This window comes from Ruditapes philippinarum, unplaced genomic scaffold, assembly GCF_026571515.1.
Source record: "Ruditapes philippinarum isolate M1 unplaced genomic scaffold, ASM2657151v2 ctg3063_1_1_1_1, whole genome shotgun sequence".
In the NCBI taxonomy this organism is placed as follows: domain Eukaryota; kingdom Metazoa; phylum Mollusca; class Bivalvia; order Venerida; family Veneridae; genus Ruditapes; species Ruditapes philippinarum.
The window spans coordinates 14,116-85,639 of NW_026851686.1; the positions used below are offsets into that span (position 1 = coordinate 14,116).

The 71,524-nt window shown below is 33.7% G+C and overlaps 1 protein-coding gene across 3 annotated transcripts; it reads left to right on the forward strand.

Moving 5' to 3' along the window:
• The first annotated feature begins 7,773 nt into the window (after positions 1 to 7,773).
• On the forward strand, positions 7,774 to 58,625 carry LOC132736955 (potassium channel subfamily T member 2-like). 3 transcript variants are annotated; one of them, XM_060724179.1, is made up of 4 exons: positions 7,774 to 8,053; positions 54,149 to 54,228; positions 55,725 to 55,818; positions 58,507 to 58,625. In XM_060724179.1, exons 1-4 carry the CDS (start codon positions 7,872 to 7,874, stop codon positions 58,613 to 58,615), a joined length of 465 nt encoding a protein of 154 aa, XP_060580162.1. In that variant the 5' UTR covers positions 7,774 to 7,871; the 3' UTR covers positions 58,616 to 58,625. The 3 variants fall into 3 exon arrangements, with proteins under 3 accessions (XP_060580162.1, XP_060580170.1, XP_060580155.1); XM_060724187.1 differs by lacking the exon at positions 7,774 to 8,053 and adding an exon at positions 15,763 to 15,986; XM_060724172.1 differs by lacking the exon at positions 7,774 to 8,053 and adding an exon at positions 45,464 to 46,328.
• The last annotated feature ends 12,899 nt before the right edge of the window (positions 58,626 to 71,524 follow it).

Below are 71,524 nucleotides of genomic sequence, written 5' to 3' on the forward strand. Positions count from 1 at the left end.
AATTTTCAGAGAAATCACTTGGCATTGTGGGAATTTTGAACAGTCATTTTGGGAATTAAAACATTAGAAATTGGGAATTTTAATGTCTATTTTCTATTGGTTACAGTACCCTTACAGGGTAATAGTTATATACAGAAAAAAACACTGTAACAATTTATGTTGATTGTGATTGGTTAATAATTATTATATCTAGCTGAATTTTTACGGTTGAATTTTTTTTTTTCATACAAGGTGGTTTCTTTTTGACTTATTCATTTATTTGGCTTATAAATTATTGCTTAATTACAAAATCAGTCATAAAATAGGGATTAAAATTTACAAGAAAGTCAGGCTATTAGTAACAAAGCAACACTTTTTACTGTAAATTCGGGAGCTTTTACCAGCCTGAGAGGAATTGTACAAGCCTTTTTCTGCCAGGCTAATGCTTATTATGACCGAATGTAAGATCAAGCCATCCTGTAGTATATATACCATACTAGATACAGAAAATAATTTGAATTGTATTATCCTTTATATACTAAAATGACCTCAAATAAATGCTTGCATCCCTAAATTTTGATACTGAATTGGCCAATTATTTTGCATAGGTAAATACAATGTTATATAAAATTTCCCAGTAACCAAGACTTAGTGCACACTAAATTCTTTTCCAAATGACTAATATTAACAGTGGTTTAAAACTATCTTTTCCATAGATGTTATCCAGCCCTCTGAAAATGTCGGGTTTTCCAAGCTAAATTCCCCAGTACAAATGAATCCTAAGAGCTTCAGGATGCACTACCATTCACAATTGATTAGTTAAAGTGTTGCGCTTATTTTCAAAGCTGTAACTGTAAAAGTTTGTTTGTTACCCCCTCATTAGCAGGGAAAAGCAAAAATAATTTCTTAATTCCATAAGAAGTCTATTCTTTTAGCCTAAGACAAAAATAATTCAAAAGTTCATAAGGATATAATATAGTTTATCAATATTATAGTTACGAAATAGAATACTTTTAAAAACAAATGCCAAATACTAAATCTTAGGTCATATTCATGATTCCTTTAAATTCCTGGGTCAATTTCAAATGACTTATGCCACAAAAAAGTCATGCCAGCTCTATCAAATTAACATTTTTTTGTATTTAAATTACAATTAGTAGTCTTTTATTACAGGTTCAATACCATCAAAAATTAGTTTTATTCTTTTGGTTCAAAACCATTAAATAAAGTTTCTTATTTCAATTTACAATGGTATAATACTGGTCCATTACTTCATATTAATCAGTATTCATAACACTATTAATAAGCATCAAACCTAAAACATATTTTAAAATAAAATGACAATATCAAGCCTTTTACAGTAGAATTTCCAAACCTGAGCCTACAAGAGTGTCAGAATGGTCTTAAGTCGCATACCTGAGAACAATATGATGAACACTTTACCCTATTACCTAGTGGAGTGAGGGATGATAAGCTTCTGTTTAAAATATAGAGTCTAGTCAGACTTTATGGATGTAACTCAATTTTTATATTCTGTCATTGAAATCCCTTAAAATTTGAATGGACTGTTCCAAATTCAAAGCGTCAATTCCATAATTTAAATTCAGGAGGTTAATGATCAAATCTGTGGCCAGCTATAGAACAGTTAAAAAATTCTTTTTCGATTTAATAGTCTCTGAAAGGGTTATATACACACTCAAATGATCATGGTTAGCATTGCAGTCAGTTGATCTTGGTCTGCAGTCAGCTGATTTTAGTCTGCAGTCAGCTAATCTTGGTCTGCAGTCAGCTAATCTTGGCCTACAGTCAGCTGCTATTGGTCTAGAGTCAGTTGATCTTGGCCTACAGTCAGCTGATCTTGGTCTACAGTCAGCTGATCTTGGTCTGCAGTCAGCTGATCTTGGTATACAGTCAGCTGATCTTGGTCTACAGTCAGCTGATCTTGGTCTACAGTCAGCTGATCTTGGTCTACAGTCAGCTGATATTGGTCTGCAGTCAGTTGATCTTGGTCTACAGTCAGTTGATCTTGGTCTACAGTCAGCTGATCTTGGTCTACAGTCAGCTGATCTTGGTCTGCAGTCAGCTAATCTTGGCCTACAGTCAGCTGATCTTGGTCTACAGTCAGCTGATCTTGGTATACAGTCAGCTGATCTTGGTCTACAGTCAGCTGATATTGGTCTGCAGTCAGTTGATCTTGGTCTACAGTCAGTTAATCTTGGTCTGCAGTCAGTTGATATTGGTATGCAGTCAGTTGATCTTGGTCTGCAGTCAGTTGATCTTGGTCTACAGTCAGTTGATCTTGGTCTACAGTCAGCTGATCTTGGTCTACAGTCAGCTGATCTTGGTCTGCAGTCAGCTGATCTTGGTCTACAGTCAGCTGATCTTTGTCTACAGTCAGCTGATCTTGGTCTACAGTCAGCTGATCTTGGTCTACAGTCAGCTGATCTTGGTCTACAGTCAGCTGATCTTGGTCTACAGTCAGCTGATCTTGGTCTGCAGTCAGCTGATCTTGGTCTACAGTCAGCTGATCTTGGTCTACAGTCAGCTGATCTTGGTCTGCAGTCAGCTGATCTTGGTCTACAGTCAACTGATCTTGGTCTACAGTCAGCTGATCTTTGTCCAGTCAGGTGATCTTGGTCTACAGTCAGCTAATCTTGGTCTGCAGTCAGCTGATTTTGGACAACAGTCAGCTGATCTTGGTCTACAGTCGGCTGATCTTGGTCTACAGTCATCTAACATTGGACTACAGTCAGCTGATCTTTCTTTGCAGTCAGCTAATCTTGGTCAACAGTCAGCTGATCTTGGTCTGCAGTCAGCTGATCTTGGACTACAGTCAGCTGATCTTGGTCTACATTCAGTTGATCTTTGTCCAGTCAGCTGATCTTGGTCTACAGTCAGCTGATCTTTGTCTGCAGTCAGCTAATCTTTGTCTGCAGTCAGCTGATCTTGGTCTACAGTCAGCTGATTTTGGTCTACAGTCAGCTGATCTTTGTCTGCAGTCAGCTGATCTTGGTCTACAGTCAGCTGATTTTGGTCTACAGCCAGCTGATCTTTGTCCAGTCAGCTGATCTTGGTCTACAGTCAGCTGATCTTGGTCTGCAGTCAGCTGATCTTGGACTACAGTCAGGTGATCTTGGTCTACAGTCAGGTGATCTTGGTCTACAGTCAGCTGATATTGGACTACAGTCAGCTGATCTTGGTCTGCAGTCAGCTGATCTTGGTCGTCTACAGTCAGCTGATCTTAGTCTATCGTCAGCTAATCTATGACTACAGTCAGCTGATCTTTGTCTGCAGTCAGATGATCTTGGTTTGCAGTCAGCTGATCTTGGTCTGCAATATCTTGATCTACAGTAAGCTGATCTTGGTCTGTCGTCAACTGATCTTGTTCTACAGTCAGTTGATCTTGGTATACAGTCAGTTGATCTTGGTCTACAGTCAGCTGATCTTTGTCTACAGTCAGCTGATCTTGGTCTACAGTCAGTTGATCTTAGTATACAGTCAGTTGCTCTTGGTCTACAGTCAGCTGATCTTTGTCTACAGTCAGCTGATCTTGGTATACAGTCAGTTGATCTTGGTCTACAGTCAGCTGATCTTTGTCTACAGTCAGCTGATCTTTGTCTACAGTCAGTTGATCTTAGTATACAGTCAGGTGATCTTGGTCTACAGTAAGCTGATCTTTGTCTACAGTCAGCTGATCTTGATCTACAGTCAGCTGATCTTTGTCTACAGTCAGTTGATCTTGGTATACAGTCAGTTGATCTTGGTTAACAGTCAGCTGATCTTGGTCTACAGTCAGATGATCTTGGTCTGCATTTAGATGATCTTGGTCTACAGTCAGTTGATCTTGATCTACAGTCAGCTGATCTTGGACTACAGTCAGCTGATCTTGGCCTACAGTCAGCTAATCTTGGTCTACAGTCAGCTGATCTTGGTCTGCATTTAGATGATCTTGGTCTACAGTCAGCTGATCTTGGTCTACAGTCAGCTGATCTTGGACTACAGTCAGCTGATCTTGGTTTACAGTCAGATGATCTTGGTCTACAGTCAGCTGATCTTGGTCTACAGTTAGATGTTCTTGGTCTACAGTCAGTTGATCTTGGTCTACAGTCAGCTGATCTTGGACTACAGTCAGCTGATCTTGGACTACAGTCAGCTGATCTTGGACTACAGTCAGCTGATCTTGGTTTACAGTCAGATGATCTTGGTCTACAGTCAGCTGATCTTGGTCTACAGTTAGATGTTCTTGGTCTACAGTCAGTTGATCTTGGTCTACAGTCAGCTGATCTTGGACTACAGTCAGCTGATCTTGGACTACAGTCAGCTGATCTTGGTCTACAGTCAGTTGTTTTGGTCTACAGTCAGCTGATCTTGGTCTACAGTCAGCTGATCTTGGTCTACAGTTAGATGATCTTGGTCTACAGTCAGTTGATCTTGGTCTACAGTCAGCTGATCTTGGACTACAGTCAGCTGATCTTGGACTACAGTCAGCTGATCTTGGTCTACAGTCAGTTGATCTTGGCCTACATTCAGATGATCTTGGACTACAGTCAGCTGATCTTGGTCTACAGTCAGCTGATCTTAGACTACAGTCAGCTGATCTTGGACTACAGTCAGCTGATCTTGGACTACAGTCAGCTGATCTTGTCTACAGTCAATTTATCTTGGTCTGCAGTCAGCTGATCTTGGTCTACAGTCAGTTGATCTTTGTCTACAATCAGATGATCTTGGACTACAGTCAGCTGATCTTGGTCTACAGTCAGCTGATCTTGGACTACAGTCAGCTGATCTTGGACTACAGTCAGCTGATCTTGGTCTACAGTCAGTTGATCTTGGCCTACATTCAGATGATCTTGGACTACAGTCAGCTGATCTTGGTCTACAGTCAGCTGATCTTGGACTACAGTCAGCTGATCTTGGCCTACATTCAGCTGATCTTGGACTACAGTCAGCTGATCTTTGTCTACAATCAGATGATCTTGGACTACAGTCAGTTGATCTTTGTCTACAATCAGATGATCTTGGTCTACAGTCAGCTGATCTTGGACTACAGTCAGCTGATCTTGGTCTACAGTCAGTTGATCTTGGCCTACATTCAGATGATCTTGGACTACAGTCAGCTGATCTTGGTCTACAGTCAGCTGATCTTGGTCTACAGTCAATTTATCTTGGTCTGCAGTCAGCTGATCTTGGTCTACAGTCAGTTGATCTTTGTCTACAATCAGATGATCTTGGACTACAGTCAGCTGATCTTGGTCTACAGTCAGCTGATCTTGGACTACAGTCAGCTGATCTTGGACTACAGTCAGCTGATCTTGGTCTACAGTCAGTTGATCTTGGCCTACATTCAGATGATCTTGGACTACAGTCAGCTGATCTTGGACTACAGTCAGCTGATCTTGGACTACAGTCAGCTGATCTTGGACTACAGTCAGCTGATCTTGGTCTACAGTCAGTTGATCTTTGTCTACAATCAGATGATCTTGGCCTACATTCAGATGATCTTGGTCTACAGTCAGCTATTCTTGGTCAGCACTGAACCAATGGGTAAAATAGTTGCTGCCAGCAGGCTGTAGGCATAATTATCATATATAAAATGTAACTCTTCCTTTGTGATCTAATTATTGCTAATATAAACTTTTAATATCAAACATGACATTATGCATATTTTCTAACTACATGTACTAGTATATTTTAAATGCCAAAGTCAGACTTAGGAGATAATATTACGATAATAAGCTATATAATCAATAACCCAGGATCTATATTTTGATATAAATACCATATGATACTTACAATATTCCACTTTAATGGCCAGCTGGGGATAATATTTTTCAAAAAGAGGAATAAGGATAAAAGTTATGCTGATTTTTTTCTTAATTTATGTGCTATTTGAATCAGCCATGACCACATATAATGATACTATCCTATACTAGTTGACTATACAGAACTTAAGCTTACAGGTATTTAAACTTGAATGCAGGAAAATTTAAAATAAGGTAGGATACATTTTTTTCTGAATAAATTATATTTTAAGGCAATTCACTAAAATTTCATAAATTGAAATTGCTGTATGTTCAAAAATTCAAAGAAATTTAACAACTGTAACTTAATTTTGCCCTAAGTAAATCTTGTGATTTTAAATTCTTCCTTAAAATTAAATAAACTATATGGAACATCAAATTTGATATAAAACAAACCTAACAGACAGTCACTGTGTTGGATTAACATTCGGTGTCATATCATTCAAAGCATTGATATTAATTGGTTTGCTGGCAATAACACATGTTTTAATAACAAATTTGAAAATTAAAGAATTAATTCTCAACTTTTCTTGTTGCGCTTCTATTTTGACAAAATAAAATCTCAAAACCTTTATACAGAAATGTCTCAATATGAAGGTTTAAGACCCAAAGGAAATTTATTTAATGGAATAATAATCTGGTAGTGTGGTAATGATGCGCAAAGTTTTCCTAACAACCTGTAGCAATAATACCACATAGCAGAAATACAATGGAAAAAAGAACATTGAAAAGAGTACATTGATCTTCAATTAAAGGCACTGCGGTTTAAAAGTCTAAAAACATAACATTTGAATTTCTTACATAAATGAAAATGGTCCAATTATCTGTAAAAAATATTTTCAGTCCCATCATGTAAAAAAACCTCAGGGGAGTCCCTTTAATAGAAAAGTCCTGTAGACACACTTCGCTATTTATATAAAGTGCCATTTTTTTCCAAATTAGACTAGTGATAAACTATTGCCATATTTTCTTTAGATTATTTTTTATCCAATTTACATAATCTATAAGGACTAAAGTAATTTTCCAGTTTCACATTATTTGCCCAGACATATTCTCAAAACTTAAGTGTAAAAAACACTGGAAACCTGTTTTTTTTCTATGCAGCAGATAATGAAAAAAAATCTGTAATAACAACTTACAATGACTCCACTGAGGTTTTAAGACATGACAGGACTTCAAATATTTCTACCAGATTTGTGTGCAATTTGATAAATGTCTGGTGCCAATTTTCAGATCATTCCCTTATACTATGTTTCCAGAGAAATCATTTTTATGGTGCAGTATGACCTAAGAAGGAAAAGTGTTGCAACACTTTTCACGCACTAATCAGGCTATTAAGAATTGCATAAAAAATCATTAACAATTTCTTCTGCAGGGCTTTCGCAACTGGGTGATTTGGGCGTCTTAGTTGCCTAAAGTTTCTGAACTTCGCCAAGCTTGAACATCAAAGCAAAATTGACTTTGCTGCACTTTTTTACTGACCCCATGTAGATATCTCACAGCGCATGTCAATCCTGGCCTCCAGGTGTAGATCAAACTGTATTGGTGACACACAGTTACTGCCAATAATTGACAGCAATTAACACAGTGACATGATATGCAGCTGCATCGGACATCAGAATCTGTCAGAGCATATTTCTTTATTAATCTTTACAGATTTTTCTGTTTTAAGTTCATTTGATCTATGTCACAATTTTAAATTCTATGTTTTTAGACTTTTCACCTCAGTGGAACTCCTTTAAGAAGCGACTTGGTTTATATGATATTGAATATGCACATACAGGGCACCTTAACCACTTGATCATCTCTTAATCTATATTCAATAGGAATTATATATCAGTTTTGTCCCTAGTATGAAATTCATTTTCCTACAAGCTGACAAGATTATAAGATTTGTTCTCATCTAATCACATCATAAGTTATATATAACTATAACCAAGGGATTATTATCAAAGTTGGAGAAAAGCTTATTTTTTATTTCTCATTACAGATGCGATAAACGATAAATTGTACCCAGATGACCTATAATTCACTGATGACCTAATTACCCCTGATGACCTATATATAAAGTCTGATGACCTATTTACAACAATGTCTGTGAAGAGACTGAGTGGCGGGAGTGACCCATTACGTAACGTTCCGTACATTCAGGTAGACCAAGAAGAAGGGACTGGAGACACGCCTGTGCACCGGACAAAAGTGAACACTTTACTGTCCGATGTCACTGATATCTCCGATAATGAAAGCATCAACACATCAAGTAAAGATACAGGGTAGGTATTCATGTTGTGCATGCTTGGCCTACATGTATTTAGTTAGTATGTGTAGTAAAATTGTGCAAAAAAAGTAAAAAATGTTATTTTAGCGAAACCTTGACCTGAGTTGGTGACCTTGACCTTTATACATGTATGTCACCTTACAAGCATCTGTCATATATAACCTTTACAGTAAAAGTACATGTATACAATCATATTAAAAGAAGATCTATTTGGAACAAATTTTTCTTTCTCAACATACATTCCTGTATACATGTGTAAGTTGTCTGTTGAGTTTCCTCTTTCTTTCAACTGGTACAATCTCTTATCCAAAAACCTGTATGTACATGTATATTGATATTATTTCCCTTTTCTCAAACTTGTAATATGAAGGAAGTATTTCTTTCCTACAAAATTGTAAAATTTCAAAAATGAGATAAGAGACATTTTTCCCCAGAGCCATTCCTTTAAAGTTTGAAGTACACTTAAAGGAATATTTGATATTTAAGTTTGTACATTAGTTCCATTAGTAAAATCATTTGCTGCTAATTTTCTTGTTTACCTTAAAGCAGCACGCCTCCAGATTCATGCTAATTTTCATGAAAATTTCGAAAATGTATTAAAAAGTAAAATATTGTGAAGTGAACAAAGAAAATGATTTTCACAATGCAAATAACACTTACAACACATGTTTTTTTTTTACCAATAACTGCTCAAAATATACAAAAATAGCCCTTACTTACGCAGCATTAGTTACTCAATAGAAATATGGTAGAAAATACTGCAAAATTGGTCATAATTCACATTACATAGAAATTATTACTTTTATATTGAATGCTTTAACTTTTCTTAAAATCTCAGTACATTTTTCTCAAGTTTGATTTTCTTGAAATATTTTAGTTCATCTGGAGACATGCAGCTTTAAAAGTATTTTTTTTGTTTTGTTTTTTATGTTCCATCTTTTTCGAAACTATTGCAGTCTTATTTACGCATCTACAAACTCCATCAGAGAAGAAAGAAGGTACAGTACTTCATGTACATTACCAGATTAATATTTAATATGTTTGCCGTTAACCTGGAACTTCTAACATTTTGTATTGGTATTAAAAGCATGCCTATGTTTTATTTATAAATAATTTTTACATACTGTGTTTTTACATACTGTCATATGATGTGTAATGAGTTTGCCATGCCTTATATTTTGAAACAGTCCATTCCAAGTTCTTTCAAAATCAAGTTACCACAAGAACATTGCCCTTGTTATCACAATCTATTAAAAAAATCTTGACAAAAATTCTACGTTAAAAAGGGGTATAACTCCAAAAATATAGCTTTCAGAATTATGCCCCTTGTCTAACAACTATGATAACCATGTGTTCAAAGATTTATGTTGATACCTTTTAAAATGTTTGAATAATGGGTTACAATAAAGTTTTTGCTAGAGGACGTCAATGATGCTGCAGCGATAATAATAGCCTGAAGTTTTTTTCTAAACAGACAAGCTAAAAATAGAGCTAGCACTAGAGTATAAAACCTGGTCAGACAGTGACTACAAGGAACTGCAAAAAGAAAAAGATGGCCTTAGAAGTGATATTTGTGCAACATGCACTTACCTAATTCTGGTGTATACTCTGGATGTACGTGTGATCCTGACATCCAGTTCTGTGCCACCTTCCATGGAGATTCGTTTAGCTTAAAGTCCCAGTCTAAATTGTATTTTTCTTTCAATTCCTCAACAACATCACTTCTCTCAATTTTGAATGTCACATTTTCCCTGGTTTTTGTTACTTTAAAATAGTTTCTCTGTTCCTCGCCCTTCTTATTGTCAATCTCGGGCTGAAGAATCTTGTAAGAAATGTAAAGTATAAACAATATTATAGCAGAGAAAATAATTCTCCGCGGCTTAAGTCTCATAATGCCATTCACAGTCACAATCCACCATCAAATCAAGGGAAGTAATTCATACCGGAACAACTCATATCTTCTTATCTGTCTAACCTCCCTTTATCCAGAAACTGCAAGATAAAAAGATATTTTTCCAATACAATGTTACATACTTTCAGACTCTGGCAGATTCAAATATATCGGGATATTTCCTACTAATCACTGTTTACCATAGATAAATTATTTAAAGTTTAGCATAAGAAGTGCTATTTAAAAAAAAAATATATGCCTGGTCTGGAAATTATAAGTAAACATACATTAAAATGATTAATCCCACTATATGTGATAACTTAATCAATACTATCATTTTTGTTTCTTTGACCTTGGATCTCTACATGTGACCTTCACCTTAGCAAAATGGACCTGAACTTTGCACACAACAATATGTTCACAATGTTGAATATTTGTGACAAGTTTAGTTTATGAATTTAAAAATTTCATCATGGTCAAGTATTTCCTATGACCTATGAATGAAACCTTGACCTTTGACCTAGAGACCTGGCTCATGAGTGAAACACTATGTCTGATAGTGGTGACCATTTGTGTCTTACAAAATTGTTCTGGCCAAAATCATCACTGGTGACCTTAACCATGCATGCATTGACAAGAATTATCTCTCTATCAAAAAATACAAAATTTTCCTTAAATCTTAATATATATTCATACTTTTATCTAACCTTTAACCTCTATAGTATATGTGACCTTGACCTTGGCCACAGGGACCTGAATTTTATGCATTACACTATGCCTCATAAAGGTGAACATTTGCTCTGTTAAATCAAAATCTATCAGTGCATGTAGATGTTTCTTTCATTTTCCTCCTTATTTAACTTTTTACCTTGCCCTATGCCTTTAACTTTTAAGAGACCTGGTTCATGTGTGTGACACAGCTTGCCATATGCCTTTAAAAGACCTTGTTCATGTGTGTGACACAGCTTGCCCTATGCCTTTAAGAGACCTTGTTCATGTGTGTGACACAGCTTGCCCTATGCCTTTAATAGACCTTGTTCATGTGTGTGACACAGCTTGCCATATGCCTTTAAGAGACCTTGTTCATGTGTGTGACACAGCTTGCCATATGCCTTTAAGAGACCTTGTTCATGTGTGTGACACAGTTTGCCCTATGCCTTTAAGAGACCTTGTTCATGTGTGTGACACAGCTTGCCCTATGCCTTTAAGAGACCTTGTTCATGTGTGTGACACAGCTTACCCTATGCCTTTAAGAGACCTTGTTCATGTGTGTGACACAGCTTGCCATATGCCTTAAAGGAGACCTTGTTCATGTGTGTGACACAGCTTGCCCTATGCCTTTAGGAGACCTTGTTCATGTGTGTGACACAGTTTGCCCTATGCCTTTAAGAGACTTTATTCATGTGTGTGACACAGTTTGCCCTATGCCTTTAAGAGACCTTGTTCATATGTGTGACACAGCTTGCCATATGCCTTTAAGAGACCTTGTTCATGTGTGTGACACAGCTTGCCCTATGCCTTTAAGAGACCTTGTTCATGTGTGTGACACAGCTTGCCCTATGCCTTTAAGAGACCTTGTTCATGTGTGTGACACAGCTTGCCCTATGCCTTAAAGAGACCTTGTTCATGTGTGTGACACAGCTTGTCATCATTTGTGTGACACAGCTTGCCAATGCCTTAAGAGACCTTGTTCATGTGTGTGACACAGCTTGCCTATGCCTTTAAGAGACCTTGTTCATGTGTGTGACACAGCTTGCCCTATGCCTTTAAGAGACCTTGTTCATGTGTGTGACACAGCTTGCCATATGCCTTTAAGAGACCTTGTTCATGTGTGTGACACAGCAACTGAACATTTGTATCCAGAATTACCTAAATCTCACTGCGCATATAAAAAGATACACATATGTATGCTCATGGCAAAACTGGAAGATGTGCAATTCTCTTTGTCTTTTTAACAAATCTGAATGTCTGAATAATATCCCCTCTTAATCTATGATGAGTTAGACCAGGTATATATATACGTACCTGGTTAGACTTGGCAGTTTAAGTTTTTTCAAATGGTTAATGTATGATAGATCTTTCAATAATGGAACAAGTTTTGTTGCTCTTTGTTGAAGTTTTTCTTGACTTAATATGTCTTTAATTAAATATGGTTTTCACACAACATTTGCAATTCAATAAAAGCTGAATATGACGTGCCAAAGCTTTATTTTTGTGCTGGGTTAGAATCTCGTAGAGCGTAGTATAATTAGTTGAACTACTGACTTCCCATAACAGTTGCATGCTAAAAAAAAATCTGAAAGCTATATTATTTTTAACAGGTAAGTTTACCAAACAATTAACCTTACGAATACTTAACTAGCTAATTTATAATAATTTTTGGTTTTAGAGCCAAACAATATCATATGCTGAAAATAAGACAGCAAATAAATTTAATCAAAATATATTAACATGCCAAAGCTAGATTCTGGGATATTCTGGGTTAGAAGAGTAAGAGTTATTGTCCATACGCAAAATAGCACAATACCTCATCGCGTAGTGCTGTTTTTAATGCAAACAGGACGTTTCAACCCCAAACCAAATCAGTCCCTTTGCAAAAATCAGCGCCTGGACGTTTCAGCCCTTTTCCGCCAGACGTTTCGGCCCTTTTTTTATTACAGTTTTATTAAAGTATTAAAGGAATTTTTATTCTTGAAAACTTGAAAATTGTGGTTAAAAATTGTAGTATATTGATTGATTGATGGCATACAAACAATTAAGACACTTAAATCCACAATAAATAATACATTTTAGATCTATCGATATCCTAATTTAACAAGATATGTTTGTAAAAAAAGAATGCCCCCTATCAGCAGCCAATTAGTCATGTGATAAGGTTATTATGACTTCTGACCCAGTGATCAAACAATTAATAAGGGTTATCAAGTATCTACTGGTCATGACTTTAACCTTTGACCCCTTGACCCAAAACTCAATAGGGGTCATCTGCTGGTCACGACCAATCATCATACAAAGTTTGAAGTTCCTAGGCCTAAGCGTTTTTAGTTAATTGATCGGAAACCATTTTAACATACAAGGTCAATGTGACCTTGACCTTTGACCCCTTGACCCCAAAATCAATAGGTCATCTGCTGGTCATGACTAATCACCATACCATGTTTGAAGTTCCTAGGCCAAAGGGTTCTTAAGTTATTGATTTGAAAGCATTTTTACCTACAAGGTCAATGTGACCTTGCCCTTTGACCCCTTAACCCCAATATCAATAGGGGTCATCTACTGGACATGACCAATAATCATACCAAGTTTGAAGTTCCTAGGCCTAAGGGTTCTTTAGTTATTGATCGGAAACCGTTTTTACCTAAGAGGTCAATGTGACCTTGACCTTTGACCCCTTGACCCCAAAGTCAATAGGGGTCATCTACTGATCATGACCAATCACCATATCAAGTTTGAAGTCCCTAGGCATAAGGGTTCTTTCTTTATTGATCGGAAACCGTTTTTACCTACAAGGTCAATGTGACCTTGACCTTTGATCCCTTAACCCCAAAATCAATAGGGGTCATCTGCTGGTCATGACCAATCACCATACCAAGCTTGAAGTTCCTAGGTCTAAGGGTTCTTTCGTTATTGATCGGAAATGGTTTTTACCTACAAGGTCAATGTGACCTTGACCTTTGACCCATTAACCCCAAAATCAATAGGGGTTATCTGCTGGTCATGACCAATCACCATACCAAGTTTGAAGTTCCTAGGCCTAAGGGTTCTTTTGTTATTGATCAGAAACCGTTTTTACCCAAGAGGTCAATGTGACCTTGACCTTTGACCCCTTGACCCTAAAATCAATAGGGTTCATCTACTGATCATGACCAATCACCATACCAAGTTTGAAGTTCCTAAGCCTTAAAGTTCTTTAGTTATTGATCGGAAACCGTTTTTGCTTACAAGGTCAATGTGACCTTGACCTTTGACCCCTTGACCCCAAAATCAATAGGGATCATCTACTGATCATGACCAATCACCATATCAAGTTTGAAGTTCCTAGGCCTTAAGGTTCTTTAGTTATTGATCGGAAACCGTTTTTGCTTACAAGGTCAATGTGACCTTGACCTTTGACCCCTTGACCCCAAAATCAATAGGGGTCATCTACTGGTCATGACCAATCACCATACCAAGTTTGAAGTTCCTAGGCCTAAGGGTTCTTTAGTTATCACTCGGAAACCATTTGGTCTACGGACCGACGGACCGACGGACCGACAAGTGCAAAGCAATATACCCCCTTTTCTTCGAAATGGGGGCATAATTATTTAGATAATAAATGCTATTTTTTTTCAAGGTGTAATAATAAATAAACCCACTTGGCACTTAATCCTTAATTCATAAGACAGTTGACAAACTTCAAAAACTTTTTGATTAACAAAGTTAATTACAATTTCAATACCTCAATAATCATTTACTTTTGATCTCTATGTATCATTTAACAGCCATATTTAACAATTTAGATAAATGATTTTTAAGGTGTAACATATTAATTATTTATAGCTTATTGCTAGTTTTCGGTTAGTACAATCAAAGATTTTTTTAAAACTTTTGATTTGTTATAATTTCTTGATAATATTTTGAATTATTATTGTAACATTCTGATTGAAAATCTGTCACTTTTATTGTAAAAAAAATGTAATTTATAAAAATGTTTGCTTATAATCTATTTTTTTCACGATATATCACGATAGTACATGTATAATTTTTAACTGTGTTGTTTTGTATTTCTGAAACTCGTCACTTACTATATTTATTTAATAGTTGTTGATAATAAATATTTGTTTCATGTATTGTAATCGTATTGTTCTGTGTCTTGGTTTTAATTGTTCTAATTAGAATAATGCTTGTTGATAATAAGCAGATAAAAAATCTGTTTCAGTGTTCGTGTACTATGTTTATGTTTAGTTTAATAAAGTTTATGTTCTGTTTGTTTTGATTACTACTATTTTAGCCTCATTCAATTACAAAGTCATAATTTGATTATTCAATTAATTCTCTTATTCCTTTTATTCATTCATTTATTGAAATGCTATTAAAATTCTGGTGTAAAACACGTAAAAGTAAGACCTATTCTTAACTAAATATGGGGCCGATTTGGTAAAGGACCAAAACGTCCAGGGCTGAAACGTCTTGGGTAATTTGGGGCCGATATGTCTTGGGGCTGAAATGACTTGAAATCTTTTTAATACCGTACTATCACAGTATTGATCAGTTGGACTACAAATAAATCAACATATGCAAACAACAAAGACAGCAAATAAATTAACCAAACTTATTTGAATATTTTGTCAGAGAGAATTTTTTTTGTCTCTTACAGCGTGAAACAGGATTAACATAGCGGTATACAACATACACGTCATTGTGGCCTAGTTGGTATCCGAATTTGTAACCATCCGAAATTATGAATTTTGTCGAAAACATTAAACCACCCTATTCATTTAAATGTAATTATAAAAACTTACGCTAATATCCGCGTTAGTATTTCAAGGCATATGCATAATTTCAATTTGCGTTTTAAAATACATGTCATTGCAATATAAGCAAATACGAGACAATTAAATATCAATTGAGAACCGACAGGTGTCCTATATGAATAATTCATAATAAACGGAAATATATTTCCTATTTAATATGAATAATGAAATGAAGTTACATTTTGTTCAATACGCAGTTGATAAATAATAGTTAACATTAATTTCAGAATCAGAAATTTAATTCGCCCGCTCTGACTAAGGGAAACTATAAAATCCATAAATAATATTTCGTTTAAACAGACTGGGTCACGATATACATTTTCTGCTAATATTTATAATTGAAAACCAGTCAGGCTGCTGAAGCTGAGAGAAAATTTTCTGATGCACGGAAATGCTGGTATTTTGTTTTTTCACGGAGAAAAAATGTCTCAGGGTGATGTATATTCGCAAGTTCCTCCATTGCCACCAAGATTTAGATTACGTGACTTGATTTTAGGGGAAAATGGACCTGTGGATTCTGACAGGTATTCAAATTATATATTTCAAACATATTAAATTCGATATAATTTCATATAATATTGCTGATATAAACTAAACAGGTAAATGCAAAATGTTGTGTATGTGATATGCTATTTTTGTTCATATTTTTTAAAATTATTTTTATAGTAAAATTGCGTATAATTTAAGAAGCAATGACATTTATATGAATCACAGCATTTTAAAATGAATAGATCTACCTTATATTTAACATGTATTTGCAAAATGATGTCATATCCACATACTGCCAGTTTTCAATCACAACCACTTTTCAATCATCCCTAGAAATTCTTTATTTTTGACCTTATTTGTCATGTAACCAAATTGTAAGCACATCTTGCATTTGCCTTGACTACATTTATCAGCAGCAATGTCAATTATGGCGATAAAAAAGAAAATACCAGTATTTTAGTTCAAAATATGTAAAATGTGTGTTTTCCACTAATCCTTTATTTACCCAGTTAGAAATCGCAATAATTTTCGAAAAATAAATGATTTAAAGACTCAGTTTTTTGTCAGTCTGCAGAAATGGATATTTAGTTTGACAACTGTTTCAATATCATTAAGTCATAATGTATACTGCATTTTTCAAAAGCTATAATTTTAATATGAACATATTTTACCATACAATTCTTAATTGGAAGGTAATACGTCAGTAAAGTAACAGTCACTTAACCAAGGAAAAACATTCTCTCTGATAACTTTTCAGAAAGCTGTCACTAGAATGATGTGATATAGACCCTAAGATCCTAAAAATTTCACAAGAACAGGCTTTTTCTGTTATGCACATTGAGATGTACATCCATACCCCAATTGTGACAGCTTTACTACTGCAAATAGATATCAAGATTGAAAAATGTCATTATAAATAGGTTAAAATTGTTTATTACCATTTATCTGAAGTTGAGTTTGTCAAAATTTCTTCAAAATACATAACTGGTTATATTTTAACATTGTATGACAATTTTTATGTGGTACAGTTTATATTTTGTTAACTGATTGAAAAGTGGTTGTGAAATTTTGAAGAACAAGAAAATGGGTCAGTAATGATTTGTCCTCGATTCATAATAATAATTCAGGTAAAATTTTAAAAAGTTGTTGCATTTATTAGCTGAAATGATAATATTTGCAGAATTGTAAGAGAAATTTTATTTTTATAATTTCACTGTCAGTTATTATAGAAATATCTGTTAGCTGATCGGAAAGAGGCAGTACGGGGATACAATAATACATGTTTCTAACATGTACAGAGATTTTTTTGCTTATTTTATAGCCAATATTCAATCATATTCCCAGTTGAAAATAGTATATTATTTTCCCAATCCACAGGAAAGAATCCCAATTGAAAGTAACAAAATAGAAATATTGAATGAAAATTTATGAAATCTTTGAAAATAAGGTCTTCTTCACTTTCATGGTGCTTAACTGTTTGAAGATGCCATCCTAGACAGAGATCATTTGCATTCATTTAATCTCAGCTAAATTTAGTTCAAGATAGTATTTTTTCCCAATTTTTAACAAAAAAGTGCTGAAATTCTCAAATTCTATGGGTATGGGTCATGCTCCCAAAACCCTGGAAAAATATCCTGATATATATTAATCACCATTTTAAAAAAACTACACAGAGAATATAGTAAATAAGAATAACATAAATCATGCCCTGTAAGGGAAGTACAGACTTACTTAATACATAGAAACTAAGAATTTTAAGAGATATAGAGAAGGATGATGTAATATTGTTTACATGTTCATTTGAAGTTTGATTTTTCGTATTTTCTACAGATCTAAGTTGCTTTCATTTAGCAGTATGTAAAATTATGCAATATGTTTTGTTATGATGTTATTCTAAATACAGTTTTGTTTAAAAGTATTTATTAAGGAATGTATTTGAATGATTTTATATCCAGAGTATTGTAAGGGGCAATCAAAATATATAAGTAAAAGGTTTTGGGGGTTAGAAACTGTTGTTTTTACTTGTAAGGAATATACATAAATGTACACAGAGTATTCAGCTTATCTGAGCCAAGAGTATATGCTAACTAAAATAACAGATTTGGCCAGGTGTTAATTAAGAGGAATAATTTAATCTAGTATCTACAGGCTAAAAAACAACAACAGACTTTAAGTTTAAACCAATGAATTGGTTTGCCAGTCTATTAATAATGAAAATTCTGCTTACAATAGTATAAACACTACACTGATGTTGTTCATTTTTTAATAGATTTTATCAGAATTTGTACGATTATACAGAATTTGTGTTTAAATTATACGATTATACATGAGTATAATGCAAGGACTGGCCGTTTGACCCGACACTGTGTATGTCTGTGTTTAGGACAATGAAGTATCAATCACAATTTACATATGGTAGAATCATGTAGATCTTTATCTGAAAGCATTGATACTGATAACTTCTGCTATCCATTACTGCAGATACACTGATGAAAGCATGGTACTGATAAAAACACCTAAGGGCCAACTTTTAGAACGCTACTTTTAATTGTTTACACATTGCTTGACTGTAATTGTTTCACTCCACATTATTAAAGGCCCATAATGCCTCAGAGATGCTATTAATTTCATTTCTCATAAACCTTCTATTTTGTTAGTTTTCCCAAAATATTCTCATTTGCCTCATAGATGAACTATCTTTTACTCTTTTGGTGTGAATGAGTATTGTATATGGGAGTCAAAATACTACTTTGTTCACATTTTGCTACCTTAACTGAACATTCAGCGCATTTATTTACATCAGTTGTTAAACATCTTATATACATGTACTCTAAATCCATTATTAAAACAGTATAAAATACATATGTGACATTTCTAAAGAATTATAAAATATTTATTTCTAAGGCATAATGTGCCTTTATTATATTATATTTTCTTTTTTCATAATCTCCAGGTCTAACAGTATAGACCGAGTTACAATAATGTTATTTCATTTCATAAATAAAAACTGTACAATTTCAAATAATGGTATTAAAATACAGCAAGGTCTTGTCCAGGGTTGTATTACCAGAGGGCTTCATAGAATTTCAATAAGTGGAATGCATATTTCCAGATGGCGGTATAAGGATTTTACTTGTTTTCCACATAGAGTTATGATTACAAATTGTACATGATTTTTCAATTTCATTCTTCAAGTTTTTTTCCAACAAAAAATATACAAGTTGATATCAATTAATATTTATTTATTTCTTATTGAGTTTAGAGGGGTTTGATATTCTAGCCAAATCCCAGGTGTGTCACTGCCTTTTAACCCCTTCTTGACAACAAGGAAATGAATGAGAAATATTCAATACAAATTAATGTTTATTTTAGAGTCGGAAGAAAGCAAAAGCATTTTATCCTGTTCAGCTTTATTTATTGAAAATCTACTTTGTAAATAACATTATATGTGTTTTTGTTTTCCTTGCTTTTAACAGTTGAGACAGAAGTAAGACATCATTTAAGTCAGACTTGTTCAATTGCTTTTACAAAACAGGGTTTTATGAAAACTATAGCTACAATTGTAAATGCAGTGTTAAAATAGATAGGAATAGCATTTTATGAAGTGTGTTGTTCAAAATGATTGTATTATAGATAAAAGATAAAACACTTTTAGTAATTATATTTTTCAGTTTTAGGGAAATGTGTCTCTCTGAATTTGGAAAATTGCTTTTATTATCTCATGTAGAGGGAATTCTCAAAATGTTTTCATTCCGGTGTAAAAACAAACAAACAAACAAAAAACATTGGAAACAAACGAAATAACAAAACAAACATAGTAACAATGATCTTAACATAGTGAAATATTGATGACAATTTGAGAATAGGGAGTAATTTCCCCTTCATATCTGATTGATCTTAAACATTCTGAGTTTCTTCAGTGGACCTCTTCCAGGATCTGTTTATGGAACTGTCCATTATCAAATTTAGGGTTAGATTTCTCAGATGTGCAAACTGGCATTGGGTATGTACATGTACTGGTGACAAACTTGAAAGGCTATATGGCTTAAAGTCACTCATGGTTCCAGCAGTTTAAATGTTAAGAATATTAGCTATATGCTTTCATTCTAAAATATTAGTTAAATTTTTGTTTAACATTTTAACTTCTTTTATCACACACCCGTGCCGTTTTTGCGACTCCGTAAATATGGTATTGCACGACCGTGCATATATTTTGACGTGACGTCATTAGCGTTATACAAACATAGTGTAAAGACGCGCTAAATGTTAGCGTTATACTATAGGCGCGTCAATGAAAAATGACTCTTATTTCACTTTAAACGGTCTTTATTTTGGGTATGTGATAAATAGAATATTAAATTCGTGTAAGTTCATTACTGAATTTATTGCACTCGTTGAATAATATGATATTATGCTCGCCAGAGGCTCGCATAATATAATTTTATTCAACTCGTGCAATAAATTCAGTATTGAACTTACACTCATTCAATATCCTCTATATATTTATCATTGTGACATTTTACATTTTATATTATCAAAGCATTTTTTAAGCGTGTCAAATATCAGATTATTGAAGGAGTTTACATGAGGTTTTATAATTAGGATTACATGTAGCTTGAATGTAGTATTTCAAAAAGAAAAATGTTTTATAATAATGCTGGTAAAACATCGGTTGCCAGAGGACCTACATTTGCTGAATGATAGCTGACTCATAACTTGGTGAATAAAGTAAAACACCGGAAATTTTTAAGTTTTTATTTTCGAAATTTTATGCCTTTCATATTGGGAAATGTTAGCTGTACTTTCAAAACTGGAGAAAAAAACACCACAAAACAAGTCTTATGCTACAATGTATATACACTAACTTGAATTCAGTACTTTTTCCCCATTAAGCTAGTGAACAGTTCAATATCGTGACATAAAACTTTAAATTCTCATTTCCATATAAAAAGAATGGATCGAGGATAAGGCCTAGTCATTAGAAAATTCCCAGGGTTCCCTGCTTGTCTCTTCCAATAAGGGAAGAAGTAATTAATTCTGTTCTAAGTGCTTTGATTTTTAGTCACTGATCAGCAAAATCTTCAGCAAATGTTGTTGATGTTTGGGGCTTTATCTAAGAGAAGTTTTTCTTGTAAAAAAAAGGACAAACATTTACATGTAGTTCATTTAAGTGGCAAGCCTCCAGATCAATCAGTAAGCAAATGTTGAAAGGAAAAAAAAAATTAAAAAGAATTTATGAATAGTTCATGAATCATGTAAATGTTTAACATTTTATCTTAAAAGCTGCATGCTTCCAGATGAGCCAAAAATATTTCAAAAAACTATAACTTGAGAAAAATGTTTGAAGATTTTAATAAAATGTAACAAAATTCAAGTGTTGTATGAGATTAATGACTGATTTAACAGTTACTTAACTCCATATTTTTACTGTGATGAAGTAAGGGCTATTTTGGCTTATTTTACCTGGTTTTTGGTTGTAAAAGCAGATTGAAATATGAAAATTACTATCTTTGTTCACTTCACAATGTATTATTTAAATACATTTTCAAATTTTTTATGAAAATTAGCATAGAAGCAATTGCTGCATTAAAAGACTTTTATATAAGGAATGTTTAACATCAAAAAGGACACAGTCTACTTTAATTGTTTAACATCAAAAAGGACACAGTCTACTTTATTTGTTTAACATCAAAAAGGACACAGTCTACTTTATTTGTTTAACATCAAAAAGGACACAGTCTACTTTAATTGTTTAACATCAAAAAGGACACAGTCTACTTTAATTGTTTAACATCAAAAAGGACACAGTCTACTTTAATTGTTTAACATCAAAAAGGACACAGTCTACTTTATTTGTTTAACATCAAAAAGGACACAGTCTACTTTAATTGTTTAACATCAAAAAGGACACAGTCTACTTTAATTGTTTAACATCAAAAAGGACACAGTCTACTTTATTTGTTTAACATCAAAAAGGACACAGTCTACTTTATTTGTTTAACATCAAAAAGGACTCAGTCTACTTCATTTCGTACTTTCTTCTCTGTTACAAATAGAATTATGACTGTTTGGGGAATGTTGAAGGTTATTTCTGCAGATTTATCATACATGTAGTAAGTGCTATATTTGTAATCTTGACAACATGTTTACTTCTCTAAGAAGGAAGATTTTAATGAAAAAAAAAAAAAAATCACCAAAATATGCTGCTTTAAAGTCTCATTCAAAACAGATCTCAATTGTAATTGTATTATAAAGTTAACTGCTATAAACAAGATTTTTTTTTTGTGGTATGGAGAAAAATATCCTGCATCAATTTCAGACAAAAACCACATCACAGTTAACCAATTACATTCATGTTTTGTCACTGTGTGTCAAGTTTTAATATTATTGAAATGATTTTCACTTGTTCCCACTGGACCAAACCCTTTGTGATTTAGGTATGATCACGGTTTTGTCTGGTGCATTCCGAAAATTTTATCGTAACTTCATATCATGTATCAGATTACGCAAAACTGTTGTACCTCAATGAATGTAATGAATATGAAACAGCAGTTTTGCATCGATCGTCTAACTTATGTTCCTAGTAATGGAAATGATGGAGTATCAGATAGTTCGATGCTATTATTTGTGTAGTTGAATAATTCATGCTGGTTTTTTTTGTAACAAGAGACTTTTCAATTATATTATGCAATAGACAGTACCTGTTTTTATTTATTTTGTCAACATTATTGAATCATGTTGACAATTTTTTTTTAATATTGGTAAGGAAACATTAAATGAGGCATGGTATGCCTTTAAACATTATCATTAACCATTATTTTTGCTCACTTAAGATCTGATGGTTACCTTGTATATATAAGGGAGAATCCCTGACTTCTTTGCAGAGTTGCTCATTTGGGTTTCCTGTTTTCATACTGTAATGGTTTACCAATTAGAGCCTTAAATAATGAATGAAGTTAAAGAGACCCTATATTAGGTACATATGTACTTAAAAATCAATTTTTGATGCAAATTGAAAATAATGGATTGTTAATTTAAAATCAATAAGCTGCTCTAGTTGTAAAACACGAGCATTGCATTTCAAAGCCTAGGAGACTTGGAAAGTAAATTGAATCACGGCTGTAAATGTTTACCTGATTATTTCATGTTTATCTTTAGCAGTCAAATTTTGCATAAGTGGATTTATTTCTATGTATTATCTGGTGGTGTCTTTTGTTATTTATTAAATTTGTGTTCCTGAATATATCTCGATTTGTAGACATCTTTTAACATTGGCCATTACAGTTGCTAATTAGGACACAAAAATGTGCAGCCACTGAGTCGAATCTGGAACAATCTCAGATAGCAGTTCCTAAACTCTACCAAACAAGCTAACACATGACCTTGACCCACTTACACATTCTCTCTCTTATATGTAAGAAGTCTGAAACAATAACAAACTCTCCCAAAATGGGTTTAGAGACTGGTTGTTCAATTGACCCATTAGAGCATATATGTAGTTATGTTAAAAAATACAGATATGAGGTAATTATATGTAAGAGAAATTATGGTTGAATTGTGCATTGGAATTGAAATATGATGATTTATATAACTCATCAGGTTGTAAGGAAATAATATAAGAAAACTAAAATAAATGAGACAAATACAAACTACAATACATACACATGTACAAAACGATATTACATTTATAAATATCAACATTATGAGAATTTCATTGAGACATACTAAAAATGTGACCTTGACCTACATTTGACCTTGACCCACATTTGACCTTGACCCACAAAATGTCACTTTAAGGTAGAATGTATATACACTGTAACATGTGTCATAAAACATTTTAACACCTAATAAATCTTAAAACCTAAATTTTAGAATAATTTTTTGTCAATGTTCTTTTTTCTTCTAAATCTTTATATTTATCTTTATCTGTTCTGATTATAAAATGTTATAAATCTGGTGAATTTTATAGAGATTTATGCCAGTTAATGACTTACCATTGATTTATTATGGCACTGAGATCTGATGTAGAATAAAGAGAGACTTTGTGCTACAATAGATAATTGTTCCAATTATTTCCCTAACATGTAATACCTTGATTGCATTAGCAGGAAATGATGAGATTGTACATGCTGGGTGGGGAATTTTTTATTTGTCAGTAAAATTGCCTGTATATTTATAATGCTGCTTTTCCTGTATTCAGTGTACTGTGGCCCGTACTGTGGCCCAGAGTTTAGGTACTGTGGCCCAGAGTTAAGGTACTGTGACCCAGAGTTAAGGTATTGTGGCCCACAGTTAAGGTACTGTGGCCCAGAGTTAAGGTATTGTTGCCCAGAGTTAAGGTACTGTGGCCCAGAGTTAAGGTACTGTGACCCAGAGTTAAGGTATTGTGACCCACAGTTAAGGTATTGTGGCCCAGAGTTAAGGTACTGTGGCCCAGAGTTAAGGTATTGTGGCCCAGAGTTAAGGTATTGTGGCCCAGAGTTAAGGTACTGTGGCCCAGAGTTAAGGTATTGTGGCCACAGTTAAGGTATTGTGGCCCAGAGTTAAGGTACTGTGGCCCAGAGTTAAGGTATTGTTGCCCAGAGTTAAGGTAATGTGGCCCAGAGTTAAGGTATTGTTGCCCAGAGTTAAGGTACTGTGACCCAGAGTTAAGGTATTGTGCCAGAGTTAAGGTACTGTGGCCCAGAGTTAAGGTATTGTTGCCAGAGTTAAGGTACTGTGGCCCAGAGTTAAGGTACTGTGGCCCAGAGTTAAGGTACTGTGGCCCAGAGTTAAGGTACTGTGGCCCAGAGTTAGGGTACTGGTGGCCCAGATTTAAGGTACTGTGACCCAGAGTTAAGGTATTGTAGCCCAGAGTTAAGGTACTATGGCCCAGAGTTAAGGTATTGTGGCCCAGAGTTAAGGTACTATGGTCCAGAGTTAAGGTACTGTGGCCAAGAGTTAAGGTACTGTGGCCCAGAGTTTAGGTTGCTGGCATTTCGCCATTGATGGGTTGACATTGAATTGTATCATAATAGTGATAGTAACCTTTTAAAGCATCCAGTTTAGCCAATAATGTGATGAAATTGCATAATTGAATTGCCCCACTTTGAATGAAACTGTCCATTCAATGTGTAAGGGATTTTATTATCAAAATACAAAAATTAAGCTACCAACAGTATAGAGCCAGGTCAGACTGCATGGAAGCAGATTGTCTTGATAATTTGACACAACAATTTTAAGAAAATAAAACTTGAAGAAGAATAAATTGAATTTGACCTTGACTCAAGAATGACCTTGAATTTGAAGGTCAAAATGTTTTTTAAACTGTTCGCTCTATCTTTATTATAAATGATCAGATTATAATCTTCAAACTTGGACACAGATGACCTTGTTAGGACATAATTTATCATATGACCTTGACATTAAATGTATGTACAGTGTATAAAGGTCATTCTATGTACACTGTATCAGATTAAAGAAAGGTTTTAATTTTTCCAATTAAAATTTTATAACATGATGAAATGCAAACTATAGAGCTTCAGATCACCTGAGGGTCTACAATTTCATCAAATTTTCAGATGCAATATATCACTACTAAGTCGGTATTTACACCTCCCATAAAAGAATGAAATAAGAAGAGCAAAGTCATAGGGCAAAATAAGATTGTCATTGGGGAATTCTTGCAACATATAATGTCAGGAAATTGTAAACAGCTTATAATAAAAATGATATCCGACTAAAGACCGCCATATCTTATAAAAAAAAACACTGAAAGCAGAATGATTTTTATAGAAATAATCTAATATAGTGCGAGAAATCAATATTATCTTTCCGTTTAATTTGATCCTAAGTTGTTTTATTTGAAGGAAAGGAATCCTTATTGGATATAAAGAAAGGACACCTCAGTGATACACAAGGTCTTAATAATGTTAAAGGCAAAATATCTTGGCGTTCAGAAAGTTGTACTGGAGCTTAAATTTCATGACCATAATCATAAGTTTTATGAGAGATTTCTTTCATTTTGTTTTTACCTATAGATTTTTTGGATATGTTGCATGACTGTGTAAACTCATTTAGTGTATTAATAAAAGATTTAGATATGAGTTAGCCCGGGAAAATGTTTTTATTCTTGTTGCCATTGACCATTGCAATTGTTGACATATATCTTTGTTGCCATGGACCTTTGTTGTAATGGATCCCTTATGTCAAGTTCTGTACAAGTGCAACCCTTGTTGCCATGGACTTGGTTGAAAATGGAATGCTAGTTGTCATGAAGCTTATTGTTGTCATGAACCATATTTGCCATGTTTTCTTGTTGTCATGGACCTTATTGTCATGGATCATTGATGTTCTAATTGACTCAAAATGTTATGGATGATGCATTGTTAAAATGTACCCTCGTTATTCATGTGAATCCTTGTTGTCATGGGTCCTTAATAAGATACAGTATATCCTTGTTGTTATGGAACTTGTTGTCTTTGGTCCTTTAAATGACATTTACTCTTGTTGTTATTGACCTTGTTGTCATGGATCCTTTATGTCATGGACCTTTGTTGTCTGGGCAATTTCAGTATCATAGTTTAAGACTAGGTATGAAGTAGCTATAAGTATAGTCTTGGAACACCACAGAAAAATAATGTGTAACATTGCTAAAACTGTTAACAACTCAGCCTATGGCTTAATTTCTTTATGGGTTAAAATGTGGACAATTAATTTTCTAAGGGGTCAAAGTTGACATGATCTTAAATTTGCTTAAAGGAATGTCAATTTATTGAAGTCAGCAATTTGTTACTATGATGGAGAACTTTTAAAATAAAGATGTCATGGTCCCTGATTTAATTTAGTTCCATTCTTAATTACTTTAGTTTATTAATCAATTTATATAACCTTATAATACACAAGTGGGTGCTCTTAACATTCACTTTATGGTTATTTTTGTCAATTTATGAATGTATTATTTATTGAGAACAATCTAACAAAAATTAATATGGGATCAATTCATTTTCAGTATTTTGCAAGGCTATTAGGAACTATAAGAGATGGTGGTATTTTGATTGTTATGGATGAAAAAAGTTTGGTTGTTTTTAAGAGGTTTTTGCTCTGGAGAGGTTTAATTTGTTGATTAGTTTTACTATGGAAAGAATTGAGACTCTTGTAAAGTTCAAGTTACTGTTCAGCAGAGGTCCATTCTCTACAGAAGTTGTATGCACTCTAAATCTCCAGATCAGACCCTGCATGTCACTGGACACCCCCATCAGTTTGTTTATTTGACAATTAAAACTTGTAACATTTTTTCATAAGTAAAATGTAAAATTCTACACTGACAGACCTCATTACAATATTATTTTCTTATTCAAGGGTTGAAGTCACCTTGATATACATAAAGCAGAAGTAGAGAACTATTCAGATTTATACATGAAAGATGTAGTTTCCTAAGAAAAATCAGAAATGCATTGCAAAAAACAGATGTTTTCTTAAAGTACCTTGTACTTTATGGCACCTTGTGGTATTCCTACAATGTAACATCAGGGACTGAAGCTTCCTCATATAAAACTGGAGTACTGTTTGATTTTATGAAGTAGACTAGAAAATGGCAAATATAAGTAGCAGTGGTGTCCCTTTAAAGTTTTTAACCCTTAGCGTCCCGGTGGCAACCGAGGAACTTTCCATCATTGCTACCAGTTGAATTAATGAACCTAGATCAGATGTTATTTCCATTATGCCGTCTGCTCATAATGTCTGCACTGTTTGTTATTCAGTAAATTACATATAATTGATAGCTAGTTAAAAAAAATTTGCCCCCATAAATATTGAACGGAATTGTCCAGATTGAAAAGTCCATTTTTGATATGAAGTATATGGCTTCATTAATTGACCTTAATAATAATAATAATTCAGGTGAAGGTAGGCTAGCTTAGTGTATGACATGCCTACATCATCAGTTAACAGGGTTCGTACAAAAAAAGTGCTTAAATTTGAGTCCCTTTCTTAAAAAGTGCTTACAAGTGATTTAATTTCGGCATTGTATGAGACTGTACGAACCCTGATGTATTCATACAATACAATAACGAAAGACTGTATGTACATCATCAATCAACATATATAGTCATATAATTCTTCAGATATAATATGCATAATTCGTTCATAGCGTTGGTTGCTTTACAATTTTAGAATTTTGAATTTGCAGATCCCTATAACAATGGACAAGTCCTATTTTTAGAGAGAAAACCTGAGTCCATTATGAAAACTCGGGGAGGGGGGAGGGTTAATTCACTTTTTCTGTTGTTGTAGTGTGTGATAGTTGATAAGATTATTGATGTTAAACAAGTATAAAACACTCTATTCCTGAGAATGTTTATTGTGTTGACAGACAAAGCTGTTAAATGTCCACCGGTTTTATTGGGAAACAGTAATTGGTTTTATTCCGGATAACAAAAGTGGAAAACCATAATTCACGCAATTGGCCCACTTACAGCGTAATGTGTCAATACTGTAATGTGATAATGTTAGAAACCCTTACCACGCTAAATATCTGAAATGGACGTGTCCATCTTCCACTCTGGACAAAACCATTAATGATTTTTAGGGAGAATATCAAAAGAAGTACTGACTGAATAGCCAAAAGTGCAGACGATGATCAGATGACACAGAATTAGTAATTTTAGTTAAATAAATAGTGTAACATTCCCTATCTTCTTTAAGGGCATTAAACCGTCTAAGTCAAGAATTCAGAAGGATTTCGCATAGTAGCCAAATCGTAGGGGGGTGGTGGATTATGACTTTATGCGACACCCCCGACCCTAACCACCCTTCCCCCTCTGGATTTTTGCATGGAGTGAGTTAGAAGGATGCTTTTCTCATTTTCTCCCCTATGAAAATTCAAGGATTTTTCGTTGTGATACATGGGTATTGATTGTCGTTTAAAATGTTGTTCTGTATTAATTGCAGTCTGTGGTCTCTTAATCATTTTCAAATTGCATTTCAGGGAATGAAAAAAAACCAGACAATTAAAATACAATTTAGAAATCAAAACATTATTTTGAATTTTTATTGTCTCTTGTTTGAACGCAACTTGTTTGAAATGGGATTTTGATGAAATATTAATTCCTGTAAGAAATTAATCACTACAAAGACTTTTCTCATTTCTTTATCGTTTATGAAATGTCAGGAAAAACACCGGGAAGAATTTTCCACAAAACAGTGTATTGATTTTTGAGGTTTTCAACAACAATCGTAAGTTTGATGCTGAGGTAGTTATGGATGCGTTACCGTGAGAATTCTTCGTTAGCATCTCAATTAAACTACAGGGGAGAAAATATTATTAATTCAATATTTCTGTGGAGACAATTGTTTTGATTAATTGATTGATTGATATGATATTACGATAACTTTGATAAGCCTTTTTAGGTCACAGTTAGGTTGGAGATACTTTAACAGTGCTTATTCATGCCATAACCTGTCGCTTATATTGCTGAAACAAGTATCAGATGTATGCTTGCACCAGAAAATAAAAAAATCTTAGTAAGACAGAAGATGGTAAACCTGCTGTCAGTTTGGTTTATGGGACTGTCCATTATCAAATTTAGGGATATTGGGTAAAATTTCAAGTTGATAAGCTATTTATAGAGCACAGATTGTACTTATATTGACTCCCTTTGTAATTTTTACTTTTCAATGGTTGTCTCTCTTTGATCATTTAACTTGCTTTTTTCACCATGGTTGTTTCCCTTTGATTAGATGTATTTCATTTGAAATTGTTCCTCTTTTTAACTTTTACTTGGGTTTTCTCCCTTTGATTATTTCCATTCCCTAATGCTATTCACCTATTGTGATTGTTATGTCTTTAAACTTAATTGTAATCAAACTTATTATGCCCCCATTTCGAAGAAAAGGGGGTATATTGCTTTGCACTTGTCTGTCCGTCGGTCCGTAGACCAAATGGTTTCCGAGTGATAACTAAAGAACCCTTAGGCCTAGGAACTTCAAACTTGGTATGGTGATTGGTCATGACCATTAGATGACCCCTATTGATTTTGGGGTCAAGGGGTCAAAGGTCAAGGTCACATTGACCTTGTAAGCAAAAACGGTTTCCGATCAATAACTAAAGAACCTTGAGGCCTAGGAACTTCAAACTTGGTATGGTGATTGGTCATGATCAGCAGATGACCCCTATTGATTTTGGGGTCAAGGGGTCAAAGGTCAAGGTCACATTGACCTTGTAAGCAAAAATGGTTTCCGATCAATAACTAAAGAACCTTAAGGCCTAGGAACTTCAAACTTTGTATGGTGATTGGTCATGATCAGTAGATGACCCCTATTGATTTTGGGGTCAAGGGGTCAAAGGTCAAGGTCACATTGACCTCTTGGGTAAAAACAGTTTCCGATCAATAACAAAAGAACCCTTAGGCCTAGGAACTTCAAACTTGGTATGGTGATTGGTCATGACCAGCAGATGACCCCTATATTGATTTTGGGGTCAAGGGGTCAAAGGTCAAGGGCACATTGACCTCTTAGGCAAAAACGGTTTCCGATCAATAACTCAAGAACCCTTAGGCCTAGGAACTTCAAACTTGGTATGGTGATTTGTCATGACCAGCAGATGACCCCTATTGATTTTGGTGTTAAGGGGTTAAAGGTCAAGGTCACATTGACCTTGTAGGTAAAAAAGCTTTCCGATCAATAACTTAAGAACCCTTAGGCCTAGGAACTTCAAACTTGGTATGGTGATTGGTCATGACCAGCAGATGACCTATTGATTTTGGGGTCAAGGGGTCAAAGGTCAAGCCACATTGACCTTGTAGGTAAAAAAGGTTTCCGATCAATTAACTAAAAACTATTAGGCCTAGGAACTTCAAACTTTGTATGATGATTGGTCGTGACCAGCAGATGACCCCTATTGAGTTTTTGGTCAAGGGGTCAAAGGTCAAGGTCACATTGACCTTGTAAGTAAAAACGGTTTCTGATCAATAACTTTAAGAACCCTTGGGGCCTAGGAACTTCAAACTTGGTATGGTGATTGTCATGACCAGCAGATTACCCCTATTGATTTTGGGATCAAGGGGTCAAAGGTCAAGGTAACATTGACCTTCTAAGTAAAAACGGTTTCTGATAAATAACTAAAGAACGCTTCGGCCTAGGAACTTCAAACTTGGCATGGTGATTGGTCATGACCAGCAGATGACCCCTATTGATTTTGGGGTCAAATGTCAAGGTCACATTGACCTTGTATGTTAAAACGGTTTCGGATTAATAATAAAAGAACCCTTAGGTCTAGGAACTTCAAACTTGGCCTGCTGGTGGCAACCGAGAAGCTTTCCATCATTGCTTCCAGTTGAATATAATGAACCTAGATCAGATGTTATTTCCATTATGCCGTCTGCTCATAATGTCTGCACTGTTTGTTATTCAGTAAATTACATATAATTGATAGCTAGTTAAAAAAAATTTGCCCCCATAAATATTGAACGGAATTGTCCAGATTGAAAAGTCCATTTTTGATATGAAGTATATGGCTTCATTAATTGACCTTAATAATAATAATTCAGGTGAAGGTAGGCTAGCTTAGTGTATGACATGCCTACATCATCAGTTAACAGGGTTCGTACAAAAAAAGTGCTTAAATTTGAGTTCCTTTATTAAAAAATGCTTAAATTTGAGTCCCTTTTTTAAAAAGTGCTTAAATTTGAGTCCCTTTCTTAAAAAGTGCTTAAATTTAAGTCCTTTTATTAAAAAGTGCTTAAATTTGAGTTCCTTTATTAAAAAATGCTTAAAAAGTGATTTAATTTAGGTTAGACATTTGATCATTTTGTACAAACCCTGATGTATTCATACAATACAATAACGAAAGACTGTATGTACATCATCAATCAACATAATATTAGTCATATAATTCTTCAGATATAATATGAATAATTCGTTCATAGCATTAGTTGCTTTACAATTTTAGAATTTAGAATTTGCAGATCCCTAAAGCTAACAATTAATGGACAAGTCCAATTTTTGAGAGAGGCCAGTCCATTATGAAAACTCCGGGGGGGGGGGGGGGGGGGGGGGGTTAATTCACTTTTTCTATTATTGTGTGTGTGATAGTTGATAAGATTTATTGATGTAAAACAAGTATAAAACATTCTATTCCTGAGAATGTTTATTGTGTTGACAGACAAAGCTGTTAAATGTCCACGGTTTATTGGGAAACAGTAATTGGGTTTTTTATTCCGGATAACAAAAGTGGAAAACCATAATTCACGCAATTGGCCCACTTACAGCGTAATATGTCAATACTGTAATGTGATAATGCTAAAACCTTACCACGCTAAATATCTGAAATGGACGTGTCCATCTTCCACTTCTTGGACAAAACCATTAATGATTTTTTAGGGAGAATATCAAAAGAAGTACTGACTGAATAGCCAAAAGTGCAGACGATGATCAGATGACACAGAATTAGTTTAATTTTAGTTAAATAAATTAGTGTTCTTTAAGGGCATTAAACCGTCTTAAATCAAGAAAATTCCAGAAGGAATTTCGCAAGTTAGCCAAATCGAAGGGGGGTGGGTTTGGATTATGACTGTATGCGACACCCCGGACCCTAACCACCCTTCCCCCTCTGGGATTTTTTGCATGGAGGTGAGTTAGAAGGATGCTTTTCTCCATTTTTCTCCCCTATGAAAATTTCAGGATTTTTCATTGTGATTTTACAATGGGTATTGATTGTCGTTTAAATGTTGTTCTGTTATTAATTGCAGTCTGTGGTCTTTTAAATCAATTTTTCAAAATTGCATTTCAGGGGGGAATGAAAAAAAAACCAAGACAATTTAAAAATACAAAATTTAGAAATCAAAAACATTTTTTTGAATTTTTATTGGTTCTTGGTATGAACGCAACTTGTTTGAAATGGGAATTTTGATGAAATTTATTAATTCCTGTAAGAAATTTAATCACTTACAAAGACTTTTCTCATTTCTTTATCGTTTTATGAAATGTTCAAGGAAAAAACACCGGGAAAGAATTTTTCCACAAAACAGTGTATTGAAATTTTTGAGGTTTTAAACAACAATCGTAAGTTTATTGCTAAGGTAGTTTTATGGGATGTGTTACCGTGGAGAATTTCTTCGTTAGCATCTCAATTAAACTATAGGGGAGAAAATATTATTAATCCAATATTTCTGTGGAGACAATTGTTTTGATTGATTGATTGATATGATATAATATTACGATAAGTCATTTTTTGGTCACAGTTAGGTTAGGCGGTTCTTCACCAGTGATCGTTCATGTCACTGTTGCTGATATTGCTGAAACAAGTATCAGATGACTATGCTTGCATCAGCAAATTAAAAAAATCTCAATAAAATAGTAGATGGCACTAAACCCCTTAACCTGATGTCCGTTTCTTAAACAGGTTTGTTTTTGGGACTGTTCCGTTACCAATTTTAGGTATAACGAGATGAAAATTTCAAGTTGATAAGCTATTTATAGAGCACAGATGTACTTATATTGTCTCCCTTTGTAATTTTTACTTTTCAATGGTTGTCTCTCTTTGATCATTTAACTTGAGTTGTCTCCATTGGCTATTTTCACCATGGTTGTTTCCCTTTGATTAGATGTATTTCAATTGAAATTGTTCCTCTTTGTAACTTTTACTTGGGTTGTCTCCCTTTGATTATTTCCATTCCCTAATACTATTCACCTATTGATTGTTATGTCTTTAAACTTAATTGTAATCAAACTTATTGTTTTTTATTGAAAAGTACAATGTACAAACTCTTCAATGTCCAATGTAATTTATTTTTTCTCAAAAATAAGAAAAATAAAAGATTGACATAAAAAAGTAGTATGGGACTCAGAGTGTATTATCGACATACTTAACTTTACCTTTACGTCTGCATTGAATTTTATTGATGAATTTAATAATTAATATTTTGTGTGAAGCAGAACAAATTCAACTTATCATTACATATATTTTATTGAATGAGGTCAAAGATTTTTTTAACTTCAACGTATGCATTACCCAACATGACTCAATACTGAGAGTACATTGCGTCATCGGTATTTAAGAGTTGCGTGGATAATATCGAGTGAGATATATGTTGTATTCCCCTGGTCCCCACTCCCCCTATATAGTGACCTTTGAGAAAAAACAATAATCAGAACAATTAATGTCTGATTATAGGAGAAATGTGAGAACTGATTGAACAAAAGGTCAAGAGTTTACTGGAGTTTATATCTTGACTTAGTACTGATATTATCTTCAGGACATCTCAGCTACTGTAGTCAGTAATATAGCATCAGAGACTACAATATATGTAAGCATAAAAAAGATATAGTGAAGTACTACGACTATATCATTTGCACAGTGTAGGTTACCTGTAATTAATAAGTTGCTTTATAATATTGGTAATCATGCCCCATTGATAGCAACTTAAATTATTTTGTCATAGGACTGTTACACTGCTAACACTTTGTAATAAGTAAAAACTATGCACATTATGCATATTAGATTAGATATTTCATTAAGTAAATGTAAGACAATGCTTGCGGTGGGAAAGGTGACTACTTTAATATAAATGATTTATTTCACTGTCAAACCCTTTCCTAAATGCCAGGGTTGAATATTTCCATCTTTATGACCTGACAGCATGTAGCGGCACTTGAAAAGTAGTCCTTATGAAAAAGTAGTTCCAAGGGATAATCCAAATTAAGAATTATGTACCCTGATCAGCACTCTATAAGAGCCCCAAATTAAGGATTATGGACCCTGAGTAGCACTGTATAAGAGCAATCATATTGGTAATTTATCAAATAATGATATCTTGTAAGGAAAAACATCCACCATGTGACCAAAAGGTAGTAAAATTATGTATAATCATGTATAATACATTGTAAAAGTCAAAAGAGTTGGCTTCAGGGCTGTGACAATTGCGATGTTACTAAAATATGTCACCTTAGTGCTTTAAGGGGTTAAGTACTTCTAAATTTGATAGGAGTTAACGAGTTATTGCACTACAGGTGACGAAATACGGATCTTTCCAGTTTTATTAGAGTTTGATAAATCTTCAGTTGAAGATGAAAGGTTTTTGCCACAATATAATGTTAAATATTGTAGATGGACTGGTCCATGTGTCAAGCTGTACAAAACCATTCATCATTTTTAAGGGAAAAATTTCAAAATAAGTACTAACTGAATAGCAAACAGTGCAGATCAAGATCAGACGGACGGCAAAGAATTTGCCGTCTGATTTTGGTCTGCACTGGTAGCATTGGTAAAATCAGTAGCTGCCAGCTTAGACTGTTCGTTTTATTGTAAAAGGTACCCTCCTTAAGCAGCTTGTTGAATACACTCTGTTACCTAAGAAAGTGAATGGTAGTTGAACATGGAACATTTGGTAGTTGAACATGGAACATTCGGTAGTTGAAGCATGGAACATTCGGTAGTTGAACATGGAACATTCGGTAGTTGAACATGGAACATTTGGTAGTTGAACATGGAACATTCGGTTGTTGAACATGGAACATTCGGTTGTTGAACATGGAACATTCGGTAGTTGAACATGGAACATTCGGTAGTTGAACATGAACATTCGGTAGTTGAACATGGAACATTCGGTAGTTGAACATGGAACATTCGGTAGTTGAACATGGAACATTAGGTAGTTGAACAAGGAACATTCGGTAGTTGAACTTGGAATATTCGGTAGTTGAACATTGAACATCTGGTAGTTGAACATGGAACATCTGGTAGTTGAACATTGAACTCTGGTGTTGAAAATGGAAAAATTTGGTATTTTAAAATGGAAATTAGACTGATGCCAGGGAGGAAAGAGAAAGGATATTTTTTTAAAAATTTCCCAAAATTTTTGGGTTTTCTCTACATAAATAATATAGATCCCCGTTTTTGTTTATTTCCCCCATAAATTATGTACCAGTGACTTCTTCAATTATCTAAAGTATTAGGACTCCCTTGGGCAAATCAGATACAGGCAAGAAATCATCCATTATTCAAAATAACCCTGTAACAACATTATTGTAGTTGTTTTTATCTTAGAATGTTAAGATGTACCAAAGTGGTTTTCTCTTTTAAGGTTAACACAAATAATTGGAATATATTAACACCTAACTTAGATCAAGTTCAGACAAATTGGGCAAATGAATGTTAGGCAATTGATTGTTCGCACAAACAAACTGTCTCAGTGCAAAAGGAAAGAGCTGTAGAGGCTGTAGATTATAGTATGGTTTCCAAAAGAGGAACGTTTAAATAAAAGTACCAAAAAGATTATCATATATTGTCGAAATAAAAAGAATTTTTACTGTTTTGTGTTATTTTTTTCAGCTGAATTATCCATACTGATAGTTACCCTAAGTTGTTTAAATATGTAGAAAGTTTTGATAAATTCCATAGATTTATAATAAACTTCCATAGATTAATAATAAACTGATTTTATCTTGATAAGTTATCAAGTCATTTGTCTTCTTCTTTTTCAAAAATGGACGGGAGAGGGCATTCAAATAGAAGTTTCAAGATTTTCTAATTAGTGTCTCTGTATAGAAAACGATTGCTTCCAAATATTTTAGGTAAACAGACAAAAAAAGACAATGACCAAAGATCTGACCAAAGAACGGAGTGTTTTTGTTGTTTAGAGATAAGAGGAAACGTAATTGATAGAGAGGGCTTTGAATTATTTGCTTGCAGGCCATGATGACAGGCGAAAATAGCTGTTCATTTCGTTTTGAAGTCTGTAGGGAATTAAGGTTTTAACTTAAATAATCTTCCTGTGATTGAAGTTGTCCTTCTGGTGTCTGAAGAAAGATCTTGTTGTGACATATGTCATCTCCTGTATATATCGCCACAGTTACAAATGAGCAGTAGACTGGAATTTTTCATGTGCACTTTTATTTGGTTTATACAGAATTATCTTTGTGCGATTGTGTTGAAAGCTATAAGCTTATAGACACACTTTCAAATCCATTTCTGGAACCAACCCAAGTACTAACCATGTGACTGAGTGTTAAGTTTCTCGCTCAAGGAAACAACGGCTTGCCCCTGAACCCATGCGGGTAGCGATCATTAGATTACTAGTCTGACTTGTTAACCACTAGGCCATGCTGCCACATCACTTTTAGTTATCTAAATAAGCTCAGCCTCTCAGAAAAAATGCTAAAGAAAAGCAAATTTTTATGTGTTTCAAAATTATGATATTCATACATCTTGAAATTCACTGTTATATCCATGACATACATGTATAAATGACTAACATTTTACATTATTGTTCAACTCTAAAAAAGGTGGTCGACTTCCATTTTTAGAAGTATTGGTTATCTTTCAAGATGAAAATTTATAGTTCTGTTCAAGGTCAGCTAATCAAAGGGTGTTCAGATGAGCAGGCTGGACTGTGTGGCTCTATAATAATAATTGTTGTCAAGACATCAGCGCGGGCACTTTCAGTTTCACCAGGGCACACGTACTAGAGCATAATGAATATTCATGGTTACGCTGCGATTCTCTAGAGGAATGTCTGAGAAGATTGTTAGTCAGACAGTTTGAAAATTTTTCGTACTTTTTGTCTTAGATATAATTGTCTGATATTGGTTTTTTCTCTGTATTATAGAATCTGTCACATTGTGTAACATGACTTACATCATGTCACATTTTTTTGCATAAAAAGCATCAAGATTAAAGGGAGGTAATTGACAGGTAGTGATAATATGGAGATTGACAGAGTTAACTGTAAACATGTTTTGTACGGAAACCTGGTTGGGACATGCCGCTTGAATTTTACTTCTAACTTCTTGTAATTATTACAACTCCTATTCTTCATGAGTGCCACCCCATGCCTGTCACATTCAAACATGACATCACATACAAAAATATCTGTCACATACAAAAATGCCTGTCACATACAAAAATGCCTGTCACATTAAAAAATATCTGTCACATACAAAAATATCTGTCACATACAAAAATGCCTGTAACATACAAAAATGCCTGTCACATTAAAAAATATCTGTCACATACCAAAATATCTTTCACATACAAAAATATCTGTCACATACCAAAATGCCTGTCACATACAAAAATATCTGTCACATACCAAAATATCTGTCACATACAAAAAATGCCTGTCACATACGAAAATATCTGTCACATACCAAAATATCTTTCACATACAAAAATATCTGTCACATACTAAAATGCCTGTCACATTCAAAAATATCTGTCACATACCAAAATATCTGTCACATACAAAAATGCCTGTCACATTAAAAAATATCTGTCACATACCAAAATATCTTTCACATACAAAAATATCTGTCACATACAAAAAATGCCTGTCACATACGAAAATATCTGTCACATATGAAAATGTCTGTCACATACCAAAATAACTGTCACATACAAATGCCTGTCACATATGAAAATGTCTGTCACATATGAAAATGTCTGTCACATACAAAATATTAGTCACATACAAAAAATGCCTGTCACATACCAAAATATATGTCACATACAAAATATATGTCACATACAAAATGTCTGTCACATACAAAATATATGTCACATACAAAATGCCTGTCACATACAAAATGTCTGTCACATAGCAAAATATCTGTCACATACAAAATATATGTCACATACAAAATGTCTGTCACATAGCAAAATATATGTCACATACCAAAATAACTGTCACATACAAAAATATCAGTCACATACAAAAAATGTCTGTCACATAGCAAAATATATGTCACATACAAAATATATGTCACATACAAAATGTCTGTCACATAGCAAAATATAAGTCACATACCAAAATAACTGTCACATACAAAAATATCAGTCACATACAAAAAATGTCTGTCACATACAAAAATGCCTGTCACATACAAAAATGTATGTCACATACAAAATATCTGTCACGTACAAAAATATCTGTCAAACACCAAAATATCTGTCACATACAAAAATATCTGTCACACACCAAAATATCTGTCACATACAAAATATCTGTCACATACAAAATATCTGTCATGTACAAAAATATCTGTCACACACCAAAATATATGTCACACACTAAAATATCTGTCACATACAAAATATCTGTCACATACAAAAATATCTGTCACACACCAAAATATCTGTCACATACAAAAAATGCCTGTCACGTACAAAAATATCTGTCACACACCAAAATATCTGTCACATACAAAATATCTGTCACGTACAAAAATATCTGTCATTTACAAAAATGCCTGTCACATACAAAAAATGCCTGTCACATACAAAAAATGCCTGTCACATACAGAATGTCTGCCACATGCAGAGTATTAATTCTTGTAGAACATTTGAAAGTCAACATAAAAATGGAACATTCTGACTGAAGAGTTTACCTGATATACCAGGGCCAGAATTAGGAAAGATTTAATATATCATAAAACAAAAATGACCGCACAGATTCAAAATGGACCATCTCAGAAAAACATTAATGACAGCTCTAATATACTTTACTACCTTGCTCAGGTGTTAAATCATGTTGTGATTTGGGATTTTAATATCAAAGTACAAAAATTGACCTTCCAACAAAATATTTTTATAGACCCTGGTCAGACTGGTAAAGGTTTAATATGATTTTCATTTCCAGCTCAGCACAGTTTTAAGGTTTAATTTTTTTGTACAGAATCATACCAAAGTATATTGCTATGTTTTTTTCCCCTGTCTATAGTGTATGTCTAATAAGGGCCCATCCGCCTGTTTAATCAGAAAAAAACAGATTCGCTGTGGAGTAAGGACCCTGGACATGTCACCAGTCATGGCCTTCAAGTGTTAATTTTGAAGCACAGATCAAGTGGTGATAATTTACTTCATTGCAATTTCCATGGAATATTCGCCTGGATATGACAACTGGAAAAAGAAGGTCTAAATTATACATATGTTACATTACTTAAAGCCAATTTGTCACCTTAAATGGCAAAGTTCTCCCATATTTATCATTATCATTGTCAAGGAAGATATTTATTGAATGTTTAAAGGGCAGAAAAAATCAATGTCACAATGTGTAGAGCATACTGGTTTTACCTTCTTTTCTAAAGGCAATAACATGAAACATAATTCCTTGTTACTAGAAACACTGGTATAGGAGAAAATTAGATTAAATGATTATATGGCATTTATGGACAAACATTTGTGAAACATGCTGCTGTTTAGATCATTTAGGATGCTTAAGTTACTGTTTGTTTTGTGCAAGTGAGACCATGTGATCAGTCTGATGACATTGTTCGAATGGTGGAAAAAAACTTTGCATTCTAAATGCCATATTAATTGTTAATTAGGAAATGTTTGTATTGCATTTCAAACTGATTGCTGATCAATAGTATTTTCATAATCTTGTTTTTCCATCAGGTTCCTGCAGTGTTACTAATTACATGTATTTCAATATTTCATGTTTTTTTGTCCTGGTGTGTTATGTTCAAGTTTAGATATTGTCTCTAGGTAATTCCTGGGCCAGACATCTACCTTTTCAATTTCAGATTGTATGATTTCAGTGATTTCAGTGTATACACAAGTGTACTTTTTTTTTGCAACATTTTACTCAGTAATGGTATCTCTTGAAACAAGAACTACTCAAAGATTCCGTATCACTGATTTAATGACAGATAATATTAAAATTTTACATTGTAAAGAACAATAGTTCCCTATTTTTTAATTTCACAAAAGTTTTACCAAATGAACATTTTTAATAATTTGCCCCTGATGACAAAAAAACCCAAATAATTTAATTTTTTTCGAAGTGGTCCCAACCAAATGGCATTGGGTTATCAGGTTCATCTGTTCCCAAATTTCCTTTTTGTTTAAGGGGTTTTTAAAAAAACTGGTTATTAATTCGGGATGCGAGGTGGGTTACCATTTGGGGAAACCCCCTTTAAAATTTTTGATGAAAGGGTAATATATAAAAAAAGTGTTGACTGTGTCACAGAATTTGTTGTTGAATTATAATAGTGTGTGGGTTTTTTTTGCCCATATTAATCAAGCAGTCTACTGTATTTTTCTGTAATGTGAACAGCTGGTCCGATATCATTGAATGAAATTCATTATAGAATAAGGAAGGTTGATTTGATACAGAATTAATAGATATAGTTGATCTGGAGAAAATTGTATGAACATGTGACAGGTAGCTAAGAGTTGCCTTTTTTTTTCCTGACTTTATCAATTATTTTGTATTGGGAGAAAAAATATTACTATTTCTATATGATGGAATGATACAAATGTATATGTTTTGCAGGCTTATTCATAATGTTAAGTTAATGCAATCTTTTTGTAATGAATCGATTTTGTAAATTCAAGTTTTTATATTGACGTTTTATTGAAGGATTATAAGTGTATCAGTGCTTTGAAAGTGTTTGAACTTTTTGCGTAACTTCTCGGAAAAATGCAAATGTCTTAGAAATTACTCAAGAGACAAATATTTGGAATGTGATGAAAACCTGTATTCAGTAGTCATTATTATATCATAACATAGTTATATAGACATGTTTACACTTTTCTGTATAGATGTAATAATTTACATGTATTTTATTTATGTTCTTGTTTCAAGAGTTACAAACACAGAGATGTGGTAGTTTAAAAGATTGTTTCTGTTGATCTACAATAACTTCATCAGGTTTAATTAATTAATCAATTTAAAAAAGCAACAAATCAGCATTGAGATTTTTTTAATACATCAATTCTTTTTGAGGTTTTGCTCGGCACTCTTGCAAAAATTAGGATCTGAGTGCCAACAACAGTTTTGCACCTTAGAGCTCTTGGCAGAGCCTGTTCAGAATGTAGACTGTAAAGAAAGAAATAACTCCCCAGCGCCCATGGCGTCACAAATGCATTGATGTTCAAACTGGTTTGGCTGTATACTCAAGGACTGGCACAGGCAAAGCATTTAAAATGGCTGCTTAATGTATTCAAAGGGGTATAATCTGTCTGGGATAAGAAGTGCAATGAACATTTACGGAGTACAGTAATTACGAGTTGATTTAAGAGAACTTGATACAGGGGGAGTAGAAAAATGTTGTCTGCACATTGGATTTAGTAGCAACTCGTCCTGCAGGACTAGTGACTCTGAAAATATTTTTTGATGCCTGCTTAAATGGACATTATTCAATCTGGAAAAAAAATGTTTAATTATTATTTTTTTTAGAAAATAGCAGACCATGATCGGAGTTCACAAATGTGTCTCAGATCTTAGTCTGTTATCTTGGTCTGCAATCTTAGTCTGCACTAATTGGCATTGGTTTTAAAAGGCTAAATGATGGTCTTCTACAAGATGCTAATTTTGATTTAAAAAAAATTATACCGAAAGATGGCCCTTAATTCAGCCACCATAGTTAAGAAAATGCATTTTTTATTCAATTTTTATAATTACAGTTAAACTTCGTTTGCTCAAACTCTGATCGTTAGAATACGTCCCTTCGCTCGTACTCATCGCCCAGTCCCGGGAAAATTCCTATATAATATATATTGTTCTACCTGGGATTGCTCGATCATCGATCGCTCAAAATCTCGAACCTGATCTCTGATCCCTTCGGCAGAAACATTGTTAAATTAAGCGAGATCTTGCTTTTAACACCTCATGATCATGATAAAGGCAATTAAGGTTAATTGATTCAAAATCAGAGGTGTTGTAAACGATTTGTTTGTTTTGATAATATTGTTAATTTGCTGTCTTTAGACGATAAAAAGAAAATAACTTGTAAAATAAGTGAAATGTGCAAGTCAATAAATAGATGACTTTCAATATTTCATTAATTTTATCCCATAATAAACATATAAATTAAAAGATATTTTGAACATTGTTCAACAAGACTGGAAAATGATTGCCCATCAGTTCTTAACCATTTACAATATGCATGAATATAGATTAACACAGTGTACTGTTAAAACTCATTTGAAAACACTGGGATAGTTATTTGTATTTGTTAGACGTATTCGACGAACTGATGTACTTAAAAAAAATTAGATTGATGTTTTTATCATTCGACTGATGTAAGCTAGAAAATGTTTAGGCCTATGTCCTACATGATAATAGTTCAACTTTGGTTGGCTGTAACTACCGATCTCTCGAACAAATTTGCACAGACCCTCTCAATCTCCTACGCAGTGATCTCCCCTTATCAGTACAGAGATCTCTGCCATCACAAACATTGAAATATCAATATTTGGATATTTATATTTTTTATCTTTTTAATTTATTTTTCATTATTTTGTATACTTTTGATAATTTTTTGATAAAATATAACGGGCGTAGGTACAAAAAGTTAAAAATAAATCAGAAAGAGAAAAATGACGTTAGATTTTCTATGTAACGGTCGATATTTACATTTGAATTTCGACGTTACGTCAGTGACTTTCATCATCATGTGACGTCTGTGAAGGCAGTGATTACAATTCTGCCAAGGGAGGTAATCACTGTGAGGAGTTTGAGACCCTCTGAGTTCAAGCAAACAAAGTTCGACTGTAATCTCTAGAGACAAAACGTTTCCAAAAAAAAAAAAAAATTATTCGTTCAAAAGAGAAGAACTCTTTTACATGATAAAGACATGAGAGAGATATAATTACAGTATAATAAACCTCAATTATTAAAACAAACCCAAGATTAGTTTAATATTATATTGCTTTTCTTCTCTTAATTAAAGAAAGAAAAAAAACTTGGAAAACACAGAGAATGATTTCTAATTTAAGATAAACAATAAACTCGCATTACAGTTAAAAACAATATTTTCCTCAAAACTGAATGTTCTTATTATGAATCACCCTCTTGATCTTGTTTTAAATTAGGATACTCTTTTATAAGGAGTCACTACAATTATTCTGGCTGATTGTATCCTTTTATATTCATAATCCAAGACAAATGAGATTTTAGTTCTTTGAATTTTTATCCCCAGCATTTTTATGTTTGATTACAGATAATTATACCAGACTAATACAGTAAAGTCACACTATTAAGACCACTTGGAGTCTGGCATACTGGTGGACTTAATAATTATGGTCTTAATTTCTGGACCCATTCTTTTCACATAAAAAGTCACAACTTCAATTTTTTTTTCATTGCTCAGATGTGTTAGCTTAGAATTACAGAATAACAAACATTTAATATTTTGCAACAATCTAATTTTTGTTAATATCTGTTAAGTTACCTTTTGACTGCTGATGGCAGCAAATTCTACCCATGTGACCAGTGCAGATATGTGACCAGTGCAGACATGTGACCAGTGCAGACATGTGACCAGTGTAGACATGTGACCAGTGTAGACATGTGACCAGTGTAGACATGTGATCAGTGCAGACATGTGATCAGTGCAGACATTGATAGTGCAGACATGTAACAAGTGCAAACATGTGACTAGTGTAGACATGTGACCAGTGCAGATATGTGACCAGTGCAGACATGTGACCAGTGCAGATATGTGACCAGTGCAGACATGTGACCAGTGCAGACATGTGACCAGTGTAGACATGTGACCAGTGTAGACATGTGCCAGTGCAGACATGTGACCAGTGCAGACATGTGACCAGTGCAGACATGTGACCAGTGTAGACATGTGACCAGTGTAGACATGTGACCAGTGTAGACATGTGACCAGTGTAGACATGTGACCAGTGCAGACATGTGACCAGTGCAGACATGTGACCAGTGCAGACATGTGACCAGTGCAGACATGTGACCAGTGCAGACATGTGACCAGTGCAGACATATGACCAGTGCAGACATGTGACAAGTGCAAACATGTGACCAGTGCAGACATGTGACCAGTGTAGACATGTGACCAGTGTAGACATGTGACCAGTGTAGACATGTGACCAGTGCAGACATGTGACCAGTGTAGACATGTGACCAGTGCAGACATGTGACCAGTGCAAACATGTGACTAGTGCAGACATGTGACCAGTGCAGACATGTGACCAGTGCATACATGTGACCAGTGCAGACATGTGACTAGTGCAAACATGTGACCAGTGCAGACATGTGACCAGTGCAGACATGTGACCTGAGTGTAGACATGTGACCAGTGTAGACATGTGACCAGTGTAGACATATGACCAGTGCATACATTTAACCAGTGCGGACATGTGATCAGTGCAGACATGTGACCAGTGCAAACATGTGACCAGTGCAGACATGTGACCAGTGCAGACATGTGACCAGTGCAGACATGTGACCAGTGCAGACATGTGACCAGTGCAGACATGTGACCTGTGCAGACATGTGACCTGTGCAGACATGTAACAAGTGTAAACATGTGACCAGTGCAGACATGTGACCAGTGCAGGCATGTGACTAGTGCAGACATGTGATTAGTATACCAGACTTAAAATATCTTACATGGTCTTGTCTAGCTTGAAACGCTGAACGAGAGAGTAAAGTCTTTGAGTAGGCTGTTTAAAGTACAGTTGAGCGGTTAAATGGCATTTATTTATATAGCAGGAATTATATACAGCTATAATTTATATGGCATTTACTTATATAGCAGCGGGCAGTTATATGGCAATTATTTATGTAGCATTTAAAGACTTACCGATGCTGTATAGTACGTAGTATAAGAATGTTTCTAATAATTATAGGAAATTTTAACGTGAGGCAATATCTGGATAAAGTCACTACTATAATAAAGAGACAGTGGTACGATGTGCTTTTATTTGTGGTTGATATTTTAACAACAGTGTACGAGAACAATATTATTTTATTCAACCGTGGTTATTCTTTAATATTTTCTTTATGAAAAAGAAATGAATTTGGCGAAAATTATTGGATGGAAACGTATGAATTAGATTTTAATTTTAATTCCGGACAAGTGCACGATTTCAATTAAAACTCGTGAGGATTCTTTTAGGAGATAAATAAGAGATCTTCCTTGATGTGAGAAATTAATGACTCGGTAATCATACGGAGTTGAAAGATTTTCTTTGATGTGTTAATTGGCAGTCGGCGGGGAAAAGGTTTTTGTTCATTGAAGATGATTGGATATTGTTTGTAGTTAGTTGACCCATGTTTTTATGTGTTTGACAACTAACTTAATTGCAAAGGGAATCGATATTTTGATATGGACTTTGATAGAAATAAGGTACGTTTAACGTCTAATATGCAGTTATGCTCTGTGGATTGACTTGGAATTTTTCGTTGAACAATTTTACTTGGACGGTCATCGTCATTTATATTTATAATGTCCTACCTATGGTTTTATCACAATGGCGGACGTGATTTACACGGTAATAGTGGTGCTAATTCATTATATGGTGGTAACCGTGGAAACAGATCAAGACGTCCGATGAGGGAGAGATCTTATCGACAGTTTCCCCACCACAGGAATAGTGGGGTGCTTGGTCTTAGTAAGAGTATAGAAACTCTGCCCCCACCTCCGCAGTAAGTCAATTTTCACTATTATATACTCTTTGTATTAATGTGTTTATGCTCATTATGTCTGTTAATTTCATCATTTAATGATGTTTTTGGGTAATTGTCACGTTAAACTATGAAGGTCATGAAATTATGGCCACAGTACCAAGTTCTTCATAATGGAATCAGACCTTAGGATGTGACTTCTTTGTTGAACTATTTCAAGTAGGGGATACATATTAAGTATGTTTAGTTCTTAGTAACAACTCAGTATTCAAGTAGTTGTCAATGTAAGGAGCAATATTTATTGGTTTGGTCTTGTAGATCACACGTCAAGAAGCCCAGGCTGGCTTGACTACACTGGCAACTGCTCATGCAGGCAAAGTGATTACATGCATGTAGCAGATAATATTAATTGGTTGAAAAAATGCAAATTACCAAATATTTAAGACTCCTCAGACGTAATAACATATTGACACGATGCTTTTTAAATGCTTCCGGATGAGTCAAATTCTTTCATAGTTAAGAAAAATGTAAGATTTTAGATTTTAAAAATAAAAAGATTCCAGATTCAAGTTATAATTTATAATTATGTTTTGTTCGATTAAAGACTGATTTTGCAGTAATTACCATAATAATTTCTATAGCTGCGGAACTCAGGGCTATTTTTGCATATTTTTACCTCTTTTTGGTAATTTACATGGAATGTAAATGCCATTTGCAATGTGTTAATTATTGTCTTTGTTCACATCACAATATTTTACTTCTAAATAGATTTTTGAAATTACCTTGAAAATTAGTGTAAATTTGGAGGCATGCTGCTTAAGTTACTGTAAAATATAACAGAAATTGGTATCAGTTACTGGCAATTGGAATATAAAGATTTGTTATCAGACAGTGTTATTAATAATGTATACAAAATATTATTTTCATTCCTTCAGTGATTTAGTACAGGGCGGCATGGTGTTTTCATTTAATCCAATATTTTGTGGATATCAATGAAGTCAGATACATGTAGTGCTTATTTTTGTTGAAAAAATTGTAATGTTGGATAAATTTCAGAATTGAAAAAGTTGTGTCAAAACGAAAGAGATAATTTCATCAAATCTTTTATTAGATCAAAACATTGTTTTGGTATGTTGAATTTATCTAGGGAATCTTGAGCATAACAAAAATGCTACGTATTTCCCCGATTCCTATTGTATGGGCCAAAATTGTTCTCAAATAAGGAGGAAACAAATTTTAAAATTTTTTAAATTAAAGGTTTTACAAGAAAGTTTTGAAATGCGTTTGATTGCTCATGATTATCAAGTTCTGTTCTATTATTTACTTAATCTAAACTGATCATTGAGTGTAAGTATGTAGCTATAGATGACTTTTCTCATAAATTATACATGGCAATTACAGGTTTAAAAATGTTGTTCTGAGTGATAACCTTTGTGTGACCTTTCCCTTTTCAGTTGTATTTTTTTTTTTAACACCCACTGCATTTTTGTACCCATTCTATTTCGAAATCATGTCAATCCAAGCAGGACCAAGATTATTTCCCATAATGCTTTTAACTCATAGCGGCTAAAAATCACATATTTTTGGTGGGGTTGCACAAATTATATGGCCATATACAAATGCTTGTTTCCAAACAACTGTTTATATAGGGCCGTATAACCTGTAAAAAAAATTTATAACTAATCGTATACAATATACACAGAATTCACTTTCATGGAAAATATTTAGTTTTCACAGTCAAGTTAGATTAAATTTGGTGTCATATAATATGTAAATCTTTTTCCTGCCAGACAATATAAATGTATTAAGCATTGTTTTCTTCAATATTTGATTTGATAGAAAATGTGCATTGTTATTTATAGTTTTAAATGAGTTATTGCATTACACAGGAAAGAAAACCAGAAATAATTTTGACAGTTATAAGTATACTGAAATGTTAAAAAACAAGGAAAGTTTTGATATTATGCAATATTTATATATCTCAAATTGTCCAAAAATATATGCACTGATCCAGACCAAACCCCATCTGAAATATGCATCTATACTAGGGCTGGGGCGAGTATCAGAGTACTCGGATAATCACGAATTGCAATGAATAATCGAGTACAAATATTCATATTAAGTCCTGGGATCGTGGATCGCGATCTTATTAGTTTATATCCATTTTCTGTGTCTCACACTCTAAAGTTCGGGGAAAAATACAATTTGAGTATGAGCGATGCGATGTTTACCAAAATACCACCAGCAAAAGTTACTTCCAATGTTTCGAAATACTTTTGTATAGGTTGCACAAATATACATTAAGATACTCATGCCAAGAATAAAAAACATTAACTTAGTTTATGTTTGCATTATTTTATATGATTAATGTTAAGTAGTGTTTAAAGAAAAATAAACATTTTTTTAGAACTAATGTTCATGTTTTAAACGGTGTCTTGTTAACAAAAGGTTCGTGGTTCGATTTGTGAATCGTAAGTGCTGAATCTTGGTTCGGATCGGATCGTCATTTATCCGACGATCCACACCCCTAATCTATACCCTTGTTAAATTTTTTTTTTTTGTATCTGAGCTTGTACTGGTTAACTCTCATTTGCATTATAATATTATCTATATTTATAATCTAAAATACTGTATTTTTTTTATTTTTTTTTGGGGGGGGGGCGCAAATGGGGAAAGGGGGGGGGGTAAATATAAATACACTACAAGGATAGCTGTCTGATTTGCAATGCTAGAATAATATAATACTGATAATCTTTTTAAATCATATTGCCATTTCTTGTATATCTAATGCTGATTTTAAACATTCTTTTCTGAAAGGTGAAAACTCTTACCTTTATTATTAATGATGTCAGAGATAAAGTCTGTCTATTAAACTATTCGCTTTTCCTGGAGGTCAGTTAATTGTCCCCATTTAAAATCCAGAATATTGATGCGCTTTAATCTGGCTACATTGGAGCTGGAGTTTTCTGAAACTATTCTCTGTACAGGTTTTTGACCTTGAAATCCTGATGTAATGCTCTATTCAGGGCGTTGTAGCTTGAAATCCTGATGTAATGCTCTATTCAGGGCGTTGTAGCTTGAAATCCTGATGTTATGCTCTATTCAGGGCGTTTTAGCTTGAAATCCTGATGTTATGCTCTATTAAGGGCATTTTAGCTTGAAATCCTGATGTTATGCTCTATTCAGGGCGTTGTAGCTTGAAATCCTGATGTTATGCTCTATTCAGGGCATTTTAGCTTTAAATCCTGATGTTATGCTCTATTCAGGGCATTTTAGCTTAAAATCCTGATGTTATGCTCTATTCAGGGCATTTAAGCTCGAAATTCTGATGTTATGCTCTATTCAAGCCATTTGACCTTGAAATCCTCAGATGCTATGCTTTGTTCAGGCCATTAGAGCTTGAAATCCTGATGTTATGCTCTGTTCAGGCCATTTGAGCTTGAAATCCTGATGTTATGCTCTGTTCAGGCCATTTGAGCTTGAATTCCTGAAACTATGGTCTATTCAGGCCATTTGAGCTTGAAATCCTGAAATTATGCTGTATTGCAGCATATTTTATCTCCAGTTAAGTCACACTCACTAATGAGTCAAACTACAAATTAACAATTTCTATCCTCACTAGTTCTCAAAAAAGAGTCATTTAATGGTTTAAATCTGACCTAAATCAATCCATAAAAAAGGATGTAAAATGTAATATCTTCTACTTCAATGGCTTCCTTGGTAGTTAAAGCAAGTTCTTAAATATACATGTAAGTCCTAATTAGATTTAGAACTACATGTCAGAAATAAGTCCAAGGTCCATTAGAAAGACTGTAATCAATTTGGCGGGAATTATGGTAGCGTATTAATAAATACATGTAATTGGTTAAATTACTTTCTTGGCAAGATAATTGTTAAAACTTCTGTTGACTGTAAGAAATGGTCTGAGAAAAGGGGTAAACAACATTATTATTTGATGATGGAAACAAGAGAGAGGAAAAGGTTAACATGGTTTTTGGGTGATATTATGTAATTGGTTGTGGCATGGCAAGACTGGCGTAAAGTGCTGATAAAGTCTTAGCAGATAGGCTCATCTGGCTGGGAGATGGTAATTTATACATATTTGATGAGTGGACGGGTCACTATTATACTGCACAGTAGATGGTCATCCTCTGTTGTTCTGCGGAAGTTTAAAGGCCGTTTAATGATATTTTCTTGAATTATTAAATATCTTGTAACAAGCTGTCTTTGATCTGATAATTGCCCTTTAGGCCAGTTTTCCTTTCTTTGGCTTTGTTTTTAATGCAATAATAATGGAAGATGTCTGTCCGCAACTATTATAGGATACTGCGAGGAGGCATAATTCATTCATTCATTTGCATTATGTTGTATTAAACGTTTAAAATAATTTGGCGGAGCTGACACTGAGAGATCTTGTTGTTGTACTATGTTCCTTGTTTGTTCATGAACTTTAGTGTGTTCAAAGGAAGTAAAAAAATGGAGTTAATTATCTTTTAATGTAACTGTTTGACAAGAAATTTTATATAGATTTTGGATTTTATTAAGTGTTTAGTTGATGAATGACTGTTAAAGTGGCAGTTCTTTATTAAATGAGTTTACAAAAGGAAAAAAAAAAAATATATTGAGGTTTTATGGAAAGGAATAATTATGGAACTGCTTGATTAAACTGAAGCTGCTATATATAAGGCTAGAATATGTTCCATAGTAATTGCAATTAAGAATTTTTAACCAAAATGAAAATTAAAGTTATATACGAGTCTGCTAATTTAAGACAAAAAAATGATGCATAAACTTACTGTGAAGTAATCAATAATATCAAGATCATCATGTCGAATCCGTTTTTTGTAAACGGTGCGTTCAAACACAATCATGGTAAGACGGACTGTAAAGGCAGTCCAAAAGGTAGTCCAAAAATCAAAAGAAGGCAAGATACAGTTGATGAAAGTTCCGACTCCATAGTGAGAAACAGTGTTCTTGGGAATAGGTTTAGAAATCTTGGTGTTCAAAATGAAATAAATGATACTGGGATAATAGAGCGAGGAAATAGTGGCGTTGATGGTATTTCTAGGTTTGGTTACCAGGACGATTCTAGTAATGAGAGGTAATTTTTATAGGCACAAAAAAAAGGAGAGAAACATTTCGTTTTTGTGACTGTGTGTTTCTAAATTGCACATCAAATTGGATTTTCTATATTCTTTATAAAAAGCACAGGACAACACAAGTTAATCACACAATTTAAAGCAGTTTTAAGATATATAAACAAAACTTAAAGTGTTCTTTACATTAACATACTTGAATTTCATGCAGAAGCTTTAACTTTATAGCTGTATACAGACTATTCATCATGTCTATCTATAGTTAAAAAAAGAGAGAAAAAAAGAAAATCTAGGTCATACAATTTCTTGTAACTAAGAAGCTTTCATCTGAACTTAATTAGTCATATACCGGTAGGTGACTTTTTCTTTCACATCAAAAAAAAAAAAAAAAAAGAAAGCTATAAGGTGATTATCATGACACAATTTTTTTTAATGAACCCAAATAATGATTTTCCGGAAAAAAGTTGGTGGGTACAGAACAAAAAAAGAACAAAAGGTATCGGTAAGAAGGTGATGGGGGATAATGCAGAGGATAATGCCGAGAATAATGCCGCATGCCTGGATCGTAATTGATTGATTAAGCTCATAATGACAATTAGGACAATGACATAGGGTGAACCATGATTGAATTATACGAGTGATTTATATATAAATCTTAGATTTTATATCCTATATTGAGACAAATGTTCATTTCTTTATTTCTCTTTCACTCAATACTTGGTGTTTTCATTCATTTGTTCATTCGTTCATTCATTCATTTAACTATCCATGCATCCATCCATCCACCCACCCATCCATCTATCCATCCAACTATCTAACCAACCAACCAACCAACCAACCAACCAACCATCCATCCATCCATCCATCCATCCAACCATCCATCCATCCATCCATCCATCCATCCAACTAACCAACCAACCAACCAACCAACCATATATTTACTCATGATCAGTTGGAAGCATTAACAGCAGATATAGATTTCCAAAAATATATATTTTATGTAAAAATGAACATTATGTCATAGAACTGGTAAATTCTAACAAAATCTTATGAGTGTAGCCATGCTGAAACTTTGGATGAATACCCACATATAGCAATGGTTATATCTATTGGTCTTTTCTTGTTAGCGGCTGGCGATACATTTTGTCAGTACTATAATTATAGATAAACAGTAATGGTAATTGAAGTGTTGGACAAAACCATCTTCTTCTTTGACAGACAATCAGTGGCCAATAAATATACTTCACTTTAAGCAAAAAATTAGGTCAGATGAGATTTGAACTTTTCATTATGCCCCTGTCCATATAGTTATTGAACTGTCTGTCTATCTGTCTGTCCATACAAGGTTAACCTAAAACGGCAAGTAGGATTTAATTCTTAAATTCTACCTGTACCAATGGCTTCATAATTTACACACTTATTAATCAATACAAAGTACAATGTTATACCAATGTTGTTTCTAATAGGTGACTTTAAGATTTCAATGATGGGAACAAAAAAGATTCATTTGGGTTTTATATATCAAGGAAAAGTTTCAAAGCAAATGTTTGCCAGTAATAAAAAGATGGATTGCAAACATAAGTTATATAATATTTTTGATAGGTTATGTATATGGCCCTATATAATGATGGTGGTGTTGGTAGTTAACACTCAGGATCATGTCAGTAAATCACTTTGAATTCACCAGAGCACCGTGAGTTCAGCCATCATATCGTTCCTGGGTAAGCTGTCAAGCAGTTTACCTGTACTAGTTGCTTTCACTTACGCAAGGATCTGATAACTACTATACAAATTTTTTTTGCACAACCATATTGACTGCGAATTTCATAAAAACGTTATTTCGCTGTGGTATTAAAAATCATATTACCTAGTATCACATAATGATATATAATTCTTTCAACTACTCAAAGAAAGAAAAAAAATCATTATAAGAGTGCAGTTTCATTATTAATTACCCGTTATTAAATATTGGTGTAATTTATGACTGTACAGGTATATCCTTTAAAAGGTTAGTCCATGTTTATAAAGTAATTGATAATAATGACCTATCAATGTTGTACAAGAACTTATCATTTAGAACAAGTGTTTGTTAATCAGGGAGAGAGACTTTGTACATTAGGTGTTGCATCAATATAGGGTTGCTATGGTGATAAAGTAATATTTATTGTACAATTTGTTATTTAATGGTGCTACAATTGAATTATTGTCTACTTTCAGCATTAATTTAACTTTTATATCTCTTATAATTTGTTAGAACATGCACATGAATTTTTCTGTTACTAAAATTTAATTTGACTTGACTATTTCTATGCCAAATTGCCAATATCAGAAGTTATTGGCATTTGCCATGGGTAAAGATCTTGGCCATCAGTCTAAGGTTGATATAGACTTTACTCTGAATTGTTGTTATCCGGAACTCAGCAAATGTGGGATTTTCCAAAGTAAATTCCCATAGAACAAACAAACTTGCACTGTTAAAGTTTCACAGTACAATACCTGTTATAATAGAGTTGTCAACCTGAGGTGCCTATATATTGTCGAAGCTGTAACTGTAAAAGTTTGTTGTACGGTCCTAGATCAGTTGGGAAAAACCCAATATACCCTAAGTCTGGAGTAAGTCTTGTTTTGTTTTTTGCAGATTTATGTGCCAAAGTGAGAGAAATTGTTGGGGTTTTTTTTGTTAAGAAAAATGTGATTTGTTTTTTTTTCTTCTGATCATGACATTTTATTATTTTATATTTGTAGAGTGCGTGTTGAGTTTTTCACCAATGAGAAATCATTCAAAGAGAGGTTACAGCTTTACTTCATCAAAAACCAGAGATCAAGTAAGTGTTACCTAATGTTATGTCACCACTCAAATACTGTACGGATTGATTATTTTGAAAATGACCCATATACACTGGTAATTTGTTATGTTAATTGTAGTTATATTGTTAATTGGGAATTTAATTTTAGAGTGGCTTCCTTCATTTTTTCCAAATTCCATGAATTAAAACATTGTTCATTGCTGTAGATGTAGTATTTTATCACAAAAACCAAGTCTGACACAACTCTTCCGAGTAGCGGGATTTTTTTGTTCAAAATTCGGTAAAAAGATGCTATTTTTAATAGGGAAAATGACATATTGTTAAAAGGAATGTGGGTACATGCATGACCTTCACCTCCAAATGTTCTTCTCAAGCAGACGTAAAGTATAGACAGTATGGTGGTGTTAGTTTACAAGTCATTCAAAATTCATCATTCTCTGGATTATTGTCTGAAAGTTTGGTACTTATTTCATCTGTTCCATTACGCCTGCGGTTATAAGGATCTTTATCTTGTCTAAATGATTTTCAGTATTAAAATATGTAATTAAAACATAATTATCCAACAGTAAAGAGCCTGATCTGACTGTATGGATGTCCCAAGCTGGCCTGCCTCTATACCGAGGTCAAAGGTTAATCACTTTTGGTAACAATAGGTCAAAGGTTAATCACTTTTGGTTACAACAGGTCAAAGGTTAACCACTTTTGGTAACAACAGGTCATAGGTTAACCATTTTGGTAACAATAGGTCAAAGGTTAACCACTTTTGGTTACAACAGGTCAAAGGTTAACCACTTTTGGTAACAACAGGTCATAGGTTAACCATTTTGGTAACAACAGGTCAAAGGTTAATCACTTTTGGTAACAACAGGTTAAAGGTTAATGCTGCCTAACTTCTATTAAAGAGTTGTCCCTGCTTTGAATATGAACCTTTAAGGGGAAAATTTTATTTCAAAATGGTAAATATTGGGTGATGAACAGTTGTACACTGAACAAAATTATTTACCATGCATATTTCACTATTGCATTAAAAGGATAATCAACTTTAGATTTATATGACAAAGGTTACATATCATAGCCTAAGAAATTGACTGTAAACAGAACAATATTTCAGTGGACTATAATGATAATTCTTTGTTGCTAAATTATTCTTTGAGATAAATATATATCAGTTACACTACATTTAACTTTCATTCAGTTAAATGAAAAAAATGATTCAGGCATCATGGCAAAAATCAAGCAAAATTAAACAATTGACCTTGAAGGTCAAGGTCATTTATGAATGACCTTCATTCAACAATACAGCATACAGTTTGTAACTTTTTGAAATCAAGGCATCATTATCATTAAAATTTATGGAAGTGCCAATATACATAAGATCACTATAGGCAAGACAGTAAATGAATTGAAACAGTAGGATTTTAGACCCTTTATTATTTTTATCTACATGTATATAGTTTTGAAGTGTTCTATAAAAAATGACATATAATATCTTATATAATATCTTATCTTTGCAGGTTTGCGAATTCGTATCTTCAACTTAGTCATCAAACTATTGACATGTATACTGTACACAGTAAGGGTACTGACAGAAACCATTCCTCCAAATTGGTGAGTTATCTCCCTGTAAACAGTATGTGAGTTATCCCCTTAAAACAATGTGAGTTATCTCCCTACAGTTTATGAGTTATATTACTGTTAACAGCATATGAGTTATCTCCCTATAAACAGTGTGTTAGTTATCTCCCTGTAGTTTGTGAGTTATCTTATTGTTAACAACATGAGTTATCACCTTATAAACAGTGTGTGAGTTATCTCTTTATATTGTGTAAGTTATCACCTAGTAAGTAGTATATGAGCTGTGAGTTATTTTCATTTTAACAGTGTGTGAGTTATCTTACTGTATACAGTGTGTGAGTTGTCTCCCTGTAAACAGTGTGTGAGTTATCCCTCTGTTTACAGTAATATATGAGCCTTTAATCTCAATGTAAAATTTCATAATGGCTCAAGATTTACAGGGATTCATGCCAGATTTATATTATTAAATGTGACTGGATGTGATCTAGTGACAACTAAGATTGAAACGGATAAAGTACAAAGCTGTAGTATGGTCAGGGTACAAATTACAAAGCTGTAGTATCGTCAGGGTACAAATTACAAAGCTGTAGTATCGTCAGGGTACTTAATGTTACCCTGTCCGAGAATCAACACCACTTTTCTTTATGATCCAAAGTGTTATGAAATATCCTATAAGAACGACATGATTTAACATCAAAATATATTTCATGTATCTGCAATTTTTATTCAACAAAGATTTTCAAATTATTAGAAAATATGTTGATGTAAAAATGCTTATGGTAACAAATCTTGGCCACTTTAATAAAGAATAAATTTTGAGAGTTGACTGCAAAACTGCAGTAACTTGTATATGAAATAAAGAACGACTTACAACAGTCTTGCGGTCAACCCTATAGATATAGAAAAAGTCATGCCCAGTGCAGGATTCGAACTTGCATCATCAGGACTTACAGACACAAGTGAACTCAACATTTTAGGCCATTGAACTAAGGACACACCAGTGACTGTGTACTTACATAGATATAGGGGATAGTTTATTTGCTTACATAAACTGTATGATGTTTCAGAGAAGTATGGGAGTGTACTCGCAGCAAACAGACATTGTCCTCTTAATTTATCATGATAAATAAAGAGGACAATGTCTGTTTGCTGTTTTCTGTATGAAACTACTTACGAGCTTGCGCAAGCTTGCAGCAAGCTAATATAGCAAGCATAAATAGCCAATGTAAGCTTGCGACAAGCTTGCAGCAAGCTTGTCACAAGCTTACCGCAAGCTTTCCTTTTGGTTTGGGCACACCCCCGTGCCGATTTTGCGACGCAGTAAAAAACGGTACTGCGGGGCCATACATATATATTTTGACGTGACGTTTTTTGCTTTATAAAAACATATTGTTAAAGCACACTAATGATTAGTTACACTGTGGAAAAAAAATTGTTGCTACTGTAAACAGTTCTTATTTTGGGTATGTGATAAATAGAAGATTATATTTGTGTTAGGATCATTACTTAAGCTATTGAACTTGTTCAATAAAATAATATTATGCATGCCAGAGGCTCGCATAATATAATTTTATTTAACTCATTCAATAAATTCAGTTTTGAACCAACACTCATTCAATATCCTCTATATATTCAAAAATTTCTGCTGCTCGCAACACAAGGTTTCCCCCTTGTTCAAGCTTAATATCAAAGCTTTTACGGTGTTTGCATAATTTACCATAACTCCAAGTCTCCAAGAGTGCGCCTGTCGACAAGTGACTGCTTAGAGTGCAAGTCTGTATAAATAAGAGAAATTATTGCTTTGAAAATGATAATTATAACAGTAGGTGGTCAATCAATACCTTTTTTGTGCATAATTATACAGGAGGGGCCAGTATTTTGTTTTGGTTTATTAGATCAATAGTGCTTTAGAAGAAACTGTACGCCAGAAATTTATATGTCTGCATTTGGTTGTATTTGTGTGGAAATGTACAAGGCAATTATAAGAAATAGAATATCTGACATTAACCCTTGATTTGCAAGAACCAAAATGGATAAGCCTTTGCCACCAGTAAAGTGTCAGGCCAGCCTTAAAATTATAAATGAACTGTTCCAAATTCAAAACAGGGCAAATCCATTATACAAATCAAGGGGGGTTAGTTTATACCAATTTATTTTAGTTGGATTGTTTAACGGAAGCTACAAACTTATTGAAGCACTATTGAATCCATTCCTGGAACCAACCAGTTCTAAGCAATGAATGTAAAGTTTCTTGCTCAAGGAAACAACGGCTTGCCCCCTGACAGGCTTTGAACCCACACGGTCAGCAATCCTGGGATTCCTAGTCTGACATGTTACTTTTACCACTCGGCCACGCTGCCACTTAAATCAAGGGGGTTAAGGTTTTACATAAATTGATGTCGTCATTAAATAATTTATCAAGCAGTTTCTATAATAATACATGTATAAAATTTGTCAAATCATGTTATTTTCATCTTTTGGAAGGTAGGTGGTTTAATACTCGGCCGATGGCCTGCACCTCAGAGGTCCTCTGTCATTGGAGCAGGTTATTTGCTATATTAAATTATTTACAGTGTATGTCTGACTTAATAAAAATTAAAATAATATAACATAGCAAATGTCTGACTTAAAAATAATAAGGATAGAAAAGAAAACGTTTGCAATGTTTATTTCTATATAATCTGTTTATCTGACTAATGCGGTATGTATATATTTTTACAGCGATACTCTACCAGACACGATAGAGAATGGTACAGTTGCGGATGATGTCACGTGTTGGGAGAGCGTAGATAAAGAGGTGTTTGAGGATCATCCTGTCATACACTGGTGAGATATAATTTATATCTAACACCTTGTCAATTAATGATATACTATAATCAACAGTGAAATATAAACTGTAACACTCCCTGTACCACTGTCATTGCATGAATTTTATCATCAAATTTTAGAATGACTTTTGTGGAAGCACCTTTGCTATGAAATACAATACGTTTCCAGTGAGATGTAATATATCACCCTGAAATATTGTCACATATTTGTATGTTAAAAATCGCCTGTTAATTAATAACTTGGTTATTTATGCCACCCCCACCCCCATCCTCCTCTTGTGTCCTGGTGTATTTGTCCTTAATTCAGTGTGAAATGCTACAGTAAAATTCTAGGCCTGAAATTAGTCTTGAATTTGTCTAGTATAAATGTGTATACGTCTGAAATATATGTAATAGATAAATCATGTGTATAAGTCTGAAACACATGTGATATATATAGACAGAACATGTGTATAAGTCTGAAACATGTGCAATATATAAATAAAACATGTGTATAAGTCTGAAACATGTGCAATATATAAATAAAACATGTGTATAAGTCTGAAACATGTGCAATATATAAATAAAACATGTGTATAAGTCTGAAACATGTGTGATATATAGATAAAACATGTGTATAAGTCTGAAACATGTGTGATATATAGATAAAACATGTGTATAAGTCTGAAACATGTGTGATATATAGATAAAACATGTGTATAAGTCTGAAACATGTGTGATATATAGATAAAACATGTGTTTACGTCAGAAACATGTGTAATATATAGATAAAACATGTGTATAAGTCTGAAACACATATAATATATGGATAGAACATGATTGTGTATAAGTCTGAAAGATATGTAATAGATGAAACAAATTTAGGAAGGGTTAAAGTTTTATAGGACATACATATAAGTTCATAACTTAAAGCTAAATAAGCTTTGAATGGAAGTTTCTAAGAAATGCAAAATAGAAATATTATTCAGCCATTGCATGTATAAAATCCATTGTTTATGCTTGCATAATTAATTCCTGTAATATAAACAGCTATTCTAGAAGCAATAGCCATCAAATGAAGTGTAAACATTCTCATGCATATTCATGAACACTTTATGCTGCAGCCCATGCAGAGAACTTTAAACTGATCGAAGAAATCTTTTATTTAAGGGTGAGAATGTTTTTGAAAAATGCAGTGGAAATTTCGCAGCCTTTGTAGAAATTGCATGACACAACAGAATATTTTAATGCAGGTTTTATTTCCATGGAGATCAAAATTGGTTTTGTGTTTAGGATGTAAAGTGAGACCGGAACTTGGCTTTTATTCTCTTAAATGACAGTCAGTTGGACATTTTGATATCAAGTCAGTATGCTGTAGGAATACTAATTGACATTCTGCGTATTTTATTCCATTGTTTCAGCTCGCTATTGAATTATTAAGTTAATTTGTTATGGTGTTTAAATGTTGATATAGTTATTGTAAAATTCTCTTCACAAGGCATAATTTGTATTGTAGTGATGTAATAAATGCTCAATTTTAAGGGACCTCAATGTGTTATTTTTTAATGCTGAATTTAAGGGACTTCACTGAGTCTTTTTAATGCTTAATTTATAGGGACTCCACGAAGGTTTTTAATGCTCAATTTAAAGGGACTCAACTGAGGTTTTTTTTTAAGTAGACGGGACTGGAAATAGTGTGTTGAGAGTTTTTTATATGCTTTATAGATGCATGAAAAGCATTTGATTGCTTTAACTCAAATCAGACAAAAGTATACTAACTTATCATATATTGAGGGGAAAAAACACACAAAAAAAAGTGTGGTGGTGTTGGTAGTTTACCATCATGATCACTGCAGTAAGCCACATTGAATTAACCTGAGCACAAGGCAGTCACCACATCATTCATTAGCAGGCTGTCAAGCAATTTACCAGTTTTTAGTTGCCTTCACTTTCGCAAGGAACTGATAACTTCTATACATGCCACCAAAAAAAAAAGTCCCACAAAAATCCCTAGATATCCTCCATGTAATGCATGTCATCGTTGATTTTTTTCGCCACCACCCTTGCAGAAATATATACTGGTATTCAAAAAGTCCCAGTATTTCACAGTTATTATCCTAGAAAACTCCAGAATGTTAAAACCAGTCTTGGCTATTCTAGTATGGCCTAGGAAGTACCAGTTACTGAGAACTAGGCATTTCTAATAATTTTCAAACAACTCATCAATTTCTAAGTTATACTAGGAATTGTAATTTATTTTCTGAGATTTCTAAGACTTAAGATTTTGCAAAATTCCTAGTCTTTAGGAATTACTTGGAATTTATCTTGTAGAACAAAATCCTTAACATCTGTGCTAAATTCCTTGAATCTTACATAAATTCCTAAAGACTAGGAATTCTCTTTGTTGAAAGTAAACAAGTAAATAAAGAAGGAAGGCAATAAAATTGAAAATGTTTTTTTTTCTTCTTTTTTTTAAATAAAACAACATACTGATCTAGATCTATTTATTAATATTTTTCTAGGATTACTATTATTATTATTATTATTTAATTGAAATTAAATAATCAATTGACCTTAGTGGTCAACCTGCATTTATGACAATTTTATCATTGGCCATTTAATTAATAGATAATACCAAAATGTATTTGAATATATAATCTAAAAAGAAATAACAAATGTACAGGTACTCCAAGTAAATCAAAGACGTATTATAAACCTTAAAAAAATCAATAATTGACATCTGTAGTATGTAATTCTTATCAGTTGTGTAGAGCTATTTTTAGCGCTGTCAAATTGCATCCACTGATGTCATGCTTCAGTGCACAGGCTGTGTGTATAAACCACTTTATACACGGCTTATATACTGCCTGTTGACATTTTTATTGAGTGTGATTTGAACATATAGACATGTAATTAGGGGTGGATTTAAGGTGATTATTATTGGATAGTTGAAAATCCCATGTGGCAAATTGACTCTTGTGCACTCTTTTTTCACGTGTCAAATTTGTGCATTTCCAAATTTTCACGAGTCAAAACCGAATCCCCGCGTCAATCTTAAAGTAGGCTATATTTATGCTGACGGAAATTAACGATGATAACTTAGTCTTTACTATTAACCAGCGAACCTTTACGATTATACTCGAGCAATATCCGTATATTTACGCTAACCAAGACGAGCATAATTTCATGACGTATTGGACACGTATACTGATGACGTAGCAACACAATTGTTTTGGAAACTTCTGTAGCTTTGTATGAAATTCAAGCGCTTGTTGGGCTTAAAATAATAAATAAGTGAAATACAATTCAACGATATAATTGAAACAATTCAGTCATTGTATTGACGGCAAAAACAACGGAATTACACGAAAGTATGGGAATCAAGCACATGTTACTGACGTAGTACACAGGTTTATTACGTAGAACACAGGTTTATTGTGCGCGCAATATTCAAAGATGGCAGACACTTCTCTCATATCAACAGTGAACTGATATCATCTCCCCAATAAAGACATACAACGAGGAAGGTGAAATTGCTCAAGCAAATTATCAGGAGAAGACCTTCCAAGCTGCAATCGGTGAAATTCACTGTGAGTATTATCATAAATGCACTGATTTTTTCCCAAACAGAGCCGGCGTGTTTATGACCCCTAAATAAAAAATGAACAGTCTACAGATGAAGAGTCTAGACATTATTTAAATGCCCTTTCTTCACTTCTAAAAGCATTATTTTGTAACAATTTGCCGACTGTAACAATAGAAATAATTTATTGTATTTCCAGCTTATTCCTAGTTACAGTTAAGATACTTAAACCTTACTGGAAATATTGCGTAAACGAACATTTGTCACATATTTTCGTGACCTGTTTTTATTTATTTATTTGTTAAACAGAAACGATATAATAATAATGAATAAAAAAACAAAGCATCGTTGAAGATTGAAGATTTGCTTCCCTGCTTATGCCCTCTAAAAGTTTAAAATATTTTTTTGAAAAATGCATTGTAGCAAGTTATTTTACCCCCAGACAGTTCAATACCCTTGTATGCAGACAGTTCACTACCTTAGCAATTTTGCACTTGTATTAGAAAAAAAAGTTTTTCATAAAGAAACAATATTTTTATATCACTATTAATTTATGTAGTTATATCTATTAGAATATGATAAACAAGAGCAACAAGAAAAGATGATGTTCAATAAGCCTACATCATGTCTGTATTTTAAAATAACACTTTATATATTGACTGTATTTTTAAATCACAATAAGAAACCTCCAAAAATTTATTTGCAACAGAAATCATGTTTTCTGTTTGTTTTTGTTGTGTGTTTGGGGGGGGGGATTTAATCTCTAGATTTCTGTGCATGTATAGGAATTATTGGACCACTAAAAAGTTGTCTAGGCCACCAAAATTTATCGGTCAGTGGTCCAGGTGACAGCCTAGCTAAAATGGTTTGTCTTTGACACTGCCTAAGCCTATACTAGAGAATCTGAATACTGGTCCATTAAAATAAATCCCACATGATGATTTGCAAAGAACAAAAATAGCACAAACAGTGTCATACTTTAAGCACTAACCTGAATACATTGCCTTATTCTCAGTCATTGAATTTAAGATTTTTGAATATACTCCCCCAAAAATTCCAGTTTTGAATTTATTCTACTATATATTTAACTAAATTCTCCTAAAATTTACACTGGTCATGGGCCACCGGGCCAGTGCTAAATTCGATGACTGTAATCTGTTATTGTATTAGTAAGGGGGCAGGACGTGAAGTGGTTGACCACGCTTGAACAAGATATTTTTGTGGCCCCACTTTAGTGGCAGGCATTTAGATTTACCCTTGTATGCCGTTCTCTTTTGTGTCGGATGTAACTCAAAAAGTGTTTGACCTAGAGTCATGAAACTTTACAGGAATGTTGATCAGCATGTGCAGTTGTGCACCTGGGTATTTTCGTGTGGATTTATATAGTATTTTTAGAGTTATTGCCCTTGACTTAGTAAAATTTTGCAATTTTCAACTTGTGTCGCATGTAACTCAAAAAGGATTTGACCTAGAGTCATGAAACTTTACAGGAATGTTGATCAGCATGTGTAGTTGTGCACCTGGGTATTTTTGTCTGGATTTATATAGTATTTTTAGAGTTATTGCCCTTGACTTAGTAAAATTTTGCAATTTTCAACTTGTGTCGCATGTAACTCAAAATGGATTTGACATAGAGTCATGAAACTTTGCAGGAATGTTGATCAGCATGTTTAGTTGTGCACTGGATATTTTGGTGTGGATTTATTTAATTTTTTAGAGTTATTGCCCTTGACTTAGAAAATTTTTGCAATTTTCAACTTGTCGCATGTAACTCAAAAAGCATTTGACTTAAGAGTCATTAAACCTTACGGGAAGGTCAGTCAGCATATGTAGTTGTGCACCTTGGGTTCCGCTTGTGAATTTATCCCGTAAATGCAGAGGTATTTCCCTTGACTTCGTAAAAACCTTTTCATTATGTTGTGTTATTTGTTCTTTGAGTGCTTGAGTTAGAATCAACCAACTTTACAGAAATAATGATCAACATCACTAAATTACAGGAATAACAATGATAATAAATAATTATTCATTAGTTTGCCTTTTTTGGTGAGCTTCAAAACTTACATATATGTGAATAAATGAGCATAAAAACCGCCCTGGATTTTCACTTATCAAATTTCAAAATATGTACATGACCAGTTTATAACTTCAATAGCTTTGTATAACCAAAAGCTACAAATCTGAGACCCAGAACAGAGTATGTCATAAACACTTCCTTTGCAATGATTTTACTTGCTTGAACCAAGTGTGCATCCACTTCACGTCCTGCCAAGTGATTTAGTATTTATTTCTTATTCAAATATCTTGGTATATTTCCATATGTAGAGAAATGTATTTGTTTGATTTCAGATATGAAAATGGTACCACAAGGCCACAAAGGGAGGAGTTCAACTAACTTGTGGATAATGTTCAAAGCTGAGGAGAGTGAGAGCTTAAATCTATAAAACGGGTCAAAAACTAAGCTGATGTTTAGATGTTTTGATATAGAAACTGTCATAAATTCTTCAGTTAATTGAAAGAGGGCAAGTTGTACAAAATGCCATGGAGCTAAATATACATGGAGAAGAAACTGTGATGTCACACAGTTAAATTCAGTATTGGCAAAATTATGTTCTTATAAGTTATATGTTGCAGGATTTTCAGAGATTTGATGCATCCTGGGTAAAAAAGCCAAAACACTGCCAAATTGAATTCCTGGAGGAAGATGAAACATTTTTTTTGCTTAAATAAGAAGCAATATTTATTTATTGTAAAAGGTACTATACACACTTTTCTATACAAATATTTCTCTGATGAAAATCTATGTCGGGTATGTAAACAATAATGCATGGATATCGTCCAAGTTTAACGAGAGTGCGAAAATTGGAGACTATTGAGAACACCCAATTATCAACGAAGCCTGCAAAAGATTTTGGATCTGAATCTGACTATTATCTATTTTTAGAGCTTTCTATCTATTGTATATATCTGTGAAAATGCAAAAAAGTCGTTGGATTACCAAATATCAACATTTCATTTGATTACCAGAGATCATCAATTCAGTGGATTAATGAGATTCTCAATACATAAGATTTGATGACAAGAAAATTATTAAACCGGCAAAAATTGGATCTTACAGCAAGGATTTACTCATTTCAGAAGATGTACAAGTTGCATGTAATACTGGAGGTTTCTTGCGTTATGTTTTGTACTGTTTAAGTGACGTTTCTGAGACTGTTTAAGTGATGTCCCTCATTCAGTTAAGAAAATGATGAAAGCAAATTAAAATCTAGGAGTGACCTAGTCAAGTATTATATTGTTTTAAATTTCAGTGCTAAATTCAAAGAGGTGCCACATGTTACACTGTTTTAAAAAAGGAATCTAAGTTAAGTGTTATTGCCAAAGCTCATTGCATTCCAGTAACTACAATGATATATCTAAGGAAGTGTGTCTAAACAATACAAAAACAATTAAACTGTAAGGAAAATACTTTGTTTCATATGCAATCATGCTTTTTATTAAATTTAATAGTTTGCTCATGACTGATGTTGAACTGCTTGTCATTTAACTGGATTTAAAAGTGCACATTTTAGTTCACATCAGTACAATGTGCTTATGTGAAGTAATGTGATTGCCCTGTGTCCAATGGCATCTTGTATTGTCAGCAATTTCTTGTAATGATATCTTCTACAAAACCGATTATTTGATTTTAATCGTAATGATCCTTTGGTGGCCCTAGTAACAGTATTTCAGCTGTGGTCAAGTCATACCCAGTTGCTGGGAATTTCCAGTACATTGCAATCCTAGGCTATTCCAGCCATTCCTAAGATCATGGAAAGACCAGGAACTTCTGGGATATCCAAGTTCTTTGAAATGCCAAGGAATTACTAGAAAAAATGTTCCAAATACCGTGGGCAGGTCATTCTCAGTCATTCCTAAGATTATAAAAATACCAGGAGTTACTGGTATTATCACAGGTCTTTGAAATGCCTTGAAATGCCTGGAGGTGACTAGAAAAATGTTCCAAATACCGTGGGCAGGTCATTCTCAGTAATTAGGATTTTCCAGAACAAGTCGATCTAAGACATTCCTGGTTTCACATTTTTTTCTAGTTATTACCAGTAGTTTTCAGTCGTTCCAATTACCGCCAGCCAGTAACTGGAAATTCCTCAGATTTCCTTGCATTTCCTAGGAATTATCCCTGTAAATATTCCTGGGATTTCCCATTAAAATCCTAGTAAAATCCTGGTAAATTACCAGTAAATTCTGCAAGGGTAACGCATTAATCACCAACGCAAATATTTATGTTTAATAAAACCCATGATAATTGTGAAGAATAGATATAACCACCTCGAGAGTACTAGGAGAACGTATCACTGATTGCACGAGTTATATTGTCGTAAAAAGAAATTACAGTGACAACGACTTCTGAAATACTACTATATTTGTGACATTCATCTTGAATCCGACAAAATTTTCTTATCCCAAAGTTCCCTTGATGCATATTTGTTGGTTTTTTTTGCTTGCTAGACAGTTTTCCTGTATTCATTACATGTAATTTATTTTTACATTTGACAGAATGTCAGTTAAGTTTATTTTTTGTACACATCGTCTGTTGTATATTTAATTAAATGGATTTTGTTTCAGACTCGCTTAATGTCACATGATTATTACACCAATATGAGATGATAGCAGGGTAAATTATGAAAAAAGATAGTCTAGTTGTGATATATAAAATTACTGTATATTCTCTAGACTAATAGATGCCCTTCTCCTTAATGCATCCACCCCAACCAAACCCCCCCCCCCATTTTTCTTATCAATCCTGTGGAGAAATAGCACAAATTTTAACTTCAGGATTGTACAATTTAGTTGAAAATAATATATAAACATTCTTTTTATTTTATGCCTAAATTTATACTGCCCCTAGGGGCCTTTAATAGAAATATATGGTATGTCAAAACATGTCCCTTTGCAAAGTTGATTCTCTCAGAGTATTACTCTCATGTTACAATGCAAACATCTTTTACATTGACTTATAAGAAAGTTTTAATTAGTTGTGCTTGTTAAGCAAGCAGAAGTCAATGCCCAAAAATCATATATTTAAAAAAAAACACTTTTATTTCTGCTCAGTTAAAACAATTACCAACAATACTACAAGCATGTGAAAAATTGTGTCCCCTAATCAAGCACAGGAAAAGTATGTTCACTGTAATAAGTGCACCCCTGGAAGTATTATAAAACAAATAGTGTCCCTGTAACAAGCATCATAAAAACCATGTCTCTGTCACAGTGCATAATAGCATTTCATGTCCCTGTTATGAGCATTTTTAAAATATCCATGTGTATGAAATAACAGCGATATTCTATATTACATCTCTTTCAAGAATCTATCATTATTAGGTTTATGGAAACAACATAATTGTACCGATTATAAATTTTATAACAATATGTCATCAGATATAGCTTTATACCAACATAGGTATAGGTTAGGTTATAGGTTATATGCATAGTTTTAAGTAATTAATTGTCAAGCAAATGAAATGAAGCAAGAAAATTAGTTTCTTAAAACTCTGTTTATGACCTATAACCGACTTTCGGTTAGCCTCGCCCATTCAAAACGAGTGCATTTTGTAAATAGGCGGAGTCCATTAAATTGGCATAAATTGCCCATAAAAATTTATTACATGCAGTTGAGTTACAGCATATATGGTAAATATTTCAGCAAAATTAAACAAATTAGAGCTATTTCATTGGCAGACCAGACATTGAAAATTCCACTCGTCGGTTTGTAATTATGAGTAGAATTTAAGAAAACTCAATGCAGGACAAGTAGAAAAATGTTTCCTGCATATTGAATGTAGAAGCTACTTGTCCTGCAGGACGAGTGACCCTGAAAATATATTTCAATGCCTGCAGACAGGGTTTGGCAAACTGTAAAATGACTAGTTACTAATTATCAATTACTTCTGCTGTTTCAGGGATCAACATTATTTGGGTAGACAGGCACAATGTCTTGCTGTTTGTTCAGGTTACAGTGGCTGTCATTAGTCTGTCAGAGACTATTCTTGTACAGTATCTTAGCTACAAGGTTAGTATTCTTGTACAGTATCTTAGCTACAAGGTTAGTATTCTTGAACAGTATCCTGGCTACAAGGTTAGTATTCTTGTACAGTATCTTAGCTACAAGGTTAGTATTCCTGTACAGTATCTTAGCTACAAGGTTAGTATTCCTGTACAGTATCTTAGCTACAAGGTTAGTATTTCTGTATAGTATCTTAGCTACAAGGTCAGTATTCTTGTACAGTATCTTAGCTACAAGGTTAGTATTCCTGTACAGTATCTTAGCTACAAGGTTAGTATTCTTGTACAGTATCTTAGCTACAAGGTTAGTATTCTTGTACAGTATCTTAGCTACAAGGTTAGTATTCTTGTACAGTATCTTAGCTACAAGGTTAGTATTCTTGTACAGTATCTTAGCTACAAGGTTAGTATTCTTGTACAGTATCTTAGCTACAAGATCAGTATTCTTGTACAGTATCTTAGCTACAAGGTCAGTATTCTTGTACAGTATCTTAGCTACAAGGTCAGTATTCTTGTACAGTATCTTAGCTACAAGGTTAGTATTCTTGTACAGTATCTTAGCTACAAGGTTAGTATTCTTGTACAGTATCTTAGCTACAAGGTTAGTATTCTTGTACATTATCTTAGCTACAAGGTTAGTATTCTTGTACAGTATCTTAGCTACAAGGTTAGTATTCTTGTACATTATCTTAGCTACAAGGTTAGTATTCTTGTACAGTATCTTAGCTACAAGGTTAGTATTCTTGTACAGTATCTTAGCTACAAGGTTAGTATTCTTGTACAGTATCTTAGCTACAAGGTTAGTATTCTTGTACAGTATCTTAGCTACAAGGTTAGTATTCCTGTACAGTATCTTAGCTACAAGGTTAGTATTCTTGTACAGTATCTTAGCTACAAGGTTAGTATTCCTGTACAGTATCTTAGCTACAAGGTTAGTATTCTTGTACAGTATATTCTTAGCTACAAGGTCAGTATTCTTGTACAGTATCTTAGCTAAAAGGTCAGTATTCTTGTACAGTATCTTAGCTACAAGGTCAGTATTCTTGTACAGTATCTTAGCTACAAGGTCAGTATTTTTGTTCAGTATCTTAGCTACAAAGTCAGTATTCTTGTACAGTATCTTAGCTACAAGGTCAGTATTCTTGTACAGTATCTTAGCTACAAGGTCAGTATTTTTGTTCAGTATCTTAGCTACAAGGTTAGTATTCTTGATCAGTATCTTAGCTACAAAGTCAGTATTCTTGTACAGTATCTTAGCTACAAGGTCAGTATTCTTGTACAGTATCTTAGCTACAAGGTCAGTATTCTTGTACAGTATCTTAGCTACAAGGTCAGTATTTTTGTTCAGTATCTTAGCTACAAGGTTAGTATTCTTGATCAGTATCTTAGCTACAAGGTTAGTATTCTTGATCAGTATCTTAGCTATAAGGTTAATTTTTCTTAATTTTTATGCTCCCCGAAAAATTTCGGGGGAGCATATAGTCGGCGCCTTGTCCGTCAGTCCGTCTGTCCGTCCGTTGTCTTGTCCGGAGCATAACTTGAAAACCCTTGGAGATAATTTGTTGAAACTTCATACAGTGGTAGAGGGCATCGAGGGGGAGTGCAGTGTCAAAGAACCATAACTCTATTTTGCCCAGTTTTTGAATTATCTCCCCTTATAGAAAAATCTTGTCAGGGGCATAACTCTAAAACTATAAGAGATATCAACATGAAACTTTGTAGGTGAATAGATCTCAATGGGTAGATGTGCAGTGCATAAGAACAATAACTCTTTTTGTCCTAATTTTGGAGTTATTGCCCTTTGTTAATTTTAATACTTTGAACTTTGTCCGGAGCATAACTTGAAAACCCTTGGAGATAATTTGTTGAAACTTCATACAGTGGTAGAGGGCATCGAGGGGGAGTGCAGTGTCAAAGAACCATAACTCTATTTTGCCCAGTTTTTGAATTATCTCCCCTTATAGAAAAATCTTGTCAGGGGCATAACTCTAAAACTATAAGAGATATCAACATGAAACTTTGTAGGTGAATAGATCTCAATGGGTAGATGTGCAGTGCATAAGAACAATAACTCTTTTTATCCTAATTTTGGAGTTATTGCCCTTTGTTTATTTTAATACTTTGAACTTTGTCTGGAACATAACTTGAAAACCCTTGGAGATAATTTGTTGAAACTTCATACAGTGGTAGAGGGCATTGAGGGGGGGTGCAGTGTCAAAGAACCATAACTCTATTTTGCCCGGTTTTTTAATTATCTCCCCTTGTAGAAAAATCTTGTCAGGGGCATAACTCTAAAACTATAAGAGATATCAACATGAAACTTTGTAGGTGAATAGATCTCAATGGATAGATGTGCAGTGCAAAAGAACCATAACTCTTTTAAGCCTTATTTTTGAATAATCTCCCCTTTTAGAAAAATCTTGTCCAGGACATAGCTGTTAAACTATAAGAGATATCAACATGAAACTTTGTAGGTAGATAAATCTCAATGGGTAAATGTGCAGTGCACAAGAATCATAACTCTACCTTGCCTAATTCTGGAGTTATTGCCCTTTGTTTTTTTTTACTTTTTGAATTGTCCGGGACATAACTCGGAAATCATAAGAGATATCATCAAGAAACTTTGTAAGTTGATAGATCACATTGATTAGAAGTGCAGTGCAAAAAACTGTAACAGCCTTGCCTAATTTTGGAATTATTGCACTTTGAACTTTTTCCACGGACATAACTCTGAAACTACAAGAGGTGTACTTTCCTGTGTCCAAAACCTATTCGGGGAGCATCACCCGGCTCAAACCGGGCTCTTGTTTTTATTTGATATGAAGGATGTTTGTTTGTTTTTGAGTAGGATGAAATTTTATTTCATCAAGTGATCTTTAAAAACAGTAGTCTCATGAGTGGCAGAGCTGTTCTTGTGTTCACAAGATGAAATTAAATAACATCTCACAGAACAAATAAACAAAATTTATTTTATTTTATGCTTGAATACAAGTTTAAATGAAAATTCTTCAGTATCAACTTCAATACTAAGATCTCTTTCCCCCAATTTCAGACAAATTTCTCATAAATTCATGAAGTCATGAGCTAAAAAATAAGTTCAAAAATCAATGTTAAATGGTGAAGATACTATTTATTTTATACAAAAAATATGAATGATTGATTGTTTTAATAATTAAAACCAAAAAGTAGAAGAAGAAAAAGTTTCACCCATGTAATATAATAATAATTGAAGAAAAAATATCTATGGGTTTCACCTGGATTATCTTGAAGATCCCTTTAATGAGTGAAA

What these genes read in the sequence shown, in the direction of transcription:
- LOC132736955 (XM_060724172.1), top strand. Translation starts at nt 46,129, where the DNA reads ATGTCCTACCTATGGTTTTATCACAATGGCGGACGTGATTTACACGGT. An exon ending in ACTCTGCCCCCACCTCCGCA is followed by an intron (nt 46,329 to 54,148) that starts GTAAGTCAATTT and finishes TTATATTTGTAG; the next exon opens with AGTGCGTGTTGAGTTTTTCA. An exon ending in CATCAAAAACCAGAGATCAA is followed by an intron (nt 54,229 to 55,724) that starts GTAAGTGTTACC and finishes TTATCTTTGCAG; the next exon opens with GTTTGCGAATTCGTATCTTC.